This window comes from Pagrus major, chromosome 20 (assembly GCF_040436345.1).
Source record: "Pagrus major chromosome 20, Pma_NU_1.0".
In the NCBI taxonomy this organism is placed as follows: Eukaryota; Metazoa; Chordata; class Actinopteri; order Spariformes; family Sparidae; genus Pagrus; species Pagrus major.
This window is the reverse complement of record NC_133234.1, coordinates 13,498,790-13,553,891: the sequence shown is the minus strand read 5'-3', so window position 1 is coordinate 13,553,891 and position 55,102 is coordinate 13,498,790. Positions and strand designations below refer to the sequence as shown.

Below are 55,102 nucleotides of genomic sequence, written 5' to 3'. Positions count from 1 at the left end.
AATGTTGGAGTGTCACTCTGGCACATAGACTTTGTCAACCCAGTTGATTCCACAGTACCACATGTAGTGTGTATATAGCATTTGAAACTATGGGAAATTGTTAACATTGTTCAACTCACAAGTATAGCTGCCTGGCTAGCAACATGCTAACTGTGTTTTGTTTCCCAAACAGTCTTTGGAAAAGGAGCGCAATTTAGTGCTTCGCATTCTCAGTTGATTTTTATTTACCAATCGTAAACGACTTAGTAAAACTTTGAAAAAATGCTTCTCTGGACAGTTATGTAAATTAAATATATACTTGTAGGCCTGCAATTTTTCAAAGAAATCTAAACAAAATATATCTAGAATGTTACTTAAAAATAACGATAAACTAAGTACAAAAAAGCCTGTGAGGTCAGATATGAATGACTACATAATTGATTACACTGTTAAAACAAATGCACTTTACTAACAGTCAGTGTAAATTTACTAACCTTTAAAGCTTGCACGTTGGCATACAACACGGTCTATATTACAACAAATAAATTGATTGAACATGTGAGACGACCCAGTCAAACAAACAATGATAAGCTTTTCTAAATATTTGTTTTGCTTCTTCTTCACTTTTGATGTTTGTTTTAATATATTTTCTTCATTTTTTTTTTTTTTTTGGTTTAAATGAAAAACAGTTTTAGAAAAATATCCAAATGACAAAATGCAATCTGTTGGTTAATCTTTAAAAAATGTGACAATGGTTAAAATATACAGTTTCCCTCAATAATTCTATATAAGCAATCTCTTGGTAGACAATTTTGTTGCTCAGATTGTCATCCTCACATTAAAAAAATAAAATGTTATTGGTTGAGCAAAAAAGATTTTAAATGAATAACACATTCACATATGCAATAAACATGCAATATTATTTTGCTGGAAAAGATGCTGTGCACATACATATGTAAATATGCAGATCTATTTTTAATCTTAAAATGCACAGACTTGGTAGGCAGTTTAATTACTATGTTTAATTTAGCCTAGCTGTTCCAGAAGAGTAGAAAACTATCATGATGACATGAGCCATTTGTGTTGTTTCATTTCAAGTCAGTGTGGTCTTACTGGTCCTTCAGATTTGTTGACGTTGTGGCTGACATTTTTAATTGTTTCAGTTTTGTAACAGTTTTACATTTTCTTCACTTGTACTGGTAATGTGTATTTCATTGTAAGGAATGACTTTTCTGTACCACTGATTGTCTGAGATAACATTTATCAAGAAGAAACAATGTTCTGTTTAACTGTAATTGAGTTAATTAACAAAAAGAGTTGTAGTAAGACTGAAATCACCAGGAAAAACTGTAAGTGCTTTAGAACCAACAATTTTTGCAGGTGTAAAGGGAGAGTATTTGCATACTTGTTAAAAAATGTCAGGTCCTGATAATGTTACTGTCAATATCTATGGTCCTGACTGCCATTTTGTCTAAAAATCAATGTGCTTCCAGATCCCTAAACGTTGAGACCTTAGATATGCAGTATTATGATTGAAGATGAAAGCTATGACATCACTTTAACACATTTCTTTTTTAAATCTGATGTTGACCAGAGTTTGACAGGTTTGTAAAAGTCTCATTTAGAATAGATCCTACCTTATAGTCAATGCAAGATGTAACGCTTGCCTGGCTTCATCTGATACGGGTTTTTGACAGCCATTGCACATATTTTCAGACTGAAGTTACTAATAGTCGTGCTTATACTCAAAATTGTTACATTTCACCAATATGATGATGTCAAAAAAAAAAAAAAAAATACAATAATTTAATGTTGTCTGAAAATATTTGAAACAGCATGCAGAGCTTTGTTTCTCCAGTGAATCCAAGCATTTTGACAGCAGCTCCTTAATGTATAATGTGGACTTGAACTTAGGGAAGGTAGGTTAACTCTGGGATAGTATTGTTTTTAAATTGATTTAACTTGCAGAACAATTTATGAGAACGTGTACAATGACACACTTAGATTGGCCTTGTTTCAATACTCAAAGCTAATCTTACTCCACATCAGCGCACAAAACCTCATTAAAACTTTCAAAGCGCACATGCATACCATATAATCTTTAAATGACTCCACAATGTGGATGTTTGCAGATACTTAGCATTATACTGGTATGCCACTTTTTTGGAATGTACATTTTTTTGTTACAGTTGAGGAGAATGTCCATCCATCCCATATATCTGCAATGGGATGTTTTTATTTAATGCTACAATTGACTGGTGGGTGAGAGGAATAACATAATCTCACACATCACCAATTAGATTTCAACATTTATAATTTTAGAAGTAGTTTGTGTATATTTGCTTTTCTACTGTATCGAAAAATTGATCTGAAGAATGTCATAACTGTGGTTCTTTTGAGTTTAAAGAATCACGTCACATAGTTGTGGCCAATGCAAATCACCTAGGACACTCCGATGTAAACATTGTTTAAGTAAACAGAACAGGCAGATGTTGTAAGTGCCTCTATGAGGCCCCTGTAGGCTCTGATGTCAATTTAGGAGTTCATGCAAACTAGCTAGATTTAACTAGCTAAACCTTCGAAGCAATGCTTAATAAGTCAGTGGTTATTATTGAATATGTACATATCTGTATCTACACATGTGAATACATTAAAGTCATATGAAATTGATATATCTATGTATACTTTGTGAGTGTGGGGCAGAAGGTCTCATAGCACATGATTCTAACAGAGTTGAATGGTTTAATATGTTTGTCATCAGAAAGGTTCATGGTTTCATACTGCAACTTAATCAATGCAGCGCCAAGCTAACCTAAGCACACCACTTAGTGGCAGAACCTGGCTTTCATATTATATGTACATATATGTGTGTATATTTGTTATTTTACTGTACCATTAGCACATGGCCTGGTTATATTTAAAGCATACAATTATTAATTCAGCTGTAATGACAGCTGAAAAATTATGAGTGCATTCTTGGTTCTGCGTCTAGTCCTAGTAAATACACTGTATTCTACTGAACATACATTAAATATAAATGTACATTACATGTAAATATTTCAATGGTTGTTGCTAATGTATCCTGAAAGGCATGTATGGTACATGTACAGCTTTGAGGGGAAAAAAAGACTTGCAGTGATTGTTACAGTATTATATTTAGATTTGGTGAGGATGGCAATACTAAATACTGTTGTTCTGTAAGTACGGCCTTTTAATATGTTAGAGGAAGGGGAGGCGAGGGTGTTGCTTGATAAAATTTGAATTGTGCAATGAGAAGATTGACACCAGTTAAACCTCTTTGTGTGTCTTAATATGGTGCATAATATGTTGTTGTATGATGTTAAGAAGATGTTTAACCTAGCTTGTAATGTCCACTTAATCAGTGCTATATAATTATTATGGACTATTATGGAGCAAAAATATTGTAATGTTGAGCACACTGAGGTAAAACAGCTATCAATCCTCTTGTAGCAAAATGATCAAATGGACCCAGATGTATTGCATTATTTGATCATAACTTTGACGTACTACTGTAGTATCATCAATCACTAAGCTGTTGTGATTTACAATTCCAGCAGCCAAAATAATGTTGTAACAACACAAAGGCTGCTTTGGCACTGTTTCAGGATGTTGCTGTTGCCAGAACAAGACAGACAGAAAGACAGAAAATGTCTGTTTTATGTCCAAACAAACACGATGTGTTAGTATCAAATAACAGATCATGTCTTCTAGATTTGTGTAGATGTGCAGGATTTTGTGAACACCTAAGTGTAACACAGAAGAGGGCATATACAGGAATTTATAAATCTGGCACTAAGACTCCATTAAATTATTTATGCGTGGACATAAATACTATTTTAATACGATTACAAAGTCTATGCTTGGTGGGTTGGATTAATAGGTGCTGATTCTTCCTCATAATTTAGGATGGATGAGGGCTTTTTGTGTCATTTAACTAAAATCCTAACATTTAACATACAACTGGTCTTTAGAAAATATGAACTGTGTCTTGATAACAGCTTTTCTCTGGAGAAAACTGCAACTATAAAGTGGAAAATGGCAGAGGAAGAGGGGAAAGAAGAGCAGACGGGAAGAGCTAATGCGGCTGCAATAAAGGATAATGTTTGTACTGGGTTGATGTTTGCTGGTGAGACCACAACAGAAGTGTTTAACCTCCCAGTGAATAATACATGATGCCAGCACATGTGATACAGGAATTGTTTGTCATTACAGTAGGCAAAGAATTAAAAAATATTCAACCTACTGTTGTTGACAAACATCTCCTTGAATTCACGCCTGTGTTTTCATGACGCATTGCTTAAGTTGGGGGTTAAGCCTCCTGAGATGGTACTAGTCAATGTATTATTCCACTATTTAATTAACAAAGTACAAAAATTCCTCTTTTACATGTGAAAACTGCCATGAATAGCATTGAGTATGTTTGTATGTGTCCATCTGTCAAAAAATGTGTTTTTTCATGAAGTGTACATATCATTCAAAAGAAATTGTTGCACACACACACACACACACTGACAATTACACACACACACATTAGTGAATAACTGGTCATCATCTCCCTATCAGCGAATATTGTTCTCTTTGAAATGCTCTGTACATAATTCACTCCTGTAGAGATGGTGGCCATGCTTGTTGAGAGTTGGCAGAGTGGAGAGCTTGGTGCTGGTCAGTTGGCTGGCAGTTTGTTTCATTCAGTCTGTTGTTTGTTTCTCCAATATTGTCAGCCACCAGTTTTATTGTCACCATTTCTTGATTGTGTTGTTCAAGACTAACTTGTGTGCCAGCTCTTTGTCTGTATGTTGGAGATAGGCTGTTTCTGTAGCTGTACTAGCTTTGTCATTACAGTTTAAATGTGTGCACTTTATTCTGACATGCACAGTTACCCAGAAGTTTACAGGTAATGGTAATCCCTGATTACTTCCCTATTGTATATACTGTTAGTAACACCGTGGATCCGTGTTTTGGAAATGTAATTGGCAAACTCCAAATATGAGAACAAGAGAAATCATTAATTTATGACCATGATTGGTTTGTATTAGTTGAGCACTACTACTTTTATAAACCAATCTAGAAACAATTGTAATGTTACAAGTTTCAATTTCACTGAACATGATTTCTTACAAAATACTGTATTTTGATTTTCTATGAGCTTAACATTAATGGCTTTCTGTTCTTGTCTTCACAGTGTTAAGTTTCTAGCATTCGCCTTCTCTCTAATGAGGAGTCTGTAAGCGGTAAACACAAATTTGCAGCGGGAGCCACGTAAGCGACGGGTGTGACACGGATGGACAGTTTTAAGGAGATCTTTGGGGTGACAAGAGAGAGACCAGAGGTTAATCACGAATTAAAAAATCTTATGGTCTGCTCCTCACGTTGTTACCAAAGCAGCCTCTTGGAACTCCGACCACATTTTTCGACAACTTTCTGACTGACATTTTTTTCCTTTTTTTCCTTTTTTTCGGCAAACTGACTGAGCATTGCACTGTCACACTTTGGGAGCGAAAAGGACTCCTGATTACACATTCCAGATGACATATCTTTGACAACATTATACTCACCATCTTGTATGATGACCAACTCAGTACCATCTACAGTGCTGAACAACTGAGCAACTTCACAAGTTTCCGGGAAAAAAAAAAAAAAAGAACACTTGTCTTCACAAAGGACTGAATGAACAATGTAGCATCTCTGCTAACATATTGTAGCATTTGTTGGCTGGGAAATAACATGACTTAATCCATCAACAGTTCAAAGAGAGAGGAATTTATGCATTCAAAGGATCTTTAGATGTCATTTTCCTCTTGGGTTCCTTTCAAGTGAAGAAAAAAATAGAGAGCACTGTACATGAGAGACAAAGGATTGGTCTTACTCATTAAAACACTGCCCCCCAAAAAAGATGCACTAAATAAAGTGCATATGAAATCGATCACAAATGCAGAGTATTAAACAACACCCATACTATAATCCTTCATTGAAGTTTAGCACTTGTATAGCATCTTTGCCACTGAACCTATGTCTTCCATTCACTTCTATCAGACTGAAACACTGCCCTCTTAACAAGTACTGAGAAAACAAAAACAGCACTAAGTATGAAGTTAAACAAATGAAGCACATGTAGCATCAGCTCAAACTGGTCATGTATAGCACTTACTGTTCATTTAGAGTCACCTGAAACATTCACCATAAGAAAATGGTGGAAAAAGACTTCTCTTTATCTCTCATGTACTCAAGTACTGCCATGGGCTTGCCCAGAAATCCATGTGGGATACCAAAGGTCCTGTAGCAAGCACTTGCTAAGTGACCTCCTGTAATGTACAGTAGATTAAGAGAACTTTTAGGATGAGGTTTGTACTCAACCTCGCACTGGCCGTTGCATCTGTTTGGTACAAAGTCATTCATCTAAAAGAACTTTAACTGCCACTAGCATCCCATCACTATATGCACATTTAAATATTAAATATTAAGTATTTTCCCCATGTCTGACTGACACAGAGCTCGGTCATGAGGAGCAAAAGACTGCCAAAAGGAGACAAAACTTAAGTCCTAGAGACAATTGTCTTTCTTCAATATCGAAAGATATTGGCCTAATTACAATGTAAAGAACATTCCTACCACTAGAACACTTTTTACATCACATGAACCTATCATGTCAACCTATCCATTTTGAAAGGGACCAATCAGATAAACGTTCCCCGTAACACAAAGGCCGACACTGCCAATTAGGCACAAGAATTTCCAGATGACTACTGCCCCATCTCTCTCTTGTCCCTCTTGCTGCCAACGACTGCTTCACAGGCAAGTCGACGTCAAGATAAGGATGGCCCACCAACAGAGCCTTTGGCAAAGGGGAAAATGAGAAGAATGGACCAAGAGTGGAGCAAATGTGGAAGTGTACAAAGAGAACAAATCTATATTTTGATAAACAAATCAACTATCCATGGCTTAGGAGGAAGTTTATGTGCAGGAAAGGTCCAGAATGGAAGAAAGAAAAAAAAAAATCAGATGCAAATGTTAAAAGAAAATTTGGCATCATGAAATGGAGTCAAAGTCCTGGGGAAAGGATGGGAAGTGAATATTTTGTCACGTGTGAGTGGGTGAAGTCGTTTTCCCCACAAGCAAAGAGAAAATGTTCCTCTGAAAGACAATGAGCAATGACAGACTCTTGCCTATAAAGATGCGGGGATGACAAAGGATGGACGCTGAGATAAACAAATGAGAAAAAAAAAAGATAATGCATTTTTGTAACTTTGTTTACCAGCATGACTACTTTGCATGACTGTCTTTTCTGCAAGCCCTTAGTTGAAGACAAGGGTGCTAGAGATACAAAAAAAGTATATATAAAATGAATTAAAAAAATGTTATATGCAATTAATGTTTTAAAAAAGATTATAATGAAAGAGAAGAGCTATATTTTGTTTTGACAAGTAAAAAAAATGTGAATATTGAAACATGTATGTTTGCAAAGTACACCCTGAACTATGTTTTGTTTGATGAAATCTCTCTGCTACTACTGCCCTACATTCCTCATTCCAGTGTTTATCGACCGCTGCCATAGTTTTACTTTGTTATGCATCGAGCAGTATATTTTCAAACCATCCAATCAACAGTGATCGTCAAAGACTTTGCCAAACTATAGCATTTGCGCAAAGGATGTTTGTTGTTAAAAGTCTATGTTTTCCTCCTTGAATCATTTGCACAACTACCGTAGCAGCAGCAGCGACAGCAGCAGCAGTTCTAAAACAACGGCTCTCCATACCACAACTTTGACTGCTTGATTAGTACTCATAGTTTGCTTTTTTTCTTTGGCAATAATACAAGAGTTGTCACATGATTGTAGCAGGGCAAACGGAGAACCTCGAGAGTATCTTCAACGCCTCAGTGTTAAAGAGATTCGTAAAGGCCTTGGTTGTCCCATGGCAGGATTTTGCTGGGATAGGCAGTTCTGTTCCACTAGTCCTAAGTAGGAAAAATGGGAGTACAAGTCCAGGTTATCCAATAAAGACCAATAACAGACTATGAAATATACGATATTGGCGAACAATCAAGAGAGATTTCAGGTTTGCATGGAACCAACTGCCATTCCAAAGTTTGTGTGTGGTTTAAAGGACTCAGGTGTGTCGATGGTGTGTGTGGATGTAGGTGTTTTGCTATTTTCTTTCTAACATAATAAATTCTAGTATATAGACGACGATAATGTGAACACCTCACAGTGATGTGTAAAAAACGCATGCATTATGACTTGATAATCTCTCGAGGGAGAGCAGAGTCTTGACATATCCCCTTAGCCTCCTGTCATTGTTTGTCATGAATCCAGTCTTGATAACTATGAACACTGTGCCGTGTCGTAGAGCAGAAACGTCTTCCTCCGAGAGGCAACTGAAAACTACTCACACTCGCAGTGTCAGCATGAGTGTGTAGAGGTAGCTCGTCTTCGTTTTTTTAGATGGTCAGGTCTTTGCATCCGTTATTACCCATGGAGTTATCGTCATCCAGCTGGCTAGTTGGCAGCTCATTACAGCGCACAACGCAGTCATATGAGCACCAATCAAAGAGACCCAGAGCTTCCAAAATGATGTCAGTGAAGTACTTTAAGTGTTGCGAGAAAGAGGGGATCAGAGATACCAGTGTCCACCAAGGGAGATTGATGTAAAAAAAAAAGCAAAAAAAAAAAGCATCTCATTGTTGAGTGCTGTCCAAGCACCTCGACCTTAGTTTGGTGTTCAAATTGAGTTTCCGGCCCTGCTGGTTCAGGGCTCAGCTCAGGCAGCTGAATGGTCCTGTCCATTCCTAGTACATTGCAGTTGGAGGTCCACCAGAATAAGAGGCTCAATTGTGTGATGGAGACTACATAGGCTATTCAAGGTATTACAAGTTCATGAACTTCTGTCTATTTGCAAAAATGGTCCATGGGATTTTGTTTTGGTCCTGTATCTTTTTAAAACTCCCAATTTCAGTTCCTGTTTCGGAAGGCATTAAGCAACTCTGGCTCACGAAAATGTGTATGAATATTTCAGAGGTTAACTTTGAGCAATGGTGTGCACACTTGCAAAAACTTTGTGCTTCACCCAGCTGTTTGTGTTTTCATGGCCAAGTACTGTCACTTTTCTTTTCTTTTCTTTTCTTATTTTTCAATGTTGAGTTTACCATTTCTTCATTCTCTACATTGTGACTGCTCTGCCAAAACCAGGCTGAAAAAAAGATGTCTTTCCTTTTCTATTGCATAATACTGCCATTTGATTTAGTCGTGTTGAACAGAATGAGTTACAATGTTGAGAGTGCTAAGTCTGTTTTATTTTCTCAAGTTTGCAATCTGTTACAACATGTTAAAGATTTCCTGTTTAACACTCACATAACCAAAATGACAAAGATGGTCTACATGGTAAGTAGGTGCCACTGTTAAACCATTGGCTACTTTGTGTTGTAACAATATAATGACGTGTCCTCTCCAGGTGTTTGGAAGGTGTTATGTGGTCCTTGGATGACACATCCACTATATATGATATATATGATATTCCATTTAAGTTCTTTATGTGTCTGTTTATGTTGAATATGTTTTTTTTAATTGACATTGTATGCAATCTGCACCACGAATGCCACTGATCGACACTTACTGTATGCTCCCTGAGACGCAGATGTTCTGTCATCAGTTCAGATGATTGCAAACACATGTGTAGTGGCTTTATGGCTCTCCATAGAGTGACTTAGCAATCACACTAATCTAAAAATATTTTATTTTACAAAGCGATAAGACCAGAGTTGTTTTAGAGGAAGTGCTATCATACTGACTAGATTTTTCTAATATATCTTATTTTAATTAGAAATTATGTGACAAACACTACAGAGGTCACATACATGTATCTAATATTACAGACTAACACCATGCATTCACGTAAGCATTCCAAAGATAAAAGATGTGTGTTCATTTTACATGCCATCAAATTGTATAAAACAGACTTAGGTACTAGTCCATTGTACTACAGTCTTAGTAGGAGAGTGAATGGGGGGAGGAGGTGGTCACTGGAGTATCTGGTTGTGACGTATGCCGGATTTTATTTTTTTGAAATGTTGGAACACAAAGAACAACTCATCAAGAACTGTATAAAGTATATTTCAATGGAATGTTCATGATCTATCTTTTTATATTTTGAAGAAAAAATAGAAACATATCAATAAAGTGTCATAATTGAACATATTTCTACTATTGAGACTTAAAATGTATGAATGTCAATGCGACCTAATGTGAACCAATCTCCATAGCAGCTTGAATGAACAACTGGTCAACAGTCATGAGATGCTTTTTCAGAGACATTAAAATTGCTTAAAATCATTGAAATGAACTTAAAATAAATGAAAAAAGTGACATCAACAGTGTGTCAGTTTGTTTAAGATTTCTAACTGATGAGACGTGTGCTCCTGTACATCCTGACTTAGACGATAACATTCTGCACTGACAGTGTTCAACGGCCTGTCAGGAACAGGAAACCACAATACAGTGATTGATATAATCCGACTTGAAGCGAGGACACAATGAAAATCTAAAGTCCTGCGTGAAACTGAAAGATGACACATTAAATTTGTGACTGGAAGTTTAAGAATATGGTGTATTATGATGCCAGCATTTCCAAGAAGGTCCAACTGTTTCTTTTTGAGCCAGTGAGCTGCATTAAGCCATTAGAGCTTAAAATAAAGACTTGTCACATAATGATAATCTATAATTTTGAGGTCAACTGTAACTGTGACACGATATATGAGAATGATGAGGTACTGTAAGTGCTGTTTTCCTTACATTACATGTTGGTGTCAGATGACTGTAACTTTACCTTCGAGGATCCATGAAACTGGACACCATGTTAAAATCATAGATCAGTGATATTTCTTAACTGATACAGAAGGCGGACAGAATTAAAATGGCAAAAGCTGCTACATACATATAAGAACACATTTTTGTTTAACAAACTAACAAATCGTCCAAATTGGACAAAGTTTGATTAGAGGTTAAAAAATGGGTATTTTCAAAACTCCAATCATAATGATTGATTCAGCTTGATTTAGATAAATCATTAAGATTATGTTTGAGGGGTTTTGGCCTCCAAGGAGACCTGTCGCATATATTATGGGCCTTTGCAAATCTGCAGGGGAACTGAGAGGATGTTAAAAAGGAAATAAAAGTAAGCTTGAATATAAAAATAAACTTTGACCCAATATATTTATCCTCAGGATCATCGTAGGATGTTGAACAAAAAAAATGGTGAACAAAAAGATGTTTTTATTATGTATTATATTTATTTAATATTATTTTATTATTTAGAAACATTCATGGTTGAATGAATATGATGGACGATATTTTATATGATATTTTTGCCTTCTAACAGTGAAAAACACTGATCTAAACCACTTAGTTTAAGCTGCTAAAACATGGAAGATTGCTACGTCTCATGTGTCTTTAAAAAATTATTTTTAGTTTGTTGAGTATTATCTTCAGCACTGCCTTTTGAAAAATGCTTATATCCACGATGAAGGCACAGAGCCATAAGCTGATGTAAGGACCACATAGTAATGTGGTCTGATGAGTCATCTATTTTCTACTTATGGATACCCAGTCTCTGTTTCACACTGTTCTATGTGGTGATGAATCTGTGATGGTACAGTATGTGCAGCCTCCTCATGGGAGTCAAAAGATGTCATGATTGCGCTACATTGCAGCATTAAGGTAAAGATTTAAAAGCCATTTTAGAGGACCAGGAGCACCTACTTCTCTGCCACACTGTGCTTTATCCAAGAAGATGATGCACAACGATGAAAATATGACTTCTTTTTGAGCGTCATTTTATGGTTGATATTACACCAACAAAACAATTCTTGTATTTTTAGATCATTTTATCCACATACTGTACACATCCTTGAGCTTATTGCTTCACACAAAAGGTCAAGAGTTACTTCATATGATAATATGATATATGATCAAATGGGAATGTAATGTTGCAATCCAGTGAGTGGTGTATTTATTCTGTGACAGAAGGCAGCTGTGAGGAAATGTCGGCAGAGGCCTCGTTCAGATTTTTCTCCTTTGTGCCAAAACATCCCCTCCCTCTGGTGGTAATACACAGTAGTGTCTGTGTTGGTAGACTTATGACTTATAACAGTAAATCTGATTGATTTTCTTTTTTTGTCAGTTGTTTTCTTGTTTTCTTGTTTAAATCACAAACTCAAAATTAACACACAAAAATGGGCGGAACCAATTTTCATAAAAAAAAAGCTTTCCATGCAAAATGCTGAATTCCAGTACTCTTGTTATTGTGATTAATATTTCTAATCATATTGTTCAAGAAAAGTGTTGTGCAATGCGATACAACCTACACAACAACATTGATTTAATTTCAGATATAAGACATTCCTGAAAAATAGCAAACATTTTTAGTACCATCCAATTGTAGCATATAAGATTGTCCCTCCTATACAGTATATGGTGTCACACAGTTTGTTTACTTAAGTTTACAACTAATTTCAAGATCTACAGTACTTGAAATTTCGTCCTCCAGGGTTCAAATGGTGGCTGTTTATCCAATTGAAGATTGTTATGTGCAATCCTGTTGGGATTAAGCAATGGATTCAGAGACTGGCAAGGGCTGATTGGTGCAGACATACAAGGGTCTAATCTTCTTTGAACTTGAGGCCTAATTCTCCTAAAAATGAGGGCCAACATGTGACGAAGCTAAATAAAACTTGCATTCGCTAAATAATGATTTGCTGCTCTACAAATAATAAAAATTTGAATCCCTTTACCCAATAATAAATTCCTGTAATTACTCCTCGTGATCTAATTTCTGTTTTGTGAGGCTAGTGTCGGTGCTCTATTGGATAAAACAGCAGTCAATCAAATCACACTGGGCGTCAATGACGTGGAGTGCATTCTAATTGGCTACTTTTACCCATTGCCTGTTTGAGGTGAGACACACAACATGGAGGACAAAAATAATAATTACTTATACATGTATTAGTGAGATATTGTTTGATGACATGAAGAAATCTGTATTTTTATCGATTTAAGAGACCAGGTAGGTTGGACAATCGCAACATTTTTAAGTTCTTTGTGGGGGTTTCTGTGGTGAAAGAAAAATATTGAAAGACTTTTTAAATTAGTTTGCAGGTTTGCAGATTAAATTGTGTGATTAAGGTCGAAGTAGCCACTGAAGAGTGAAGGTAGATAACTGAATGGTAGATACTGTAATCTATAACAAAACAAATGTAGGATCATAACACCTGTTTTGCATCTTGCTGTTAAAAAGGTGACAAGTTTGCAACCCCTGTTTTGGATAATACCAAAAAGAAAATCTAACTACCAACTTGCCTTACACGTGAATATATCATTTTCAGCATTATTTAGTCTTGTAAACTGTGAACATGAGATAAGATAATCATTTATTTATCCCCTAATGGTAAAATTCTTGTGTTACAGCAGCATGAACACAGAAATAGCCTAAGTACAGATAAATAGAGAAACTATCAGTATATAAAATAAAAATGAAATTAGATAGCAACTATACAAGAGCTGTTAAACATAACAGGGAAAAGCAATACACAAACACTACTCACAACTGGTGTTGTACTTGAACTAACATTGCAGCAGCACTTTGTCAAGGAAAGTGACAGTGGTGAGATTAGTAGCAGCATGTCAGGAAGGTATATAAATGTATATATATACACACACATGTAAGAGTAATATGATATGGTCAAATACAACAGTGTAACCTAGATAATTATTTTGTATGATTATGTCACGGCCGTATAACTTTAAACACACCCACGTAGTCTTAATTTAGATTTAGATAACTTTATAAATTATAGCTTTGAGAGATTGAAAAAAAGCAAGAAAAGTGGCACCAATGTAATGTCAGTAAAAATCCCCCATAAGAATGCAAAACAATGTGAAGTGATCCATATACAGTATAGTTGTCAAGCATAATTAGCAATCAAACAGAGAAATCTAACATTAAATATTATATTTGTGTATGTGTTTTCTATGACTATCCCTAATACTCCACCATTATTTTATCTTTAAATGACACACATTTAAATAGATAAATAAAAAAACAATGTAAGCACCTCTGAATTAATGAACAGTGGGACCTCTGTCAGTCAGAGTACCATGCTTGTTAGAGAGGCCAACACCATGCAGTGCCAGGCAGAGGTGACATTTGATAGTGAGGTTGAAGGTTGCCTTGCCCCATAGCTAAAATGGAGGGAAAGGACAGGGAGGGGTTGGAGAGCTCTAGCAGAGATTAAATTTCAACGGGACAGCATTCCCAAAAAATTTCAAGACAGACAACGTGAGGCAGAGAGGGACGGGACACGATCGTGGACGTTCCCTCGGCAAACTACTGGAAGCACAGTTTGTGTACGACCTGGTCAGAGGGGTTTAGCTGTGCTGTCGTTGGACTGAAGGTAGACCAGACAAGCCAAACAAGGACTTTGTGTATGAGACACACGGACATGATGACAGAAAGAAAGATGGACAACCTGATGAGCCACAGGAGAGAACAATGTGAATTTTCATCCTGCCATTAGTCTCTGTCAGCAGCTGTTTTACACATAGTGAGTAAATGTTTTCGTTTTCTAACTGGGTACTAGCTTTTCTCTTCACCTTTTACTTAAACATTTCAAAGAGGTTTTAGCAACTTTTTTGGGCGAATATGTGTGTTTACAGTACAGTATCTCCCTTTCAGCCATTTGCTTAATGCCTATCAACTGAAAACCAAATCCACTGATGGAACTATTACTCTGCTTTCAGACACGGTTTGCTTTTAAGTCCTACAAATTCTCAGGAAAGTGGTTTGTTGCGTTCCCTGGCTTGGCATGGACAGCAGTGACCCACATGAAGACGAAAGAGGAGGCGGAAGGAAAGACAGCGATGGAGATAACGATAAACAGCTGAAGAACCAGCTCAACAGTGAGGAGAAAGGAGAGAAGGAGATCAAAGAGAATGAAACAGAGAAGAAGAAAGAGGGCCGGCGTTCTGGGTCTCTGTGGAGGAATGGATGGGCGCTGAGTGAAAGACTGGCCATTAATGTCTCAGGGATGCGTTATGAAACTCAGCTTCGCACCTTAGCCCAATTCCCTGACTCCTTGCTTGGTGACCCAAGGCGGAGGTCTCGGTACTTTGACCCGCTTCGAAACGAGCTCTTCCTGGACCGCAATCGGGCCTGCTTCGACGCCATTCTGTATTTTTACCAGTCAGGCGGGAGGCTTCGGAGGCCTGCCAACATACCCCTGGACATCTTCATGGATGAGCTGCTCTTCTACGAGCTGGGAGAGGAGATCATGAACCGCTTCAAGGAGGACGAAGGTTTTCCGAAAGAGGAGGAGAGCGCACTGCCGTCCAACGAAATCCAGAAAAGACTGTGGATGCTGTTTGAGCATCCTGAGTCCTCATCGGGCGCACGCATCATAGCCATCATCAGTGTTATGGTCATTGTGGTGTCCATCCTCATCTTCTGCCTGGAGACGCTTCCCGAATTCAGGAATGAGAAAGAGTCACGAGAGGTAGGAAATATGATTAAAGCAACTTCCAGCGAAAGATAGTTGATTGTTGAGTCTTATCCCCAGGTCATCAAATATTGACGCTTTGGGTTGGCGTCCGACCCAAGCTGCCATCATAAGGTCTCACTATTTGACAACCTGGGATAAGACTAAACAGTCAACTATCTTTCTCCAGGAAGTTACATCTTGTTACCTTAGAGTACACCCCATGTTTGGGAGAATAGAATAAAGGGGTGTCAAGGATTAGATGTTTTTGCAACTAATGATTATGTTCAATAAATTGGGATGGAATTTGACAAATTGATTAGTTTTTTAGTCTACAAGATGTCAGGAATGGTAAAAAATGTTTATCAGTGTTTCCTAAAGTCCAAAATGACATTCTCAAATGTCTTGTTTCATCCACAATTTAAAGATATTCAGTTCACTCTCATAGAGAAGGAAAGAAACCAGAAAATATTCATATTTAAGAAGCTGGAATCAGAGAAATGTGACTTTTTTTTGAAGGAAATTACTCAAACCGATTATCAAAATAGTTGGTGAATAATTTGATAGCTGACAGATTGATTATGTGTTGCAGGTTTGGAAGCTCTGGATCAAATGAAGTAAAAAATTCAAATTTGTGTAAGATAGGTCAAAGGTAAAAGGTTGACATGAGAGTGTCCATTGTCTGTAATCATTTTACAGAGGCTTACTCTTGAAAAGTAATCCTACCACTCTTACTTTTTATGTTCAGTATCACGCCAATCAAAGCACCTGGGTACAAGGTCTTGAATGGGATGTGTGTGACTGCCTGGCTCAAACAAGAAACATGATATCACAGGAAGCAGGTGTTTGGGTAAACACACACTTGGTGACTACTACAGTGTGCTGAGAGGAAAATTACTGACATAGGGAGAACTATTTGCCAATATACCTGGAAGCAGACCAGAGAAAAGGAGAGAGACCCCGGGAAGCTCATGGTGCGATTATTTTAGTCGGGCTATTAAATTTGATACACTCAGAGTCAGGAAGTGCTAAAGGGTACAGGGAGTAACGGGAGTAAAGCCTGAAGTACAAATAAATGGAGAGAAAGGAAAGACGGGGGACGGAGATGGTTAGATGTGTTAAAAAAAAGGTCACACAAGTGACCGAACACATCGGCAAAGGTGAGCCAAAGCCTTCCGGTGGCTTAGAACCGGAGACTAAAAGGTCTCACAGGATGACAAGCGTACGTTGGGTCATGTTAACACATTCCTCCAGGACTGCTGCGCTAGGCCAAGCTGCCTTTGCGCGATGGAGCTGCCAGGAAACTACTGTAACTTACTCCAGTCCAAGTCAGAGCAAAACTGCAGTGTCCACGGGTGCAGAGGGAGATGGGATAGCGACAAAGGTGGAGACGGATGAGAAGCGGTGCAGCAAGACGCTCTCATGTTTCTCTTTGGAGATCTCACGGGGTTATATTTAGTCTTAGGAGAGCCCTTGGAGCGGATCAACACATAGATGTCCACCTTTAGTAATAAACACTGTTGCTGACCTGCTACTGAAAGTCATAAGAAATACTCTCGGTTTATTTAAACTACCCTGAAACTTTATATGCTACACACGGCCCATTACAGCATACTAAACTGATCTGTTAATATCCGTATCATCCGTTTTCACACTTTTAACTTGATGTTAAGTGTAAGATGCTTTAAAGAGCCACTATCCGATGCTTGAATGTAATGCTAACTGACACGGAAAATGGAAAGACAGGTGGACTGAAAAAAGAGCTAGGTGCAGCAATGATTGAAATGTAATGCCGCAGATGTCGAACGCTTTTATGATGTTGTCAAAAGTGAGAGCCAGTGATCCGGTGGACTACATACTAAAGTTCACTGTAGTTTATTAGAGTAGCATGAGAACAGTTTATCAGTGGCAGTTGTAAAATGACATTACAGAACATACAGTAATAGCCCCACACATACAGGAATAGTTTAATTGCTTTCTTGCCGAGTGTTAGATGAGAAGATAGATACCACTCTCGTGGCTGTATGGTTAATGTGTAGCTGAAGCCACTAGCTTGTAAGCTTAGCTTAGCATTAAAGACTGAAGACATTTTGTTTTTTGGGTCTTTTACCTTACAGCTTTGATTTTGGTACAGATTAAACAATGAATAACAAGGCATTAGTTTGTGAGCTTTAGGGCCCTTTCACCAAATTTTCAGTTTGATACAAATCTAAATTACAGGTGTAAAATATCCCGACCCAGTCCGGACCAAACAACTGAACATTTGTCCAATGAAAAGAGATGGTTGCCATTTGATCAAACTTTTTGATTTGATTGGTTTGTTTCTACCATTAAAACATTATTATCAAATCCATTTAGTTTTTGACAGAGTCAAGCTAACTGTCTTCCCCAGATTCCAGTCTTTGTGCTAAGTTAAGCTAACTGCTTCTGTCTTAATTTTAAAAAGTACAGTTGTAATTGTGTTTTTTCACACCCCAGATAGCGAAATTGTTGTGGTCCAGATCTGGCCCACACCAGACACGTTCTTCCGGCCCACATACCACTATGATGGCACTTGGGCAGTCCACTCCTGTTTGCTAGATCGCAAGCAGGCCATGTCAGCCAAGAGCAAACCGAATAAACCAGAACTGATCCAAGTCTGGGTCAGATCCAGCCAACCAGAATAGAAATGACCTTTGACCCAGATATGGGCGAGTTTAGGAGTGGACCGCCCAAGTGCCATCATTCCACGCGGTATGTCGGCTGGATGAAAATGTCTGGGACAATTTTGCTATCTGTGTAAGGTGATACTTGCTTGCTAAACTTTATAAGTATGTTTTATATCTTTCCTGTCTGTCTTGTCTCCTTTCCTTCAGGAATATTTCTACAAGTACCACGCCCTCGCAAAAAATATATCTCAGAACATGCCTCCTCCTCCCAGTGTTTTCACTGACCCCTTCTTCCTGGTGGAGACCGTATGTATATGCTGGTTCTCCTTTGAGCTCTTCATGCGTTTCACTTGCGCACCCAGCAAGACATCCTTCTTCAAGGATGTCATGAACATCATTGATTTCAGTGCCATCCTGCCCTATTTTGTCACTCTGGGAACAGAGCTGGCCAAAGACAATGATGCCTCTCCAGCCACATCGCTGGCCATCATCAGAGTCATCAGGTTAGTGAGGGTGTTCAGGATCTTCAAGTTGTCTCGTCACTCTAAGGGCCTCCAGATCCTTGGTCAGACACTCAGGGCCAGTATGCGTGAGCTAGGCCTGCTTATTTTCTTCCTATTTATTGGCGTCATCCTCTTCTCCAGCGCCATCTACTTTGCTGAGGCTGACCACACCAACACGGCCTTCATCAGTATACCACATGCCTTCTGGTGGGCAGTTGTCACTATGACCACAGTGGGCTATGGTGACATGTACCCCGAGACAGTGTGGGGTAAAATGGTGGGCTCAATGTGCGCTATTGCTGGTGTGCTCACCATCTCATTGCCAGTGCCTGTCATAGTGTCCAACTTTAGCTACTTCTACCATCGGGAGACTGAATGTGAGGATCAAACCGAGTACACTCATGTCAAGACGGATCTGTGGGACGACAAGGAGCCAGAAGGGGAGGAAATAGAAGAAGGGGATGGGGATCCAGAGGGGGATTATTATGCCATTGAAGGCATCTGCAACCCTTTGAATGGGACTCTACTGGGTGGACTGTGTACAGGGCAGAGCCCAGAGTTCAGAGGAGGAAATATGTATCTGAGGGAACCACTGGTTACCCAAGTGTAGGGAGGGTACGTGTTGTTTTGTAACATTTGACAAAGACAAAACAAGGAAAATGAAGAAGTGATAGAATGAAGCCCAATGAATATGGCTTCATAGGTCAGGTAATGAAGAAAGAAACTCGCCAAGAGGAACCGGGAATTCATGAAGTAAAACTACAAATATAGCACTTATATGGCTACTAAATACTTTCTATTGCCTTTCCTTGTTCATTTACAGGTATTTATTGCAGCACTAGCCAGTCAAATGTCACTGAAGAGCAACTTTTGTACAATAAAGCTTTGAAAAACAAGAAAAAGCCAGTGAGTTTTATATTCTCAGGGTCATGATATAAATATATTATGAGCTGTTATTTATTAATGCTTTCAGCTTTTGTTCGAGATGAAAATGACTTTCTGAATGTTTGTTCTGTGCCTTGAAACTATGATGTCTTAGTACTGTCACTTTGTGGCTTAAAGGACCAGTGTGTGGGATTAAGTTGCATCTGGCAGTGTGGTTGCATCCGCTGTACGTGAAATGTGAAAGGCCCAGTTTAGGTTCGGTGTTAGGTAGAAACATGGATCATTTGAAGATAACTAAGACACTACAATTCTGAGGCCCAATCCCAATACAGCCCTTGCCCCTACCACTTAGGCCTACCTCTCCGTTTTGCGCATTTACGCCTAGGGGTGGGTTGTCCCGATTCTTGTTTGGACAGAGGGGTAGGGTGATGGAGGTTTTTCAGAGGCACACCTAAGAACTCTCTTAGGTTTGTCCCATATCTTGAGGGAGATTTCAACCACTACCCTTTGTAAATCTGTTCTGAGGGGCAAGGAGGCACTTAAAAACGAGGGGTATGGGTACAAATTAGCAATTTGATGGAGCTTACATGTAGTTTCAGTTGATTATAAACTAATGAAAACATAATTATGAGTGTTGTATATCATATCTGCCCAAAGATCCTTCTTAATTCTACACACTTGACCTTTGATGTTTGAAGTAGAAGCAGATAGATTTTTTGCAATGTAGCTGTCATGTCTGATCAAAACTCAACCATATACCAGCAGTCACTGCAGATGGAGTGAGATCGCTCACAAACCCACCCCACATTCTCAACATTCTCTTGTAAGTAATGTACAAAGTTCACATTTGTGTAGTTAGTAGGCTAATGTGACCTGAAGTGCCTGACATGACCTTTATCATGCTGTAATACAACACTGTAGCATTACTTGATGACACGGTGTTACCCATTTGTGTTAAAGTGAAACATTGTGATTGCAATGGCAAAAGTTCTGTATTTACCTGCTTAATTATGCACTTAGTGTTTTTAATAAAGATTATATTTTATTAATTTTCTTAAAAGGAGCAGTGTTATTTATGGTGGCCTGTGGTATTGAATTGTTATTTAGTAAAAAGATTTAAACTCACACTGCCTGTTAAATATAGCAGTGTTATTTTAGGATCTGAAAAGATAATATATCATCTAATATACCTGATACTTCACTGCTTGGCTACTGTGTCTCTAAGAACAACATTAAGCCATGGAAGCTTGCCACATCGGATCTTTGTTTTCACTTTTGTATGGCTGTGACCGACCTTTTCCACAGCTACTAAGCTGTTATAAGCAGTTGCTTCCAACACTGTTCTCTCTATTTCTATTTAACTGGAACACATAAGACTTTCCACAGCATCACAGTGATGACCTACAGAAGGCATGTGTACCAGTGTAACATTGCAAGTGTAAACTGCCTCAATAATGTATAATAATATATATATATAATAACAAATAATAATTTGTTTGTGTAGATGCTGTCAGAAAAAGACAAATAAACCTAAAACATTAACCACAATTACTAGATTCTGTAACGCAGTGAAGTAGATGTGAGACAAAACAAACAAGAAACACCAGTGTATGAATCAACATTACAACATGGCAACCAAACGGCCTGTTTTCTTGTATGAGGTTGTCCAACCGCAATTGGCAGTGATGGAATGTAACTAAGTACTTTTACTCAAGTACTGTACTCAAGTACAAATTTGAGGTACCCTCACTTAATTTGAGTATTTCCATTTTCTGCTACTTTATACTTCTGCTCCTCTACATTTTGGAGGCAAATATTGTACTCTATCTTTCAGTGAAGAAAAATCTCTTTATTGTTTTATTAATCATAGCCCTGCAACTAACTGCATATGGCTAGACTAACTCTATGGACTCTAAGGACTGTTCAGAACTGAAGAATTCAAAGAATGTAAGATACATTGTCGGAAAATGTCACTGGTTAAAATACATACACAGTATAGTGTCGATTGTATTTACTGTGTAACGACCGAGAAGCTTTTTTTCCCCCATCCCTAAGACACAACACTCAGATGATCACCAGAACCCACAAACAAACTGGTTGAGGGAACTTGGCCTGCTTTTCGTCATTGCTCCACTAGAGAGCGCTCGTGCTCTCACAATGATCAGCCCACTCCCTCTCTCCCCGACCATGAGAGCTGTGGTGTTAGTCAGATTACATTCCTAACATTCTGTATATTTTTCCTTCCTGTAATTGTTTCATGAAATTTCTGTATCACTGCATGACAATGAGAAAAGACAAACAAAAGTGAAATTTATATCAAGTTTATTTTCATTGTCTCCAGTCTGATAAACACAACTGAGTTGAATAAACAGAACCATGCTGGACTCAGAAAACTCCAAAGGATGTTGCAACATGGGTCATTTCTTACTTGGAAACTAAGATGCTCTTAAATTACTAACAATAAAATCTCAGAGGCTGTATTCAAAAAATATTACATTTTTAAATAACCATTGGAAACACACAATAAATAAATAAGTTACAGTCATATTTCCCTCATAGAAACATGTTGAGAAGCAAAATAACAACTCATCTCATAATAAAATCAAGTCTGCAGGTTCTACCTGGCCAATAATAAACACATTTTTAAAAGCTACACATAGTTAAATATCTGTTAAATTAATATTTGTTACTTGTACACTGAGAACTGAGGACTGACCACATTATTAAGACCCATTCCAAGAGGATCATCAGAGTCCACGTCGAAATATCTCTGATTGTTTGGTTGTTCAGACACACTCTCCCTTGCCAAGGTATTCCTGAGCGGTAGGAATCGAGTGAAGGGGACTGTGTGTCGGTCTGGGGACTGTTTTGATGCCAGAGACACAGGAGATCCGTGGTGCGAGGAGAGGAAACGGGTGTATCCATCTGCCAGGAGTAGCTCTCTGAAGGTGCAGTCAGCATCGGTGTAGTGACTCTAAAAGGGACAAGAGATACACAGTAAACTGTCAGTCAAGGACAGGAGGGAGGACAGACGTTTCACATTAAAGTTTTCTTTGCTTACTGTACCTGCCCCCTCAGATGGCCTTCGCTGTCCATACAGAGAAACAGAGACGATGACTGTCCTTTGATGACAACATGGCCGGATTTCACTGATTTCAGCTCCAGCACACCTGGAAACACAGAAACATAAAAAGTTGTGTCTTGCATTTTCTTGGCCTCAATGTATCCTGTGTATTGTGTGGATGTTTAAAGGAAAATATTCTATCTGCAAAATACTCACTGTTAAGGGTCTGAGCATCACTTCCTGACACTCTCCCATCCGGGGTCATCTGCAGATACATCCCTCGTCTGTGATTATCTGCAACAAGAACGAAAGCAGAAAGAAGTCAGTGCATTGAAGAATTTAAGCAGTTTAAGAGGAGCATTATCTCATATTTGTACTAATTGTATAACTAAATGATGAAAACTAAGAGTATCATAAATACCTGTGTAGAGGTGCACCTCTCTGACTTGACTATTAAAGGATAAAAGTGGGTTGGAGTCAGTGAGATAGAACGACAGAGAGAAAGGAAGTGAGATGATTAAGAGAAGAGAAGACAGGTAGGAGAGGGAGGTGTGTGGAAACAAAAACATCTGGAATAACAGATTAAAGGAGCCTCGAAATAAATAAAAAAATAAATTAATGATATAATAATATAATAAATAGGCTCCGTACAAGTAAGTTCTTTTCAATCAAATTCTGAACGGGAGCAAGTTTTGTGCCCTTTTAAAGGAGTTTGGAGAAGGAGGTCCTTCTTCATGAGAGTACCGTATGAGTCACACATTTGTACATAATTAAACCGTGATTTAATGCTGAGAGGAAGACCTGTGTTCAAACACTATGTATGGACTTCTTCCGTCTCATTTACTGTAAGAGATTCTCAACCCACGAGGTCAGGTGGGAAAAATTCCTCAGAACTATTTAACCTCTCTTAGCAAGTGATTTGACATTATTCAAGGACTTCTGAATAATACTGTGTATATGTATTGTGCAATTTATGAAAATTGTTTTCTTGCCCAATTACACGTTAGCAAGAAGCAAAATGAAATACACGTTTTTGTTTAAAGGGGCATTATGTAGTTTTGGAGAAGAAATTCAAACTTAGAAATATAATATTTACAATATTAATGTCACACTGCAAACTCAGAAATATTTATATTTTCTATAATTGAATAATAAGGAGGAAAATAATACTACATAGTGCACCTTTAATGTAAATAATCATGTGAATGTACTCATCAAAAATGCCAATATGAATTCTAACAACTATCAATTACCTTTTTAGTTTTATTTGAAATATTGCAGTTCAACAAGACACTCAAATGTTATTTGTAAAGTGCTTCATCACGTGTAGAACAATTAGCATTTTACAGTAACTCAGGATGACTTTCCATTCAGGCTTCCACTTCAAAAATATACACATTTCACAACTGCAAAACAGAAGATGTAACACGTACATATCTGTCTGCGTCATCTGCTAAATAAATGATCACAGATGTGTTTTACAGTGTTTATCTTACTTTGATACGTGTGTGCGTTTGTGAAACGGTGGGTGAAACTGATTTACAGGCAGGAGACAAGTGTTTATGTGACCGCAGCTGTGCAGTCACCAGAGAAGCTGCACGCCATGCTTATAAAGTCACAAGTTAAGAAACACGGCGCATCACCAAAAAACGTTACTTCCACTTCAAAGTGCATTACCATTGTATCATTTCATTGGGACGCTATGTCAGGGGCCAGTTCATCCAGATTGATACGGCTTCTCACTTAATCACTTGTAAATCAAAACTGAATGTGTCAGTAAGCTGTGTTTAAGTCTGCTATTCTTAAAGAAATGATTCATGAGGCTGTCAGGAGGAGCCTTTAACCAATTTGAGCAAAACACCATTATTGTGGGACCATTATTAAATATGGAACATCTGAGGCAGCTTGATTTAACAAACAAACGAAAAACATTTCAATGCTCGTAGCTTATTTGATAAAGAAACTTGCCTACACATGTTTCCTGTTGTTGAAAGTGAAACATAAACATAAATATAAACAGAATGGTGGTCGTAAACACTGACAAATACTCCGGGAAAAGAGATGACTTGTTGTTCTGTGTCACACAATGAAGATGTGTTGGTTCATCTTGGAAAACACAGCAAAGCAATGCTTAGAAAACAAGGACACGCACTCCAGATATAACAAATGTCTGTATTATAGCAGCTAAATCCTTGTAAAATGGCAAGACATTAAAAAAAAGGAAACGTGTTTCGACCTCTAGGTCTCCATCAGAGCTTCAAACAACAAACAACAAGCGTGTGGCAGTACCTGTATTATTAAAAGCCAAGGCCGACACATGACCCAGATAATAACACAGAAAATGTGCAAAAAATATATAATACTACTGCAAAAAGCTTTAAAAAAGAGTGGAGCCTATTACACATTTTCTTATATTTGAGAAAGTCTAAAAATATTCCTTCCTGTTCATTATGTAATTATTACTTAAGTGTCTGCTTCATGTTCCCCCCTCAGTATAACTGAAGTGACACTGAACAATTCTGTTTAAATTCAGCTTATGAAACAAATTAATTCCATGTAATGAAATAATGATTAAAAAAAAGGTTGCAGTTTTAAAGATGGAACTCAGCCAGGAGATGGAGCCAGAGTCACTGATTTAGTGGTTTTGTGACTGTGAAGGGATTTGATTTTTTTCATCCATCCTTTAAACCTTCCTTTGTGCACTCACATGTAGTATCTGTTAGCATATACTATATAACTCACCAGGTAACACTGTTGTCTTCTGTTATGTAACCCCTCAGATTAAAGTGGATAGACATGTTTTGTTTTCCTTTTTATTATTTATTTAATATATTTATATCAGAAATGTAAATCCAGTGTGTATCCAGTGATTTTACTTCTTTCCCTGAATGAAAAAGTGTAGGTCTTCCTTTATCCGTTACTTCTTCCTCCCCCAATCTCCCACAACTGTCCCACATCCCCTCACACCACATTGTTTTTGCATTTTTCTTTGACAGTTGTGTATCAGAGGAAGTAATGCACAATGACCGCATGTGTCTACTATACATTTTATTTGTATTACCATTTGTTATACTCTACTGACGCTGACTCTGTCTGTGTGTTTATATAGTATATAGGCATACACAGATGGAAAAATGTGTGTGTTCCTGACTTAGTAAGGTTAGAGAAAAAGAGAGAAAGAGAAAATACCATTTTGCACTTAAAACAGACAGCAGTTAACTCCATACATTATGGACTGGCATAAGAAGGGCAATTGAAATTGATTTACGTTGCAAAATAACAGAATATAATTCAAAACAATAAATGAAAAAAGAATCTTCCAGTCATTTATTTCAGCAACATATTGCTGCCACACCAGATAAAGAAAAACGAATCATAGGGTGAAACGTTTTTTATATAACAAGATATTTTCACATTCTTTCATCACATAAACTAACATAACAAGGAGCTTTTCTTGTTATAAATATGCTATTTATGTATATCTATTAATATTTATAATATATTTTAAAAATATTTCCGTCAAAAAATTTTCACATGAAACTATCTTGTTAAGATGTAAAACATTTTATGCACCGTTTCACATTATAACAGTGGCATAGCAGCAATATGTTACAAGTCTGGGACACAAACACCTGTGCTATTTATAGCCTGTCCTGTGTCTAAAAAGCATTGTGGGGTTTCCTCTTCCTGCTTTGGCTCAGTTCCAGTCCTGTGGTGATCACTTCACCCTGACTGAGCACAAACATGCAGTTTGAAGGATATAGCTGAGTCAATGTCTTTGCTATTATGCATAGATAATAAAGGACTTTATAAAGGAGACCAATATAATGAGATAAATGAAGTCTTAAACTGTAGTCTAATCAAGACTATACACTGTACTGAACAGGTAAAGACATGAATATACCCGTCCCTTAACCCCCTTACTCCTTATTGGTGCTGTATAGGTCTTATTCATGCCCCTGACAGCAGAGTTTAACCTTTATCTGAAACTGATTAGTGGTTCACAGTTTAAAAAAATGACCTCCAGCTCCATTAATAACCACTTACCTGTGATCTTCTGTGAGCGGTCAGTGTGAGGGGGAAATAACTCCTTCAGCAGCCTTGTACAGGTATGTTTTTTAATTACAGCTTTTACAATCATTATCATTATTGTTATCATATTATATTCAATTATCATCACTACTCTCCAGTAATATGAATTTAAATCATAACACAATTTGTTTTTTTTTTCTTCAAAATGTACACATACAAGTAGCATATCGTAAATGTCCATAATTTTAAAACATATTTTCCTTTTGTCAACCTAAAATGAAATTACAGTCAGTCTTAAAACTAAGTATGAAATGAACGTACAGTTTAATACACACACATACATACTGTACATACATACAATAGCAGTTATCATAAAAAATGATAAAAATAAAATACACACATTTTACAAAGTCCTGACCCAAGCTTTCACATCATTAGATGATTGATATCATGACGTTCACTCTAAAATGGTTGATTTTGGCATGCATATTAACACAAATGCTTAACTCTTTTTTTCCCAGTTTGAACAGGATTTTGTCATAAAGCACTTTGCTAATTGTCTCATTGTCTGTCCTATTCACATTTGTGCATCTCATGTCTGTTATGGCTTAAGAACATACATGTCGTTTCCCCCATGTGTACACTTACACTCTCCCTTTGAAGCTCCCCTCTCCCCAGACTCTACTGTATTGTGGTGTTACTAGGCAGAGTATGTTCTATTATCAGTCTACAAATCAAGGTAAGATCACCTGCAACGATGCGTGTCGGGGGCGTCGTTTCTCTTGATCTGAACAGGAATGCAGTTTCTGATTCAAAAAACTATAAATTTGTTGTGTCAATATTGCCATCTCACACTCAGAAAACAGAAGATGTATTCACGATAGGCGATGGTCACTTTCTACAGGCCACTTTCTACAGAATCAAACAGCGTCATGCCACAACTATGGATCGAGATGGAGTGAGAGAGAGCGAGAGAGAAAGAGAGAGAGAGAGAGAGAGAGAGAGAGAGAGAGAGAAACAGATGGATGAACACGCATTCACTCATTATTTTATCATCTTTTCAGAAATCATTCACTCAGTGTCTTTGATTTTCCGAGACATCCGGCTCGAACGATGTTGGTCGTCTTCTAGTGTCCGTTTTTGATTTTCATCCTCAGTTTTTTTTTTTTTCTCTTCAAAAATGTGGTTTTTTTTTCCTCGGGTAAGGATGGAGGTGGGGTTCTACAGAATGGAATAAAACACACACGTGAATAACTGTGATAGCTCCCGCTGAGATGAGATGTTTGATTTGGCGTTCACACAAGCTATTTTTAGCTACAGATACAATCGTCAGAGAGAGGGTGCTTTTCTCACCTGGTGTGCTTATCTTTTAGCAGGAATATGTTCTCACGGATCCCGACTCTCCTCTTGGACCAGAGTTTACTGACAGAGAAAAGAAGGTGTTTAGTAAATATATATGGACAAACAAATAACAAAAAAAGCCCTGTTTAGATTGATAGTTGAATAGATAAATATTTTTCCATTAACATAAAAAAGGCTTCTGTAGCTCCAACTACGGTGAGGAATAGGCTAGTGTTGGTATTTGCTTCTGAAAGGCCATTCATTTATATGCATAGTGAGCATGCACATTTGTATGCATATAACCACATGTTTGTAGAAAGCCATGAGACCATATTCACACGGCGGCCATTTTCCTCTGCCGCCATGCTCAGGGTGGGCAGCTCATCTGCTGGGATAATGTTATGCTGCTTGTTTTAGAGGTTGCAAGTCATATAAATGTCGAAAATCTGACATATTGTTATCATTTCACCACTTCCCGATATGGCCTGATGTCCCTCCAGATTTTCAATATCCATTGTCTTTACAGTGCTGATCAATCAGGAAATTGTGAAATAATTAAAATGTGTCAGATTCCCTATGTTAATGCAACTTGCAACCCAGAAAACAGCGTAGAATATGGTCTATAAATTGTCTGTAAGGTAAATATGAAGCTACTGCTAGTGGATGGATAGTTTAGCACACAGATTGGATATAGGGGTGAACGTGCTCATATATGTAACATATATATATATATATATACATACATGTAGTTCCCATAGGCCTATATGAAATATATGTACATTTATGTACAAATCATAAAGGAAACCTGGAAATTGAAACAATTTAATATGTTGACATATCTGTTCAGCCCACACATATATATGTTTATGTATATAAATTACATACTTTGGCATATATGTCATATATATTTATACCAATAACATTTGTATTTGTATAAATGTCCATATCAGCATCTCTTAACCTCCTAATTAGTGGGCTAATAAGGCTCAAACAGTTTCCTTGTTTACAGTTTATGTGCTAAGCTAAGCTAATCAGCTGCTGCTGGTGACTTGTGTGAGTGTTATTAATCTCCTAACTGGAGATGTGTGGACTCTGGACTCCTAACTTACTGTCAGCCCAGTAATGTCCCAGATAGTTCCCTTGTATTTATCTGGTTGTTTATATCTGTTTGACTGTAAGCACCACTGAGATGTTTCACCTAAATACCATCAGTCTGTTGTAAAGTGGACATGGAAAAATCTGACATTCAAACAAGCCGATGGTGTGAGAGTTTACTGGATTTCCTGTATTTCCCCAAATGTAAAAAAAAAACTGCTTCTCTGGGACAGTTAAATGTCCCAAAATCAAAACAAAACACAGCTGAAAGTCTTGAAATAGCACACAATCCTTTTCAAAACAACCTTGGCTGTAGGGTATGTTGTTCCTGTTTTGGGTTTGATTTTCCACCGTTTGTGAATACAGTATGGTTCAAATCTGTAACAATTCACCTAAAACAGTCTTTGCTCTCAACTCTTACCAGATGATGATAACACAACCACAAAATGTTTCCACATGTGGAAATTCTAATCCACATGTGACAAAAAGCAAATCATGTATGAACATATGTAATTCACATGTGACAATATACATTTCTCATGTGGAAATGTTCTTTCATATGTACAGAAAAAGCCAATCACTCGTGAAACCGTCTAGTTCACATGTGAGAATAGCCTATTGCAAGTAAAAAATGTGCAAAAATGTGGAATTTACACGTTGAAAAGCAAATGTTATGTGATTTCATGTGCAATGTTGTGTTTCCAGATGTGGGAAAAAGCCAATCATATGTTATAGTATGTAAATACCATGTGAAAACGTACATTTATTATGTGGAAATGTTCCTTAATCTTTAAAAAGCCAATCACTGTGATATTATTTTCTTTTCAAATGTTAAATTTCTAGTTAAAATGAAGTGAATAAATTCAGTTCACATGTGAAATCACGAAAAGGCAGGTTTTACTGGTGACATTTTTGTAAGGATAGGTATACAGCATATAACAGGCTTGGCAGTCTGGAGGGAAAGAAAAACATACTCCATCAAAATGATTATCTGCAGTACAAATTGCATTCGTAATTTCAAGGTTTTCTCTATGGTTGTAAGGCTTAGGTGCAGCGCCATACCTAACACGAATGTAAGATGAAGGTGGAGTGCATCAAAACTAAGAAAATGACAGATGTAATGATTATAGTTAGACCCCAGTAGATATCTTGAGCAACTTTTATCAATAAGCTTTTTTAGTGTGGATATTTTTTATTATGAGCTCAAGCTTTCCCAACGTTTTATACACAGATATCCTAATAATAATGGCCTAAAATGCTGTAATAATTTAAGACTTACTTGGGGAATGACTCCTAAACCCTCACTCCAAATACGTGCACCTCAGCCTTCCACAGATCTCGGGGAAAACACTGCTATCTATAGGTAATAAACTTGCATCGTTGGTGAACACATGCTAGAATTACCACTGATTTGCACACTGGACACTAGTGAATGAAAATAGCCTAAAATACTGCATGGTTACTCAATTGTTTCTCATTCCCCTTTATGTTTTTTTGGGCTCATTAACAGTAATCTTCATGCTTCATCTCAGCTCTTAAACTCAGTCATCAAAAGCTTTTGACCTTCATCACCATATTCCAGTTTTGTTCTGTTGTTATTCTTATGCTGACTTTTATCACCACAGTTCTCACTCGTGTGAAGTTTAAATAAACAAATAACTTCAGGCTGAAGTAACACAGATTTGCACGCAGTAACATCCTCTGCGGCTTTTCTGCGTCACAACATGTTTACCTTTATTTGTCAGTATGACTAGTTTATTATTTCATAATGCACGTTATTGTTTTTTCCCCACAAATGTTTTAAACAGGAAGTGACCGCTGTATGATGCTTTGCTGTGAGCCGCATCTCCTCACCTTCACTCTGGACTTTCCTCAGGGTGACGGAGGGGGTCGAGATGGCCGAGGCACGGAAGTTGGCAGGTAACGTTTCCGAGGAGTCGGCGGTCACACCGCGGAGGTCCTTCTCCCTGAACATCTTCCTCCACGATGGTGACCGTGTGAATGTTTTCGTGCCGTCCTGCAGAGACGATCAAGCAACAGCAGTGATTAAAAATAACACAGTGGAGGGTATCTATTTCAGGGTCTTATTCATTATGCATTAGTGGCGTTTAACAAAGTAGTATCTGACAAAGCAGGAGTTGTTGTGACAGTATTACACAGTTGCACAGTTTTTAGTCCTGGACGCTGTAACTAAGCAATTAGCAGTTGTGTAAACACAGCTGAACCACTTTGGCACGCCGACAATTTGCCAGCAGTGGTACTAACCCTGATGCCATATAAAGGCTCTCTTTATAAGGAATGGAGATATTTCAGTCGGCTGTTTGACCACTGAGAGGAAATTATCCTGTCACATATTTAACAAAGGGCAAAAAGTTCGGATCAAAGGCCCTTTTGTTAAGTAAAATAGTCTCAGTCAGGGTGGCTACAATCAACACACACCCCCGCCTCCTGGCAGGGGTGATTATCGTGATTGATTTTCTCCTGACATCTGCTTTGTCCTACCTCATCTGGCCTCCTCTCTGTTCCCATGGAGATGAGAGCGTTGTACTCCTTCTCCAGGAGCTGCCGCGCCTGCAAAAGATAGACAAACACAAGATTTAAGATCATAATTAAGATAATTTAAGAGTTAAAGATTAGGATTATCTCGGCAGAAGGTGAGAGATAAGCCTTCTACAAGTTGTTGTGGAGTACCTGCGTGTTCTGATTGGGTATCTGGAGGAGGAGGGCCAGGTCGGTGTAGTCGAAGGTGTCGTCTAACGCCAGGAGGGCCCCGTGCACGCCGCTTTCTAATAGGTTGTCAGCAAACTCTTTCAGGCCGATGGACTGCACCCAACACATAACTCGCTCGTTGGACCACACCATTACATCTGCGGAGATGGACACAAGCAGGGAGCTTTATCAGTTCAACACAGGTCAAAAATGATGTGTGAAAGAGAGGATTTGGCTGTTAACCACAGGCCTCACCTTGGTTCTGGTGTTGACTCTCATCCCTCTTCCTCTCCAGCTCCTTCCTGTCATAGTTCAAGCGCTTCAAGCACATGATACCATAGTGAAGACTCACCCTGTCAGAGAGAAAGACATATTTCCCTAATTTTCTCAAACCCAAGAAGAAGGTGCAAAAAAAAGAAGTAGATAGAAAAATGTCTGACATACCTGTGGAAACTGTCCACCATCTTCAGCTGGCCCCTCAGCTCTTTCTTGGTGAGGTGATCGAGCATGCGGGCGTCCACCAGCGACTCCATGAAATAGGAGCGGTACTGGGGCAGACCCAGACTGGGCAGCCACTCGTTTCCCACCCACTCGTGGTTCATGTCTCCATAGGCCAGGATCTGGAGGGCGGTGCAGGTGACAGAGATGAAAAAAGAGAAAAAAAAACAAACACGGTGCATAAAAAACAAGATGTAAGACAGTCTTCAAAACTGTGACATCTAGAACAAGGACCTGAATTTGAAACATCGTTGCTCATATGTATTTTGAAGCCTCATTATGTGGCAGACAAGGGGTGATCAAAAAACAAAACTGATCATGGGTCTTTCTGTTCCTCACTGTTAAACAACCACTTTTGCTGATACAAATCTTTCTACGTGTCTCAGGCAGAAATGGTGATGGGTGAGGTAATGTTTATAAGATTTCATTCACGTCGTGTTTTGTCGCATTCACCAGCTTCCTTCCGTGCTCTCTGACCTATCATCTGACGTTTCCCCGGAAGTTACAGCGACAAGCGACCAAATGAAACATGCGACCGTTAACTTGAGTGGACTTACGGCTTCTCCGGGTTTGAACATTGCTGGAAACACTTGAGATGATGTAAATACACGGCACAACAAAATATGCGTGGTGCAGAAATGTTACATATTATATCTTTAAGGTAGAAAAAACAGGATGGGCCTCAAAGTTTAACCTATAACTCTCAAAAATAAACAAAGTCCCGCTGTCTGCAGCTGCCTCTCCTTCCTGAGAACTCTATATACAGTGCAGAGCTGTATACACACTCCTGGCCTACCAGCAATCATGCAAAACACTCCTCACAGGAAATGGGAAACTTGGGACTTAAGCTAAAATCACAAAGAGGTGGTGCCTTTTGAGGGATGTTGATGATCTCTGTATATTGGAGTTAAACAGAAATTTTGTGTTAATATCGATTTGGTATCACTTTCTTACAAGGTACCATTTACAAAGGGTTGATAAGCTGTTGATAATGACTTTTAATAACTTAATGTCTTAACATTGACCACTTGCTGCGTGTACAGTCCCTCTGAGGGAATTGCTGAGGCATTAGCTGAAATGATTTATCAATCATTAATAAAGCCATTAATTACAGCTGAGCCGTAGTTAAACTGTGTTTTTAGATAGATACTTATTTATTATGACATTAGTATTGAAGCAGTTGCCATCCAGTGAATAAAAAAAGGCTTGACTTGCATGTGGATCTAAAGGGGACACCTACATTTACACAACAGTTATATTTCACACTCAGTTACACTCTTAATGTGTTTACATATACGTTGTTAGCCGTACAGTAGCTCTGATGGCTTGGTTTGAGGCTGTTGACCAATTAGAGGCTGTGTTTCTGACTTAATGACCGATTGCAGGCTGTGATTCTGACTGTGTGGCAGGGCTTAAGTTAGCTCCATCCCAGCCATGCAACTGTTACCTGTTAATTGTATGTTGTGTATGGTAATAAATTAAAAAAAATCTAAATCCCTGAGACCCCTACAAGAATGCCTTATTTGAAAGTTGTACTGTGATTGAAGTGATTCTAAAGTTTATTCATTTATTAAGACGGGACACAATGTTGCTGCTGAAGAAAAAGCCTTAACTATAAAACTATTGCACCTGTCTGAAAACAGGCTCAGCTAGAGCATGCTACCGTTTGCTCTTCCTACATTACAGTTTACATGAGGAACAATGGAGTTCAAATGTCCAATCAAACTATCAGTTTGTGTAGTGTACGGCAAATACCGATTATGTGACCGTACTACCTGGCAGGTCAAATTTGAGGAACTGTTTGATAGAAATAGTGTTGATAATGCAAAATATGTGAATATTTATTTATTTCTGTTCTTTTTATATTGTTTATATATATAAATCAGGGAGTGATATGTGTTTGTGTTGTTAATGAACCTCACATTATCCTTCGCTACCTGATAATCACCCGCACCACAAACTCACCTGGTCCCAGCTGAACTCCTTCTGCTCCTTGTGTTTCAGACGTGGGAGAAATGAAAGAGAAAGGGGTGACAGAGAGTTGCATAGAGAGAGGGAGATATCACCGGTGGGGGTGGGGGTGGGGAGTGTGTTTGTGTGCGTGTGTGTGTTTGTTATGGTGAATCAGCGTCAGGACAGAATGGAGAAGAAGAAGAGGAGGAGTGGGGGGGAAGGCAGAGGGAGTAAAAGTTTTGTTAGTGAGTGAGAATTAGTTGGAAAAAACACTACATCAAAACAGATTTTGAGGGAATAGTAAGGGAAAGGTGTAGCCAAACATGCCTAATCAGAGACAAAGAAAAAGAAAATTATTATATGACATGACTAAATACAGAAAACACTGTAATAGTGTCAAAACAAAGTAAATCAATCTGCTAAAATATTGAACTCTGTTTAGATTTGATATGAAATGTAATATTCTTACTGGCTTGGTGGCAGCAGTGAGAGACTCCATCTCAGCGTGTGTCATCCAAATATTACTGGTCGACTGTAATGACAGTAAACAAATATCAGTCTTCTTCAGCTGTGTGAACACGTGATGTTTACAGCTGTGTATTCATTGTGCTTTTCACTGAGCCTTACAGAGCGAGTGCTTGCGGGTGCAGACGGACTGGTGAGAGAGACCATTTCCTGGATGGCCAGGCGGAGTTTGAGCCGGTGCAGAGGGTTGCTGATGCCGATCTCCCTCTGGATCTCCGTGTCCGACAGGTTAGCCATGATGGCGCCGCTCTTCACGTTGGCACGACAGGCTGCGACGTACCACGCTGGCATCCCTACCCACAGCTGGATTAACGGAAATAAGATGTGAATGGCAACACTTGTAATGATTTGCTGACACTGAACTGAACTCATCCCCCCATTTAGCATGAAGTACCTCAAGCCATGTAACAACAGTTGGGCCATCCCATGAGGCGAAAGGCAGACCCTGACGACAGGCTTCCTCTAAAAGGTCGTGCCTGGCAAGCAGAGTGGAAAACAGAGAGTTTGACAGAGATTAACTTCATCATATCTCACCTTACCACTGTCTACTTTTATAAATAGAAAATCCCATTGAACTTGAGATGTTAAACACCATGACGTCTGTGCCTAGCAGCAAAACATGAGCATATACTTTTTAAATCAAAGCCCCTGGCCTGATTAATGTCATGCTCCACCTGACTGTGCCAGTTAGTAATACATAGTCGCCTCTCTGAATAACACAAGAAGCGTGTTGAAAGGTGACTGATCTCACTTCTTTTTGCTACGGCGGTCTTTTTCCACTGTTCCGGTCCCAAGTTTAGTCAGGCCTAACGGATCGGCTGAACCCAGGTCATCGGAGGGTGTGGAGGCTGGAGAGGTCAAAGGTTAAAAATAATATTTAATTTAACAATACTGTAAACAGCTTCAAAATGGATTGTCCATGAGCAGATTCCGATCTTTTCACTGACCCAGCGAGGCAGATTCGCGGCCAGGTGCACCGATCCTCCCCTTTTCCTTTTTCCCAAAAAGACGCCCGATGGACGACTTGATGCTTTTCTTTTTGCTGGCTTTGTGGAGGGAATCCTGGCTAGCTGTGGTGACGCCATCAGCAGAGAGGCTACAAGGACAAAGAAAGGAAAAAGAGGAAGGAACAGTGAGCGCATCTGAATGCTAGTTTGTTAGCCTCATAAACGGGTCAAACCCTCTGGAGAGTACCTGCGAAATTCACGGTGATCGTCAAGGCCTGCGCCCGGGTGAGTGTGTGTCATTCGGTCCAATCGTAGGGCTCGAGGAACAGGAGGAGGGGTGGAGTCGATCAGGGCGAGTGCTCTGCATTCTTCGCCATCTTTGCTATTCTGAAGGGTGGAAAAAAATTGGGACAATTTATAAAGGCTCTTCCCTAAATTACATATCACATCACATAATCTACATTGTGATCTGCATATTCTGTGATTTTGTTTGTCTGTTCCATACTCCCTGCTTGGAGACGCCACTGTTTGTTTTTCCTCACTCGACTTCAGGGTCCAACACTGTACAAGACTTGACTATTCTTGGCTTATACCACAACTTCGACACAGTACCTGTCTGTCTGTCTCCCTGGCAGGGGAATGTGGCAGACGGGGGGTGGAATGTCCAGAACTGGGTGGTGAGGGAGACGCCAACGTGGAGGAGGTGATGGAAGGAGTCATGTATCCCCTCCCGACGCTGTCCCGTCCTCCCAGCGAGGAGGGTGGAAGAGGTGAGGCGTCGAGGGCCACGCTGCTGACCCGGCTCTCGATCTCCTCTGCCCTCATCTCTGTGCTCTCCTTTTCCTCCTGAATCAGCCTGAGAGGAGAGCAGAGAAGATTTTTAAATCTCTGAATTATTCTAACAGGAAGTCAACATCATTATTTAGCTGTAAGATCTCAAATTAGTCTGATAAATGATAATAATAATTGACATAAAACTCACTTAATCTCCTTGTTGATGGCCTCCAGTTGCTCCTGTAGCATGATGGCCAAAGTCTGTACATCTGTCTGTCCGCTGGGTGAGAGCAGCTCCGATCCGAACAGAGTCTCCCTGTCATCCTCGTCATCAGAGCAGCCACCCTCCACGCCACCCTCAAAACCTGGACCCAGCATAGTGCCGCTGTCCCACTCTCCATACTGGGAGGAGGCAAAAATGGAGGGTAGGATGCAGGAAATTATCATCCGAATAGCACATTTTATCTACATCACCAGTATCTCATTGTAAGATTCGCACCTTGTTACCATCGTCCCTAGGCCCCCACCGGCCGCGGTGTGCCCGCCTGACCACCACCCCACCAGAGGAGCTGCTGTAACCGGATGGGAGCGAGCCTCCACCCTGGGGGTACCGCAGCTCCGAGGCGCTGCCTGGAAGAGATCTTCGAAAAAGGGTGGAGGGAAGTGAGCTGACGCTGCCCGCCCTATGGTGAGATGAAGAATTCATTTGTTATGCCACAGTGAAAAAACAAACCACATTATAAGAGTTTTATCCACATGAATTAACATTGTAAATATTTGCATATTTGTGAGGCGGAACAACCCCCTCTAGGAGAAGTATAAATAATTACTTTAAATAAAGATATTAGTGGAAGTACAGTAAGACTAAACAGGAGAGTAAACACAAACTTGTGCTCAGAACGGGCAGTGTGTTGTACATATAGTCTCCCTTGGGAGTCTTTGTTTGTGTTTGTTTTAATGCAGGACACACTGTATAAATACATCCCCTTAAAGGTTCATTGTATCTAACCTGGAATAAGAAGAGCCGGGCCTGCCTCTCAGCTGATCCAGCTCCAGTTGGATTCGCTCCAGTTCAGCAAGGAGCTGCTCCTAAAGGACGAAGGAGAGAAGACTATTATTTGCTTTATTGCCTCCTATTTGTGAAACATTACACATCTCATTTGCAGATGGATTTGTGAGAACTGGGAAAAAAATTATATTTAAGAATTAAAGGTGCAGAATTAAAGTTTTTTTTTCCTTTCCTTCAGTTTTTCATATAGGTTCTTGTGCATGTAAAAGATCTTGTAAGATAAAAAGGCCAATGTCCACACCAACAGAAGCTCCTCTCTCCCACAGAAGACACTGCTCCTGAAACACCTCGTCGGTAGTCCCGCCGTTAATTTCGTGACTTTGTGAGATCACACTACGTCACCATGTCACACATTTGCATAATTTATGCCTAGTGTCTAGTTGGCACATAAGAATTCATATGGCACAGCTGCTCTGTTGTCGTTAGCGGTGCTGGCTCAGGCATGTGTGAGCTGCCCAATCAGAGCAGACTGGGTATTCAGGAGGTGGGCCTTAAAGAGACAGGAGCTAAAACAGAGCATCTCAGACAGAGGGGGAATACAGTGCTGAAACACTGGACACTATGAGAAAACTGATGTGTTTTTTGAGCATTCGTAAAATAAAATGATTAACCTGAAAATTAGTATATGTCTCCTTTGAACAATCAAAAATGAACTAAAATTAACCCTAACCCTAACCCTAAAACAGCTAGCTGCACAGCTAACTGAGTTAACTAGCTAAAGGCAGCTAGCGTTAGCAGGAGTGATTGACGTGCTCCCCCCTATTTGTTTGGAGTATGAATACGACAGATAGACAATCCTTGAATACTGCACGTTTAAGGTCAACATTTTCAGCAAAAAGTGTAGATGAGAGTGATCAAAACTATATTTTGTTTAGAGCAAATGCAAGAAAATGTTGTTGAAAGTTTAATCATGCACGAGAATAAAAAATGCCTCAACCTCTCACACACAGAACATTTGAATGACGTGATAACATAGCTGAATACCTTATTAGCTAGAAGGTCGTCTTGGATTTTCTTCATATTGGACAGTTCCTCTGAGAGAGCATTCTAGCAGAGCAGAAGAATGAAGTCACATTTTTTACACATTCTTATTTACTATAATCACAAAATATTCTGCACCACTAATCTTCTTGTTACCTTCTCCTCCAGCGCTGCCATCCTCTCTTTGAGGTGGAGCTGCAGTCTCTCGTTGGACTCGGACAGAAGCTTGTCCACTGTATCTGAGAGGCGTTTGTTGTGTTCGTCATTCATCTTCTCCCTCTGCCTCGCCTGAAACAAAACCATGAGAGAGGTGCTCAGGATAGAACTGAAGTGGATGACAAACTTTAATTTCTCAGCCAAGTAGAGAAAAATAAATGGTGTTACCCTCTGTAGCTCTTGGTTCTTCTCCTCAAGTTGAGCTTCCATTTGCCGTAGCCGCTCCTCAAAGTTTCCATGGCGCTCCTCTGCCTAAATTAGAGGAAACAAGAATATTCCCAGATGTTCCGACAAGACTGTTTATGATGCATGAATGGACTGAATATGAGAGTGCTGGTCTCAATGTACCTTGTTGAGAGCAGCAACCCTTTGGGCAAGCTGGGCCTCGATCTCAGGCAGCGTCTCTGCCCTCTGTAGAGTCTGCTGGAGCTTCTGCTTGGCTTCATCCAGACGCTCCTGTAGCTGCCTGTTCTTCTCTTCACTCTGGACACATGGACGGAAACAAATATAGAAGAGACAGAGATTAGATACTACCATATAACTACCGCATCAAACATGGAAAGTACTGACAATTTCATACCGACTGTAGTTGGGTGCTGGATTATTTGAGACACTCCTTACCTGTCTGTGCAGTGATTCCTTGCTGGCCAGCTCGTTTTCCAGCTTGTCTTTGATATCATGGAGAGAAGTCGCCTCCCTCTGGGCGCTGAGGTACCTGCAATCAACACCAAGTCACCATTGAATTATTAGAGCTGCAGATGTCGGACAACACAACATGATTTATGTGACTATATGCAGGAGCGTAGTTTGACAAAGACATTTCCTCCTTACTGGCAAAAAATAAACAATTGGTGGGGCTAAAAATACAAAGAATCACAAAATGATTGAATTTAGCTCGGAGAGCCAAATTTGCAAGGTCCCATGAATTTAATAAAAGTTTTTACATGATTTTTTCCAAGAAAATCCATAATATGAACTGGGAAAAGTTCTGAATTCTGGGTAAGTTGGCGTGGAATTACCCCGTCACAAGCAGTAGTGAGTGATTTGTGGAATTTTCCCCTGGATTTTGCCTTACAGGCATGGTGATTATTATGGATTCCACTCTGCCCTACTCTGCCTCTGATTGGCTTAGGTTGCGGTCACACATATGCAAATGCAGGTGAATGAAAATCTCCTGCTGGTTGAATGAGGGCAGTGCAGGATGTGAGCCATCAGTTGGCTGGTTTGTAATTCGTTTGAGGGGTCAAGCACACACGTCTTTGTTATTGGTTGTGGCTGCGTCTTCGCATGTCAGAGTTCACCAAATTTGAACTCCATTGGTTGCAAAAGTGAACAGGGGGCAAATATTTTGCGTATGTGTGACCTCGACCTAAACCTAACCAACTCAACCAACAAAGGCAACCAATCAGAGGCAGATTAGAGCAGGTCTTCCCAAGAAAACAGCAGGATCCATGAAAATATTAATAATCTGGGCTATCTTCTAAGTCAATTAAGTCTCTCTGTGAACACACAGTAACCACTGGACAAGCCTGTTGGTGGTAAGGTTTGAAACTACAGTATCTCAAGTGTGTGTGTCATGTAGTAACATGGCCTTAAGATGGACCCCTCTTCTCTTGGCGGAGATTGTTGGGGCTGTATGGAGCTTGTGAGGAAGCCTGCAGACACTACTCGGGGATGAAAAAGGTTTCCCTAACTCCTCTTCATTTTCAGGATGAAGAAGACGCTCGAGTAAAACATCAATCAAAGATAATGCATATGAATTCAGTGCTCTTTGTAGTAAAGATAGAAATAATACATTACTTATTGATTTTAAAGGATTATTGGTGATACGTTGGAAATGGTTCGATATTCATTTTTTTATCCATTAATAAAAGATATAAATGTGTACTGAACAATAAAGATGATTTATACAGTACATTTGATTAGATAAGTAAGATTTGTAGTTATATTCAAGCTTCCAAACAAACTGTGAGCCGAAAAAGTCTGCTTTTGGCTTTTCTCACAGAGCTGCATTCTTAATAGGAACTTAATGCAAATGTTCTTATGTAAAACAACCGTCCTCTGTATCAAGAGGTGTCAGGACACCTTTGCAACACATTGCCAGCCAACAGGTGAAACATATGGTCCTTCTGCTATGTTCAGTACAGCTAATGAGTGGAGAAAAAAAAGGCGTGAGTCCTCCTCAATGAAAACTAGGAATAAATTCCTCAAACACAGCAAAGGTTACCTGCGTTCTAGTGTTGTAATCCTCTCCTCCATGTCCTCCCTTTGGCAAAGCGCCTAGAGGAGGTAAAAATGTATCATGAAACAAGATGATATGCAGTCCAGACTTTTATGATATACATGATAACTAATGTCGGGGCAAAAGATACCTAACAGAAGGAGAAAAATGTGAGGATGGCCTGCATATGTGATATATATTAATACTGTAGGTGTTTATTTAAATCTTATCCTGCATTTATTTTAAAACTTCTGTATCTGCAGCAACACCAATAATCAAACAATCCATCTCACGACAGTTTAATTTATCTGAATTTCTGTCTCATTACTACACAAAATAATGCATATTACTGTTTCTCCAACATATGCCCATTGTGGTCAAATATACACTTGGAGCCCCAGGAATCAAGGGAGCTCAGGGTCTTGGCCAGGAAGAGACAGATTGGCCCTACAGACCTCTTTCACTTCCCTTTGGAGCTTCTGATTGGCCTCCTCCGACTTCGTCACCTCCCTCCTGGCGGCCGCAAGCTGTTCCTCTATTTCCCCAACCTGACGTGACACCACGGAGGGACACAAGATGACACAGATTGAACCTATGTGAGTCAGTGTTAACGGCCACAGTACCGAGTGTAAACAGACATGACAGTGAATCATTACACATGTCCGTCTGGTCATTGTAAGACTCCTAAAAAGCATCGCTGACAGAAGTGTAACATGATGAGAGTCTGGTAAATCAAACACACAGTGAAGTCCTTTTATCCTCTGACCAAACAGTCAAGATTTTAAGAGTAAAACATTCTGTCAGTTATTTATCTTTGCTGAAATACTTATGACGCATTACACAAGGCTTTGTTAGACCCATGTATACAGCACGTCTATGACTGCATTCAAATGGCGTCATACTGTGCACTACACAGTATAAATCTAACTTTTCAAAGCAGCTGCAATAGTGTAACTGGCCACAAGAGGGAAGAGGGAGACCAGTACTGCACATAGATCCCCTCCTTCTTGGGATATAATGTTGGGTGTATTTGAGGAATAGCCTGACGTATAATACATATATAAATTATATAAACCAAATAGGAACACAAATTCACTTATAAAGTACAGAAATGTGCAAATACACTTGTATTTATATACTTTAAGAATCCGTATCGACTACATCCAGTCCCCAGTGCTAACCAAACCCTAATTTTAAAGGAATAGTTCCACATTTTGGTAAATGTGGTTATTTGCTTTCTTGATGAGACCGTACGTGAGAAGATCACCTCGTGTAATTATAGTGTATATTAAGCTACGCACAATTTGATATCTCTGTGTTGGTGTTGTTCCTGGAACATCATAATTAATGTTGCCCCAGGACCATCACTGAAACAGACTAATCACATTGTTGTAAAGTCATAGCTTTGCTACTCGGGGAAAAAGACTAGAAAATTGTATCCTTCAGACATGTGTCTAATGTTGTAAAAGGATGATTTAAACCGAAACATAACCCAAGTATTGTTGATGTCTAAACCTAACCAAACAGTGACAAAAAACTGTAAAGACATGGAAAAGTAACAAGTGAGCAGTATAACAAAATGATCCAAACAGGCTTTAATTATGATGTTCTGGGACCAACACCAATACGCCGATACCAGATACACCATGAAGCTATAGTCAGCATAGCACAGGATAGCTTAGCCTAGCATGAAGATTGAAACATAGGTAATAGCTAACCTTGCTCTGTACAAAAGCTGAAGTGTACAAACTACACATTGTAGTTCTTCGGAGTAAGTAAATTTCCCAAAATGTCGAACTATTCCTTTAACAATCAGCCCCTACTTTACTGCTAATCTTAACCTTAACCTAATAGTTCAGAGGTGCCCAAACTGAAACTTAATGGTGGGCCAAGGGCCAAGAACAAGCACCTATTGTATTGTATTGTATTGTATTGTATTGTATTGCAGTGATGGAATTCAACTCAGTACATTTATTGAAGTACCATACTTAAGTTCAAGTTTAAGGTACTTGTACATTTCTCAGGTATTTCCATTTTCCTGCTACTTCAAGTACTATTCGTATGAGTGACTTTCACTCTTACCAAATTAATATTTTAAGATGATATCTATACTTTTACTCAAGTATGACTTTTGGTATACTTTTTACATAATTGTTGTTGTCTATTGTTAAGATGCCAAATGGTACCAGGATCCCAAGTTCCCTTAAATGATTGACTTCCTGCACAATGTGTCCCTCAGCCTGCCGTGCCCAGATTATGAAAAAATAATTACATATCTAAAGAGCATTTTTATGCCACAAAAAATAAAAACAGCACAATTTTTTTTGTCCTCCAGAAACATCTGGCTGGCCAAATTGAACCCTAAAGTGAGCAATTTTAGTACTAGTTATTTTAATCTAAAAACTGGTATTTGTGATTTTCCGCAATTCCTAATCACAGCAAAGATGATGGCACATTTAGAGTAAATTTGTGTTGTTTTGCTGTACCTCAGTGCTGTTGGTATAAAGTGAAAAATGTCATTAAGCAAACATGATTTTAAACACAGGATTTACAAAAGTGATGAGGTTAGCGAGCACCACCCTAACAGTGAAGATGTCCTCACTTTGCAAACAGGTCCTCACTCTGAGGTGCCAAATCTCTCATGGTCCTCACCATGATAGTTAAACAGAAACATACACTCACCTGCCGGCACATGAGGGCCAGCCTCTCCCTGAGCTGGGAGAGTTCAGATCTCTGTCGCTCTATTTCTCCTTCTCGCTGTCGTTCCAGCTCACTATCCTCCAGGCCAGAGGAGGGGCCATTTGGTAGTCGCTGGAATCATGACCATAAAGAAAAAAAAATGAGAGTGGTAAAGAAGAATAATCAGTTAGAATCAGTTCAGGTTGTAGCTGAAGCTAATGACAATCACACTGACACACGATGGTACCCATACATCTACTTTCTACTGACTTTCTGGACGCTAACACATACACAAAAACAACTGGAACCAACATGCATAAAACCCTCCCTTACATCTTTCCCGCCGTCCACCCCTTGTTGACGTCTTTTAATTTGGTCTCTTAAAGAGATTACCTGGAAAGGGGGAGACAAAATGGGCAAACAGACAATATACAAATGAATGTTCTTTCTTCACACTGAGCATCCTTGAGACATAGAAAATCATTCAAATTGAATTTTACCTCTTGAGAAGAAGCTGCAAGTTGATCTTCTAACATGGACACCCGCTCGAGGGCCACACGGAGCCTCTCTCGAACCTGTGGAGTAGACGTGATTTAAGTGGACTGACCATCATGCTGTTTACAAATTACAACTTGAGCTGCATTGATAATGCTAGGATGGATTTGCTTTTTAACTCTCCTACAGTGAATACATCTTCTTGACCTCCCTGACCAACTTGCTAGAGAGAGCAAGAAAAAGTTAAAGGCGGTGTTAAACAGCTCAGAAGAGGCCCAAACACTCACACCACTACAGACTTTCTTGAGAAAAGGCGTATAAAGTATTTCTGTGCACTGCATTGCCATTCAATAGATCCCACACCAGCACTGTGGGTGTTATCATCAACAAGGCTTCTGAAAAACTTCTAGGAATTCTCTGAAGGGCCAACTTAAAGTGAGTGAAGAGAGTGAAGTGAAAAATAGTTGAAGTAACTTACTCCTACTCGCAGTAAAGTGCAGGGGGAAGCATGTAGAGTAGCACTTGATCAAATGCAGGCTCAGAGCAGAAATGAAATGCAAGGATTTACCCTTCAATTATTATTTGAGTTTAACATCTATCAAATATGTGTTTGCTGAAACGTCTAAGCCAAAACTTCCCCATTCTCAGTTGGTGATTTGAAGGGGGATGAGAAGGTATGCCATCCCCAAAGTGATCAAAATACATCTCCCTTGTTAACCTCTATCCCCCTGTGACACAGAGATTTGGTAAGTTTAATATGTCAGTCTAGTCTGCATGACTCATTGATCCTTTATCTGACTGTGGTTTGCACAAAGTGAAGCTGTAGCCCCTTCACCATATCCATTTATATAATGTACAGTCAGTCCAAAACAAGTGCCAGACGGTACTTGTCCATGTCCGTACTGCAGCCATTAAGCCTGCGCTAATTTGCAGATTTTTAAGTCAAAAGAAATTTTATCAACAGCTTCTGGCTTCTTTGAGGCAGCAGAAACAAGCTATTAACACAACATTGACATACTGTATCATTTTTTATGCTAATAAGGCTAACTTGTTAGCAAACAGACAATTTGCACAGAAAGCAGATACAGAGAAACATTTGCATAAAGTTAAGATCGGATTTCTGGTCACCTGACGAATGTAAGTCCAATACTCACTCTGTATCTGGCTGTTTAGCTGCTAAATGCTCCGATATTTTCACAAGCTAGCCGCTTACTTTGTCTCTCATACATCTTTAGCGCTTGTCTGTGGGTTTATCACTGCATGAGACGCCTTTCACGTACAAATCATAAGTTTTGCCGTTAATATACAAATATTGACCTAATTTTGAACCCAAGAAATAGTATGGGTTTAACATTTCACCTGTCTTAATGTCATGAAAAGATGTATACTGGACCTCAGGAAGTTAATTACCATGTAAGAATTTTAGTTAAGAATTAAGATTATCAACAGTGTAAAGAAATAATAGTGTTGACGTTATGTAACAGATGAATATATATTGTGTCGCAGAGATATCTACTAGGTGTTTTAGCATTTTGACAAGTTAGCATCAGCTCGTTCTGGTAGGCCAACATCCTGTGGTAGTGGTGTAAACATCAAAACTCCCCTGGTTCTCGGGGCTCTCAGTCTGACCACTAAATGCACTGCTAATTGAGCTAACTAGCTAATGGCAGCTACAGTTAGCAGCAGTTATAGGTTACTCAGGTGATATGCTGGGCCCTGTTTGTGGCTAAATGACATGACTTCTATTTTCCTCCGTGCTCTGTTGAAGGCCATTAGGCTGAAACGTTAGCATGCTGGTTGACCCGGCCAGAATAAATTGGTGAAATCGAGATTAGTGACGATTTGTGTGTGTGCTTCCTTTCAATCTTCAAAATGTGACCTTTAGCAGATAGCAGAATAGCAGATTTTGCTAAGCACAGGCCCTGATCTACAGTGTGACAGTTTGACCCACCTTCTCGTCCAGGGCCTTGTGGTGCTCGAACAGAGACTTGAGGGCCTTGAGGACTTCCACCTCGCTGGAGACCCCCGCCGGGGACTGGGCTTGTCTTTTCACCACCGTCATCCTCAGACTGCGCTCGTGGCGAGACACCAGACACTCCAGGTGTTCCAGCAACAGCTACAAGGAGAAAGGTAAGACAGGGAGACACAGAGGATGAGGAGGGAGGGGGAGAATGAGAGGCAGAGACAGAGACAGAGGGATAGAGGGCTCAGGGAAGATGCAGAAGAGTGAAGGGTTGTAGGAGTGACAATGAGATGAAATTAGGTGGCGAGGAGAATGCCAGGTAGCATAAAAGGGACAAGGAGTGAGCGGAAGAGATAAGGAAAGGAGATAAGGCCATAAAAAGGATACACGAGGAGAAAAGAACATGTGCAGGAGAAAGAGGGAGAGAAGGAGAAAACAAAACAAGCAAATGAAACAGTGTCACACCCACACAACCACAATGGGTGAGGAAGATAACACTGAGGCTGTTACAGTGCTAATAAGCAAAATGGCCGCTAAACATCTTACACGTGTGTTGTTTCTCTCCGCCTTGAGCTCGGCAATCTCCTCCTCCCTCTCCAGAAGCTGCTCCCGGCAAACGTTCAGCTCCTTTGTCAACACTGCAAACTCCTGTGGAACACACAAGCTGCGTTCAGGGGCAACGGAAAACAAACTGTTTAAATGTATGGTTTTAATAGTTTAAGTGGTCTCCGCTCAGCCAGGCTTGAGCTACGATGTGAGTTTAAGGGAAACAATAATAATTCAGGCCAGACGCAGCCAAATCGGGTGACTGTGAAAACAGAATGGGCTGCGTTCAGCACACAAACATACAACACTAAAAATATACATAACCCTCCAGAAACACGCTCACGAAACACCTGAGACCAGGCATGTAGGAGACCGTTCATGATGTAAACCTACATAATAATCATGCAAATCACTGACACAGTTTCCAGCACCACTCTCTCTCTCTCTCTCTCTCTCTCTCTCTCTCTCTCTCTCTCCTTCTCTCGCTCTTCCTCCTCTGTGAACTCGCACTCATGGATGGATTACATCACACTGTTACACAATGGCTCTGCACTGGAATGCACAAGAGAGACCCCAAAAAACACAGCATCGATATGTCATTTACAACACCGCTGGGAGTGCATTTGCAACTCCTGCATAACGCCAAAGCGGCGTGCAAACAGGAGAGCGTGTCGTACATTTTCTTAAACAAAAAGAATCCACACGGTCTGTGATTCCTTCGTGTCGCCGTCGAAGCCTTCAGCTTAGAGGCGAACGCTGTTTGTGAGAAGGATGTGTAGATGTTAACGGTAAGGATTACCTGCTTCATGCTTACAAAACATTTGAAAGTAGACATGAAATTGGTCTGTGTGTGCTCGGAGGAGGGAAGAGAGACAGAGCCAGAGAGAGATGTATGCAGATGGTGACACAGTGGGTCCATTGGCTCTTGGCCTTATGGGATTCTTTCTTGTTTGGATAGGGGTCAGCTTCTCAGTTGGCTTCCGTTGTGGCCTTATAGTTTCTTTTCTATTTTGTCTCACTCTATCCTAACATGCTCCGTCCTCCGTTAATTTAAATGAACTTATATACAAAATTTAAAAATGCTATTGTCTGGTGTGTTAACTGTAAATTGATAACGACTTACAGGTTCTGTACACGATATCAAAAACACCTGAACATTCAATTATGTAGCCCTTCATCAGATATTGTGGAGTTTATGATGTTCATTTGTTTGTCGGAGAGGTGTTCAGAGATGCAACTACGGCTCAATGATATGCAATCATTTTGACAGATATTTTGATTGTGAAATGACTCACATTTTAAGTGGGAATGGTAATTATTGCATTTAATTTTCACTGTGCAAGAAGAATCATGTTCACTCACATCTGGAGAGTATGACTGTATGCTGGGGCATCTCACAATGCTTCATTTATAATGGTATGTTGTTTACCTTTTTGTTATAATTGCAGCTTCTGAGTTCTGGATATTACACTTGGCTGTGTTGCGATTTTGATAATATTTTATTGTGCAGCCCTAGATGCAACCTGGGCAGGATCTATACATACTGTAGGCATTCTCGGCACATGCCCAGGGCCTTATTGCCACTAAGTGGCACAGATAGAGGAGAAAAAAACTGCATACTTTAAGTAATGTTGAACATACTTATTTATATACGTATTAAACATTAAAATAAAATAGAAAATATAAAAAATTAAAAGAATCTCTGGTCTAAAACTTTCCAGTTCCAGTTACCAATTGCGTATGAATATCGAAATATAAATAGAATAGCTAACACATACACCTAACTAAATTAATGAGTATAATAATAATCATGTGACATTCAAGTTATTTTGTTTTTTTACCAAATATAAACATGTGCGTAAAGGGGGGCTCCAAAAAAAGTCAAAGATCAATCTGTCAATTAATTAATGATTAACTGTTGAGTCTACACAGTCTCATAAGTGAGTCAATCATATGTAAGTAAGTTGCAATTTCTTAAAACCTATGGGAAATCTTAAGATTTGTTTTGGTGAAGAATTTGTGGCATTTTTGGTTGATAAGAGACTTCAGCAACAGTCTGTTATCAAAATAGCTGCTGACAATTTCTCCGTCCATCATCTTATGATGAACTGACCAATTGTTTCAGCTCCAGAGGCGATAATTTCATGCTGGTTTGGGTGTTATTTTGTAATTATGTTGGAATATTTCAGGACATTTGGGAGATCAAGACACTGAATTCCTTCGGTTTTTACGATATTGTATTCAGGACATGTACAGTTTGATGACAATAAGCACAACAACCAAACAACACATCGAAACGTGTTGTCTGAGGAACAATGACAGTAGCTCTGGTGACTCTGTGTTCAGGTTTGAAACGCTCGAGTCACTTGTCTGTATCTTTTTACATTTTAACATCAAAATTAGATCAAAGAAAATACTTTTCTGATGCCCCTTAAAAACCTTGAAATAGTGACAATGACACTGAACGTGTTATTGAATCAATACAGGATCAGTCAAGTCAGAGCGAGCATTCGTCACAAACATATGCACAAGGAATCTTGAATGAACTGTATTTGTGAAAAGAGTAAGAGAGTAAAGTATGACAGCAAACGATACATACTGTAAACACAGTTTAACATTCAGAGCTGCGGGATAGACCCAGTGAAAATAGAGCCAGTTGTTCTAAATGTGGGATAAAATCTTCAAATTCCAGTTATCATTAATGAGCAATTAAATGAACTGAAGAGAATTCCTCTAAAATGAAGTATTCATTTAGCTGAAGCCATAAACAAATATTAGCCTCCAGCGTCATTAATCATCCACTAACAACATGGTCAACAAACATAATAAAAACTGATTACACAATAAGAGGAAAATTGCGGATGCAACTTGGACTAAACAGCCAGGAGATGATGGGAGCATAAACCCTCTGCATTAGTAAGAACAACATTAGTGAGGAAACTCGGGGAAGTATTTAGCATCCACTTTCTAGCTGCGTCTCTCTGCATGAACTGTCACTGCAAAGGCTTACTGTCTCATGAGCTCGCCTCACAATGACACACACTCATACATAACGACACACTGATAGCGCAGAGGATAAACAATGTTACCTCACAAGGAGGAACTTAATGCTCTATCAGCCAAAACACACACTTTCACTTCCAAACTAGACCGACTCCTCCATGTACACAGATTATAAACACGCACATACACACAGTCGTACCTGTGGCAGGGCGATGGATAGCTGCCTCTGAAGGGACTCCTTTTCGTGTCCGAGCTCGCGGAGGCGGAGCTGAGCTGTGCCCAGGCAGTCCTGCGTCTCCCTCAGATTCTCCAGCAGCCTCTCCCTCTCTGTCAGCATGTTGACCATCAGCGACTCCAGGTTCCCCGTGCTACCTCCTTCGTCTCCTCCGCCTCTGGGCTCCCTCCCACTGAAGCCTCCTCCTCCCATCGCACCTCCGGAGCCACCGACGCCCGCCCCGGCAGGTGAGGAGGGGCCCCCGCCAGTCCCGCTTCGCCCATCCTCAGAAATGGTGGGCATCACCTCGCACATCATCATGAGACCGTGGCGTGTGTGTGTCAAGTTAATAAAGAAAACTAAACAGCAGATTGTGCGTGCAAAATGTCTGTCTTTGTGTTTATATGAGCTCGTACTAAAAGTTGGATGTACAAAATATAAATCTTTACATCTTCAATTTTCCAAAAATATCATTCCTTTGGTCTGCATATCTTCCTCTGTTTATTGCCTTTATATTTCCTCCCCAGCACTCACTTGTGTGTGTCTTTGCTCACTTGTTTTCCTTCATAACCTGCATGGTAAGTGATCAGAATGCTTATGTGTTTCTGTGTTATGCAAGAGGAGGAAGTATCTACGGGAAAGCCGTTCTGTGGGCGGCTTGGATTGGCTGAGGGTGAGGAAGGGAAGGGGTTACGGGGAAGGAAGGGATAGAGGAGGACCGATGCTCCTAAATTGTGTCCAAGAGGCAGAGCTCCTCACAGCACCGGGGGTACGAGCTGAAAAAGAGAGCAGGCATTGCATTAGATCCTCCTCAATAAACTTCACTGTGCATAGAACAAATGAGAGAGGTCACCCAAAGAGTGAGCAGCTAGTTTGAGACAACAAGACAAACAAAAGCCTATAGAAACGTGACAGTAATGACAATAAAATGATTAATTTTCTGCTTTTACATCCACTGTGAACCTCTCAGATCTCAGGTTACTGGGAATGAAATTAAAGATGTGTTTGAGTAGTAAACACACTGGGTCATGCAACTTGAGAAATGTCTTGAAACTATAAACGTTCAACTCAGCGATAGTCCAAACAATACAAAATGCTGCATGACATTCTCCATGTTAAATGATTCGTTTAGGCAAAGGCATTCTGGGAAATGTAGGCCTATGTGTATTTCCTTTCCACACGTGTTGATTAAATAGTAGAGGAAGGACAATGTCACTGTTGCAAGTCAGAATAAGTGCCATAGGAATGAGTCCTAAAACCCAGAAATAAGTTCCCTTGTCTGGGTTTTTTGAATGGGTATTCAGTTAGATGCCGAAAATGAGGTCTGTGATTAACACAAGCTTAAGAGAATCTCATGTTTTGCTCTGTAACATAACATATGTCAGTATATATCCCACATGTAAATTTAAAAGTGTCTGTGTCTTTAAAAGGGTGGTTTCTAAGAGGCAGCTTAATGAGACCGCAGAGGACATTAAACGCCATCATGCCGAACACCGACACACATTCACTCACTAGTCCGTCTTTACATTCGGACTTTAGTAGCAAACTATTCTAACTGTAACTTTCCAAATTGTAGATCTATCAGTTTATAGTAAAGTTTTTGTAGTACAGTGTAGTCAGAAGCTGTGGTTCATTTAGAGCCAAACATTAGCTTTTTACGACTAACGATTGCATTTACGCTTCTAAATCATAAAAATTGTGTCCATTGGGGGCGATTATGTTGCTGAACAAAACATGCAAGTATCATAAACTTTCTGCAATAATCCAAAATACAATGTAAAAATTCCATAGGCTTTTTTTTCAACCATGGTAATACTAATGCTAGGCTAGCCTGCAAAAATACGTTATCCCTGCTGCTCTTTATATAATTTATTGATGTAAGTCATGTGACCTGAGTCCACATCTCTGTTGAGTAGCCTAAAGCTAAGATGTCAGCCAGTTAGCTCAGCTTAGCTTAGCACAAGGAGAAGAAACAGGGGCAAACAGCTAGTCTGGCTCTGTCTGAAGGTAACAAATTTGCCTACCAGCACCTCTAAAGCTCAATAATCAGGACAATAATTATGTCTTGTTTTGTAATCAATAAACTAAAGTGTAAAACTACAACAAGCAATGACTTCCTGATATCTCAAACAAGATATAACATGTTGTGTGTGCGGTAGGTGCTGGTAGGTGGGTTCTGATACCTTCGGAAAGAGCTAGTTTAGCTGTTTCCTGTTGCCAGATTTTATGCAAAGCTAGAGCTGCTGCCTTTTAGTTTTATTGATATTCTCATCTAACTTATGGCAAGAAAGTGAATAAGCGTATTTCCCAATCTGTCAAACTGTTGTTTAAAGGTATCGGTCACTATGAGTTTGATATGATACTTGACACTGATCAAAGTATTAAAATGCTAATCTGAATTATTTAAGCAAAGATATTCTCAGTTTTCTAAAAAAAAATAAAAAACGGGCATTTGATTGTGTTGCAAAAAGTGATCTCACTCCAAAAAGTGCTTCCTTTAATCAGTCTTCTTGTAAGTGATCTGCATATCTTAAATGACTTTTTTAACTGGACAAAAGCCTCTGGCTCACGCTGCAAACTGTGGGCCAGAACGGTATGGATTCAGGCAATCAGCATTATTATAGCGCCTTGTGTCCTTCTTTTCTTTCCTCCCATATTCTTCACTGTCTAGTCTGCAATACTCAGGGGGGCTTGCACTGGCCTTTATACTTTTAAGTGGTTTGGACTGATTTAGTGCCCCATGCAGTCTTCTTTACGTCATTGAGACTGGGCAGCGCTGTAAAGAATTTCTTTGTCCAACCAAAAATCATCCATTTTGTGAATCAAACATATTTAGCACACAACCTGAGCACCAGTGAAAACAAGCCCTGCCAGTTTTCTCATTATTATTATATAGACGTCCAGGACCAGAGACAGGGACTGCTGGCTGGTAATTGGAGGCCTGATACAGATACTGAATTAGCTCCTCATGCTGGTGAGCTGGCCGGAGTGCTTGGCAACCTCACTGTATGTCCCACTAAAAAACAACTTACTTCCTTTCCCGCTCCACTGATGGATGATCACTGATGCGTGACTGAACTGGCATTGACTGCATTTCCTTAAAATACAGTTCAGAGTGTAATCACATTTAAGAAATGTTTCAAACCTCTCTGACACACTGATGGCTGCATATACTACAGTAGGAAAGCGTGTCATAATAACACCATATTGTTCCTGTATATCATGTGTTAACAATAATGGACTTTTCACCCAGAAGAGGCAAGAAATGAACAATGAACAACACATTTAGGTGTGAAAAGTTCACATGGAAGACACCTGACTGAATAACTTGGGACCGATCCGATCCGATATCAGTATCAGGTGTCGATACTGACATAATTCCCTTATTAGATATTGGACTGATGAAACAATCCGACCCATTTGATCCTGATTCCACGATCTGATGTTTTAATGATTTATTGTTTCATAATGTAATAATGCCATTTTAAGCCCACAGTCAAAATGTTACAGCACAACATAATGATTGGTCAGTTTGTCAGTAATCCCCATGTTTTTTTGTTTTTTTGTCTTCTAGAATTCAAGTTAGACGTACGAGCACAGCAAGCACTGGATCATGAACCTTCTCTAACATTACATGAGACAGTCTGCAGTTGAGTGCGTTTCTAACAGTTGGCTAACTCCACTTGTCCTTAATTTGGAGATATCTGAGTATCGTAACACAGAAAAGCACGACAGCAACTTAATGTGTTATCAAGCCGACATTGTGAGGATAAGAAGTTGCATCTACGCTCATCCAAATTCAGGTATTGGATTGAATCAAAACTGAACAAATAGTGTATCAGTGCATCTGTAAATCAGATCATGTTAAAGGTCTGCATTGCACAAAGGTAACTGATGTTCAAGAGGTTTTAATTTAAGGTGCCAAACTTTTTTTTTTTTTTTGCAAAGAGGCAACTCTACATTAAAGTATTTTATGCCAAGGCCTGAGGAAGAAAACATGATTCGGTTGTCAACTGTTCTGAGGAATAACATGAAGTCACTCTCTTCTGGGGTTTTACATTGCCCACAATCATTATGGAGTGGCCTTTCAAAAGCATTCAGCTAACATTAACTTTCAAAAGACCTAACAGGTTTATCAGGATCTATTGTTTTTTGGAGGAGAAAAAAAAGAAGCATTTCTGGAGGGACACAACGCATTTGGTGATGGCACCACTGCCATGAATGGGTGAACTGTGAATGTGTAACTTGTTCCTGCTTAAAAAATCTCTGTTGATCAAACTATGCCAAGTTTTCCCAGCCACAAGAATAAAATGTTGGCATTTTACATATCTGCGAACCACAGACACGATCAAATATCTACTTGTCATATTTACCATATCAAGATTTGTACAATACGTGTCCTGTCATGTTCAGGTTACATGTATATGAGCTGACTTTCACTTTGAGAAGTGAGGTGATGGTGGAGGGGTTACCCCAAGCCAGAGACCACTGTTCAAGACACCTTTTGAACATTTGTAAGCACCTGAACTACTCGATTTTTTAAGCAAGATGTTGTGACGTTTTGGAAACAAGTGAGCCAAAACATGATCCTTTCCTAACCTAAACCAAGTGTTTTTTGTGCCTAAACCTAATCAGACCATAAGTCATTGACATAAACTTTCAAACTGAACATCGTTGCTACATAAAAAATTGCAACTTAAAGTTTAAACATATCTGCAGTTTGCAGAAACGTACAGTGTTTTTTCCAGCATTTGTGCTGGGTTTACCAAAAGACTACAACATCTTCTAATTGCTACTTTGTGATCCTACACAACATTTCCTCCGGAAATCAATTTGAGTTGGTGCAGGACCTTGAAATAGCTGATATACTAAGTGTAGGGTGGCCTGTATAAAAAAACTTCCTATCAGTCAGCTTGGGATAGTCTTGGAATTACTCATTGTCATTACCAGCAGCTCTTCATTAGCTCAGCAGGGGCAGCAGAAAAACAGGGTAATGTGATTACTGCATGGTAACTATCACCGCACAGCTCGCTGTGCTCGGACTGTGTCGTATGATGAGTCTGTGCTTTTTTTTTTTTTAAGGAAAAAAAAAGAAAACCTAGAGGATTCATTGCATTCATGGGAGTGCTGGTTCAGTGCAGGCGAAACATAACTGTGCAGCCTGCAGTTTTGACTGAAGCGTCAGCTGGGGCTCCAGGACCTGTGTGTGTTTATGAGAGAGA

General features: G+C 39.4%; 3 protein-coding genes across 3 annotated transcripts; 1 reads left to right on the top strand and 2 right to left on the bottom strand.

Moving 5' to 3' along the window:
- The first annotated feature begins 14,850 nt into the window (after positions 1-14,850).
- LOC141015656 (potassium voltage-gated channel subfamily A member 7-like) lies at positions 14,851-19,280 on the top strand. The gene is made up of 2 exons (XM_073489801.1): positions 14,851-15,537; positions 18,375-19,280. Exons 1-2 carry the CDS (start codon positions 14,851-14,853, stop codon positions 19,278-19,280), a joined length of 1,593 nt encoding a protein of 530 aa, XP_073345902.1.
- A 2,961-nt stretch (positions 19,281-22,241) lies between these two features.
- On the bottom strand, positions 22,242-23,188 carry fgf21 (fibroblast growth factor 21). The gene is made up of 4 exons (XM_073490375.1): positions 23,041-23,188; positions 22,836-22,913; positions 22,622-22,725; positions 22,242-22,529 (listed from the first exon to the last, which is right to left on the bottom strand). The coding sequence occupies exons 1-4, from the start codon at positions 23,186-23,188 to the stop codon at positions 22,242-22,244; spliced, it is 618 nt and encodes a 205-aa protein (XP_073346476.1).
- A 4,832-nt stretch (positions 23,189-28,020) lies between these two features.
- Positions 28,021-50,201, bottom strand: LOC141015547 (liprin-alpha-3-like). The gene is made up of 30 exons (XM_073489668.1): positions 49,866-50,201; positions 46,664-46,765; positions 46,106-46,270; positions 44,160-44,234; positions 43,993-44,052; positions 43,663-43,791; positions 41,436-41,528; positions 40,987-41,039; positions 39,381-39,474; positions 39,108-39,242; positions 38,928-39,011; positions 38,700-38,831; positions 38,547-38,609; positions 37,503-37,582; positions 36,993-37,176; positions 36,702-36,895; positions 36,332-36,575; positions 35,967-36,106; positions 35,720-35,868; positions 35,524-35,620; positions 35,167-35,248; positions 34,875-35,075; positions 34,717-34,779; positions 34,260-34,286; positions 32,241-32,416; positions 32,052-32,149; positions 31,779-31,954; positions 31,590-31,658; positions 30,942-31,104; positions 28,021-28,073 (listed from the first exon to the last, which is right to left on the bottom strand). Exons 1-30 carry the CDS (start codon positions 50,199-50,201, stop codon positions 28,021-28,023), a joined length of 3,717 nt encoding a protein of 1,238 aa, XP_073345769.1.
- Between the last annotated feature and the right edge of the window lie 4,901 nt (positions 50,202-55,102).

Bases quoted from the DNA above. Each gene is read 5' to 3' on its own strand.
- LOC141015656 (XM_073489801.1), top strand. From the start codon at position 14,851: ATGGACAGCAGTGACCCACATGAAGACGAAAGAGGAGGCGGAAGGAAA. The intron at 15,538-18,374 runs GTAGGAAATATG...CCTTTCCTTCAG, and splicing joins ATGAGAAAGAGTCACGAGAG to GAATATTTCTACAAGTACCA.
- LOC141015547 (XM_073489668.1), bottom strand. From the start codon at position 50,201: ATGATGATGTGCGAGGTGATGCCCACCATTTCTGAGGATGGGCGAAGC. The intron at 46,271-46,663 runs GTAAGATGTTTA...TTCTCCTTGTAG, and splicing joins CGGAGAGAAACAACACACGT to CTGTTGCTGGAACACCTGGA. The intron at 32,417-34,259 runs GTGAGTTTGTGG...ACCGCCCTCCAG, and splicing joins AGGAGTTCAGCTGGGACCAG to ATCCTGGCCTATGGAGACAT.
- fgf21 (XM_073490375.1), bottom strand. From the start codon at position 23,188: ATGTTTTTGTTTCCACACACCTCCCTCTCCTACCTGTCTTCTCTTCTC. The intron at 22,914-23,040 runs GTATTTATGATA...TTCTTGTTGCAG, and splicing joins AGAGGTGCACCTCTACACAG to ATAATCACAGACGAGGGATG. The intron at 22,530-22,621 runs GTACAGTAAGCA...TGTCCCTTTTAG, and splicing joins AAGGCCATCTGAGGGGGCAG to AGTCACTACACCGATGCTGA.